Source organism: Taudactylus pleione, unplaced genomic scaffold (assembly GCF_031769625.1).
Source record: "Taudactylus pleione unplaced genomic scaffold, aTauple2 ptg000073l, whole genome shotgun sequence".
Taxonomy (NCBI): Eukaryota; Metazoa; Chordata; class Amphibia; order Anura; family Myobatrachidae; genus Taudactylus; species Taudactylus pleione.
The window spans coordinates 102,698-174,786 of record NW_028284475.1 but is presented as its reverse complement, the minus strand read 5'-3'; the positions used below and the strand labels follow the sequence as shown (position 1 = coordinate 174,786).

Below are 72,089 nucleotides of genomic sequence, written 5' to 3'. Positions count from 1 at the left end.
GTACCTATATTAGTTTTCACACTTAAAAAGTCACAATTAATTGAGCCCAGGCTTCCTATCGCTGACCTCCCTACTGGCAATGCTGGCGGATGCCCAGTCTCAGAGCATGTAAGGAGCATCCCCCACCAGGAGCTCTGATTGTGCTTTATTCACCATCCGAGCCGCTGGGAGCATCCTCCACCCACGTGCCCATAGAGGCACCTAGCTACATGAGCCATTCATCATCCAGACACATACTACATTCATACACATGCCGCATTCATCCACATACAGCATGCAGACATACAGGGGGCTAAAGCAGAGTTTCCGAAACTCTGCCATTAGAGTCCAGGTTTTAAGGCTAGCCATGCTTGAGCGCATGTGACTGAATTAGTACCCCTGTCAATTTGATTTAACCATCTGGACTGTAATAGCAGAGTTTGGGAAACTTTGTGCTAAAGGGAAGGCCTTCAGGAGATTTGAACCAGGGGTTCCGCCAACATTGCCAGCAGTGAGATCAGCGTCTAACCCACTAAGCCACACGGGCTTCAGTCAAGCAAGCTGATATGGATTTTGCACTAAGAAATAATATTAAATGGAAACCTACACGGGGACTAGAACCAGTCCAGGGTCACCACTATCATCAGCATTAATGCACTGAGCTATCCTGTACTTACATTATTGGCCATGATGAGCAAATTGCTGCAATGTGGCCAGTAATGTCCTCACTCATAGCGCCAGCTTGGGGCTGCTTCCAGCCTTCATTGTGTGCTAGGCACTAGTTTGGAGCAACCTTTATTGTATCACCCTTCTGTCTGCTGCTCCCACAGCCAGGCATACAGTCTGACACCGTTACATGCCACCCCCCACCTACCCAAAGCAAGAGCTGGCTGTATGTAACTGAGTGCATTAGTAGCTGTCATGGTGGTGGCCTCAGAGAAAAGATTTCTCTTAGCACTTCCGGTGAAGCATGTGTCTGGTTAATGAAAGGAGAAGTCTCCCCCCCCTGTGCCGTAGGTATGAGATGGCACAATGGTCTAGTGGGCTGACAGCAATGCTGGGGGTCTGGGGTTTTGGTGTATATTGGCCATGACACTGAGATATCTCAAAAAATATTCTAGTCTCATCATGAACCCAATCACTATAAAAACTCACCGAGCTGCCAAAATGCAGACTCTTCTGGAGAAGGAATCTGAGGCTCAAATCCCATATTGAGCTTATTTTGTTGCATGTTGGCCAGGACACTGGTAACTCAATGCCATAAATCACTATCTCAGTTCTCATAGTGATTAAAGTTTTTTTTTCTTAGTCTGTATGGTGCTCTTTCAAATCCCAAAGTGACCTTCTTTTGCTGCATATTGGTCTTTGATGACCTGAAGAAAGATCTCTCCATCACTATGAAGCTGAGTTGGTAGATTGGGTGCTGGAGACTGTCCAGTACAAGTTCACCATGGGATTAGAACCCCTGACTCCAGCACCATAGAGGACCTGCCAACCAACTGAGCCATCTCAGGTCTTATTGAGGAAAGGCTTCTCGTCACTATGTTATTAATCACCCCAGTGCAATGGGCAATATACAACAAAACATAACATTGAGAAAAATCTTAAAACCACTGTGGGATGAATGGCATTAAAAAGAGTTGTTCTCTATGTAAGAGCGGTATAGCTCAGGGCACTAATACTCTGCTGCACTAATGGTGATGTTAGTCGTGACCCTGGTTCTAATCTCTGTGCAAATTCTGTTTAATATTGTAGATTTTGTACTAGGTTCGTTGATAAAACTAAGAAATATCTGTTTATATGACTGAAGCCCGTGTGGCTTAGTGGGTTAGATGCTGATCTCAGTAGTAGCAATGTTGGCGGAACCCCTGGTTCAAATCTCCTGAAGGCCTTCCCTTTAGCACAGAGTTTCCCAAACTCTGCTATTATGGTCCAGATGATTAAATCAAATTGACAGGGGTACTAATTCAGTTACATGCGCTCATGCATGGCTATCCTGAAAACCTGGACTGTAATTGCAGAGTTTCGGAAACTCTGCTTTAGCCCCCTGTGTGGATGAATGCGGCATGTGTATGAATGTAGTATGTGGCTGGATGATGAATGGCTCATGTAGCTAGGTGCCTCTATGGGCACGTCGGTGGAGGATGCTCCCAGCGGCTCTGATGTGTATAAAACACAATCAGAGCTTGCAAGGGGCATCCCCCACCAGGAGCTCTGAGACAGGGCATCCGCCAGCATTGCCAGTAGGGAGGTCAGCGATAGGAAGCCCGGGCTCGGTTTTTGCGCTGTTATTCGTCAAAATAATAATGAATAAAAGTGCAAAAACCGAGCCCGGGCTTCCTATCGCTGACCTCCCTACTGGCAATGCTGGCGGATGCCCTGTCTCAGAGCTCCTGGTGGGGGACGCTCCCTGCAAGCTCTGATTGTATTTTATACACATCAGAGCAGCTGGGAGCATCCTCCACCGACGTGCCCATATAGGCACCTAGCTACATGAGCCATTCATCATCCAGCCACATACTACATTCATACACATGCCGCATTCATCCACATACAGCATGCAGACATACTGGGGGCTAAAGCAGAGTTTCCGAAACTCCGCCATTAGAGTCCAGGTTTAAGGCTATCCATGCATGAGCGCATGTGACTGTAATATTACATCAGTCAATTTAATTAATCATCTGGACCATAATAGCAGAGTTTGGGAAACTCTGTGCTAAAGGGAAGGCCTTCAGGAGATTTGAACAAGGGGTTCCGCCAACATTGCCAGTAGTGAGATCAGCGTCTAACCCACTAAGCCACACGGGCTTCAGTCATACAGACAGATATTTCTTAGTTTTATCAACGAGCCTAGTGCAAAATCTACAATACTAAATAGAAAGCTACAATGGGACTAGAACCAGGGTCTCCTCTAACATCACCATTAGTGCTGCAGGGTATTAGTTTCCTGAGCTATACGGCTCTTACATAGAGAGCAACACTTTTAATGCCATTCATTCCACAGTGGTCTTATAACATTGAGAAAAATCTTGTTTTGTTGTATATTGCGCATTGCACTGGGGTGATTGATAACATTGAGAAAAATCTTCTCCTCACTATAAGATCTGAGATGGCTCAGTTGGTTGGCTGGTCCTCTATGGTGCTGGAGTCAGGGGTTCTAATCCCATGGTGAAGTAATACTGGGCAGTTTGTTACTTTTTATGGTACTCCAAAAAAATTGTTTAAAAAACCGAGCCCGGGCTTCCTATCGCTGACCTCCCTACTGGCAATGCTGGCGGATGCCCTGTCTCAGAGCTCCTGGTGGGGGATGCTCCCTGCAAGCTCTGATTGTATTTTATACACATCAGAGCTGCTGGGAGCATCCTCCACCGACGTGCCCATAGAGGCACCTAGCTACATGAGCCATTCATCATCCAGACACATACTACATTCATACACATGCCGCATTCATCCACATTCAGCATGCAGACATACAGGGGGCTAAAGCAGAGTTTCCGAAACTCTGCCATTAGAGTCCAGGTATTAAGGCTATTCATGCATGAGCGCATGTGACTGTAATATTACATCAGTCAATTTAATTAATCATCTGGACCATAATAGCAGAGTTTGGGAAACTCTGTGCTAAAGGGAAGGCCTTCAGGAGATTTGAACCGGGGGTTCCGCCAACATTGCCAGTAGTGAGATCAGTGTCTAACCCACTAAGCCACACGGGCTTCAGTCATATAGAGAGATATTTCTTAGTTTTATCAACGAGCCTAGTGCAAAATCTACAATACTAAATAGAAATCTACAATGGGACTAGAACCAGGGTCTCCACTAACATCACCATTAGTGCAGGAGGGTATTAGTGCACTGAGCTATACGGCTCATAGACAGAGAACAACACTTTTTAATGACATTACTCAGCCATAAGCACCATTTAATGAAAGGAAGTCAGACTAAAGACTTTGCCCATGATCAGACCAATTAGTCACCTGGCTATGTGGAACAACTCTTAGTGGGATAGCTCAGTGCACTAATACCATCTCGCACTAAAGGTGATGTTAGTGGAGACCCTGGTTCTAATCCCCATGTAGGTTTCCATTTAGTATTGTAGATTTTGTACTAGACTGATTTCTTACTTTCATCACCATCTGCCTGGCTCACCTTAGCCCAAGTGGCTTAAGGTGCCTACACCTAGCGATGTGCTCACGGTTTCCTTTTAAACTCTCCCCACGATTTGTTGTCCAAGCTTCGTACGATCTCTCCTGCATCCAGACTTTTTACAGTGCATCGCGTCCTAGATTATCAGATCTGCCCTACTGCACGGCAGATCTGACGATGCGATGTGCGACCAGCGGGGACGCACATCCCATCGTTATCGTAAGTGGGGACTCACAATTGGGGCAATTTTTTTAACACGATCTGTTGCTCCGATGCGTCGGAATAGGACAGATCGTGTAAAAAATTGGAATGTGTGTAGGCACCTTTAGTGGACTAATAGCTGTTTACTCTACTGACAATGATGGAGGAACACTCGGTTCAAACCCCCTGTTGGGCTTCCCTTAATACCTGGACTGTCATGGCAGAGTTTTGGAAACTCTACTTTAGCCCCGTGTGTGTTGAATGCTGTAAGTGGCTGGATGATGAATGCTGTATGTCACAGGTACAGATAGGTTCTCCGTGTCTATTAGTAAACATATTTCACAGGTTCTGAAACTCGGTCCTCAGGACACCAAACAGTGCATGTTTTCCAGGTCTCCTCCCAGAATCACAAGTGAGATCATTAGCTCCACCTGTGGATCTTTTATAATGTGTCAGTGAATAATGAATACACCTGTGCACCTGCTGGGTGACCTGGAAAACGTGACCTGTGCAGGGTGCTGAGGACCAAGTTTGAGAACCTCTGCTGTATGTGGCTGGATGGCTTCGGATGGTGATGGTATGTAATTAGGTGCCTCATTGAGCACGTGGAGGATGCTCCCAGCACTATGATGGTGCATAAAGCACCATCAGACTATGCAATGACCATTCCACACCAGGAGATCTAAGACAGGACGTCCCCACCATTGCCAGTAGGGTAGGCAGCTAGAGGCGGCCCAGGGCTTGGTTTTAGCATTTTTTGTTTGTTGCCTTTATTAGTTTTTAAAGTACTCACAGACTAGTTCATGCAGCACATTCCCTAACAGCCAGCTCAGTCTGCATATTGGCATTCTCAGCTTCTATAGCAATGTCAGTGACTGCTGTACACTGACCCCCACCAATACACCAGCAGTGCACTGACCCCCACCAATACACCAGCAGGCCTGCTGCCCAGCACTCCTCTGGCGAGATTTGCCTAAGTGTCATCCATCAGCCTGGTGCCAAATCCGACATACAGAAGAAGCAGCTGCTTTGGGATCAGGGGTGTATCTAGGGATCCAAGCGCCCCTGGCAATGTAATGGACTAGAGACCCCCCCCCCCCTATGCAGTGCCCCCAGTAGTAATCCCCCCTATGCCGCATTGCCCCCCGTACTTGTCCCCCCTATACAGTGCCCCCAGTAGTAGTCCCCCCTATACAGTGCCACCAGTAGAAGTCCTCCCTATGCTGCATTGCACCCAGTAGTAGTCCCCCCTATACAGTGCCCCCAGTAGTAGTCCCCCCTATACAGTGCCCCCAGCAGTAGTCCCCCCTATACAGTGCCCCCAGCAGTAGTCCCCCTATACAGTGCCCCCAGCAGTAGTCCCCCCTATACAGTGCCCCCAGTAGAAGTCCCCCCTATACAGTGCCCCCAGTAGTAGTCCCCCCTATACAGTGCCCCCAGTAGTAGTCCCTCCTATACAGTGCCACCAGTAGAAGTCCTCCCTATGCTGCATTGCCCCCAGTAGTAGTCCCCCCTATACAGTGCCCCCAATAGTAGTCCCCCCTATACAGTGCCCCCAGTAGAAGTCCTCCCTATGCTGCATTGCACCCAGTAGTAGTCCCCCCTATACAGTGCCCCCAGTAGTAGTCCCCCCTATACAGTGTCCCCAGCAGTAGTCCCCCCTATACAGTGCCCCCAGCAGTAGTCCCCCCTATACAGTGCCCCCAGCAGTAGTCCCCCCTATACAGTGCCCCCAGCAGTAGTCCCCCTATACAGTGCCCCCAGTAGTAGTCCCCCCTATACAGTGCCCCCAGTAGTAGTCCCCCTATACAGTGCCCCCAGTACTTGTCCCCCCTATACAGTGCCCCCAGTAGTAGTCCCCCCTATACAGTGCCACCAGTAGAAGTCCTCCCTATGCTGCATTGCACCCAGTAGTAGTCCCCCCTATACAGTGCCCCCAGTAGTAGTCCCCCCTATACAGTGCCCCCAGCAGTAGTCCCCCCTATACAGTGCCCCCAGCAGTAGTCCCCCCTATACAGTGCCCCCAGTAGTAGTCCCTCCTATACAGTGCCACCAGTAGAAGTCCTCCCTATGCTGCATTGCCCCCAGTAGTAGTCCCCCCTATACAGTGCCCCCAGTAGTAGTCCCCCCTATACAGTGCCCCCAGCAGTAGTCCCCCCTATACAGTGCCCCCAGCAGTAGTCCCCCCTATACAGTGCCCCCAGTAGTCCCTCCTATACAGTGCCACCAGTAGAAATCCTCCCTATGCTGCATTGCCCCCAGTAGTAGTCCCCCCTATACAGTGCCCCCAGTAGTAGTCCCCCCTATACAGTGCCCCCAGTAGAAGTCCTCGCTATGCTGCATTGCACCCAGTAGTAGTCCCCCTATACAGTGCCCCCAGTAGTAGTCCCCCCTATACAGTGCCCCCAGTAGTAGTCCCCCCTATACAGTTCCCCCAGCAGTAGTCCCCCTATGCAGTGCCCCCAGTAGTAGTCCCCCCTATACAGTGCCCCCAGTAGTAGTCCCCCCTATACAGTGCCCCCAGTAGTAGTCCCCCCTATACAGTGCCCCAGTAGTAGTCCCTCCTATACAGTGCCACCAGTAGAAGTCCTCCCTATGCTGCATTGCCCCCAGTAGTAGTCCCCCCTATACAGTGCCCCCAGTAGTAGTCCCCCCTATACAGTGCCCCCAGTAGTAGTTCCTCCTATACAGTGCCCCCAGTAGTAGTTCCTCCTATACAGTGCCCCCAGTAGTAGTCCCCCCCTATACAGTGCCCCCAGTAGTAGTTCCTCCTATACAGTGCCCCCAGTAGTAGTCCCCCCCCTATACAGTGCCCCCAGTAGTAGTCCCCCCTATACAGTGCCCCCAGTAGTAGTTCCTCCTATACAGTGCCCCCAGTAGAAGTCCTCCCTATGCTGCATTGCCCCCAGTAGTAGTCCCCCCTATACAGTGCCCCCAGTAGTAGTCCCCCCTATACAGTGCCCCCAGTAGAAGTCCTCCCTATGCTGCATTGCCCCCAGTAGTAGTCCCACCTATACAGTGCCCCCAGTAGTAGTCCCCCCTATACAGTGCCCCCAGTAGTAGTCCCCCCTATACATTGCCACCAGTAGAAGTCCTCCCTATGCTGCATTGCCCCCAGTAGTAGTTCCCCCTATACAGTGCCCCCAGTGGTAGACCCCCAGTAGTAGTCCCCCTATTCGGTGCCCCCAGTAGTAGTCCCCCCTATACAGTGCCCCCAGTAGTAGTCCCCCTACACAGTGCCTCCAGTAGTAGTCCCCCCTAAACAGTGCCCATAGTGGTGGCCACCCCCCTAAAGTGCCCCCCCTATACAGTGCCCCCAGTAGCGGCCACCCTCTATACGGTGCCCCACCCTGTCCCCCTGCAGTGCCAGGCTTACACACACACATAAGAAAAAAAAATACAACTTACCTGATGCGACCACCGCTGTCTGCTCCGAGTCCCGGCTCGTCTCTTGCACCATGCACTGGCAGCTGTGTGTTTGCAAACTGTGTAGGGCAGACTGCTCTCACTGCGGTCTGCCCTACACTTGTGGGGCCTGGGGACTAGCGGGGGTAGTCCACCCCTTGAATGTTGATGGCACTGCCAAACGGCGCCCCCCCCTTTGGTCGGCACCCCTGGCGAGTGCCATCCTGGCCAATGGGTAGATACGCCCCTGCTTGGGATGCAACCAGGAATAATACAATTAGTTACTGTATGTACAGAGATGATCCGTACACACCCTCTGTGTCAGCTCACGCAGGGACTCTTCTTACTGTCATCCACTAGCCAGGTACATGCTGTGATACATATATAATGAAGGCAAGTATTACACAGAGGCGGAACACGCGGCTACTAGTCCACTGAGCTAGCACATACTGTTGGCGATCAGGAAGACTTTATCAGTGTCATCACCCAGCCTGTTACAGTATGCCAGGCACTAAACGTCGCCAGGGGATGTAACACAAGACCTCCGCCCTCACTGATCATAGGGCACCTGGGGAATGGCTTGTTACAGTATGCCAGGCACTAAACGTTGCCAGGGGATGTAACACAAGACCTCCGCCCTCACTGATCATATGGCACCTGAGGAATGGCCTGTTACATTATGCCAGGCACTAAACGTTGCCAGGGGATGTAACACAAGACCTCCGCCCTCACTGATCATAGGGCACCTGGGGAATGGCCTGTTACAGTATGCCAGGCACTAAACGTTGCCAGGGGATGTAACACAAGACCTCCTCCCTCACTGACAGTATACGTACTTACCTCCTCTGAGGGAGAAGCATGGAGAGGAGATGCAGATGACCACTTTGGGGCAGGGCCCGAGTCTTATCATCATTAGCCCAATCCCCACCAAGGCAAAACATAATTCCTCTCATCTCAGCCCCTTCTTACGGACCCGCCATTCCCAGTATTAATTCCCAATCCTGCCCTCTTTACTAGGAAATAGCGGGATGCGGGAGAGCCACCCTCTCTTCCAGGGTTTGCTGGGAACTACCCGAGAAATCGTGAGTCTGCCGCACCTTCCAGGAGAGTTGCTATGAAATACACCCAGGCAAGGCCGGGCACAGCAGCTAGTACACAAATATACTGTACACCCAGGCAAGGCCGGGCACAGCAGCTAGTACACAAATATACTGTACACCCAGGCAAGGCCGGGCACAGCAGCTAGTACACAAATATACTGTACACCCAGGCAAGGCCGGGCACAGCAGCTAGTACACAAATATACTGTACACCGAGCCAACGCCGGGCACAGCAGCTAGTACACAAATATACTGTACACCCAGGCAAGGCTGGGCACAGCAGCTAGTACACAAATATACTGTACACCCAGGCAATGCCGGGCACAGCAGCTAGTACACAAATATACTGTACACCCAGGCAAGGCTGGGCACAGCAGCTAGTACACAAATATACTGTACACCCAGGCAAGGCCGGGCACAGCAGCTAGTACACAAATATACTGTACACCCAGGCAAGGCCGGGCACAGCAGCTAGTACACAAATATACTGTACACCCAGGCAAGGCCGGGCACAGCAGCTAGTACACAAATATACTGTACACCCAGGCAAGGCCGGGCACAGCAGCTAGTACACAAATATACTGTACACCCAGGCAACGCCGGGCACAGCAGCTAGTACACAAAAGTACTGTACACCCAGCCAATGCCGGGCACAGCAGCTAGTACACAAATATACTGTACACCCAGCCAACGCCAGGCCCCAGCAGCTAGTACACAAATATACTGTACACCCAGGCAAGGCCGGGCACAGCAGCTAGTACACAAATATACTGTACACCCAGGCAAGGCCGGGCACAGCAGCTAGTACACAAATATACTGTACACCCAGGCAAGGCCGGGCACAGCAGCTAGTACACAAATATACTGTACACCCAGGCAACGCCGGGCACAGCAGCTAGTACACAAAAGTACTGTACACCCAGGCAATGCCAGGCACAGAAGCTAGTACACAAATATACTGTACACCCAGCCAACGCCGGGCACAGCAGCTAGTACACAAATATACTGTACACCCAGGCAAGGCCGGGCACAGCAGCTAGTACACAAATATACTGTACACCCAGGCAAGGCCGGGCACAGCAGCTAGTACACAAATATACTGTTCACCCAGCCAACGCCGGGCACAGCAGCTAGTACACAAATATACTGTACACCCAGGCAAGGCCGGGCACAGCAGCTAGTACACAAATATACTGGACACCCAGGCAACGCCGGGCACAGCAGCTAGTACACAAAAGTACTGGACACCCAGGCAACGCCGGGCACAGCAGCTAGTACACAAAAGTACTGTACACCCAGGCAAGGCCGGGCACAGCAGCTAGTACACAAATATACTGTACACCCAGGCAAGGCCGGGCACAGCAGCTAGTGCGCAAATATACTGTACACCCAGGCAACGCCGGGCACAGCAGCTAGTATACAAAAGTACTGTACACCCAGGCAATGCCAGGCACAGAAGCTAGTACACAAATATACTGTACACCCAGCCAACGCCGGGCACAGCAGCTAGTACACAAATATACTGTACACCCAGGCAAGGCCGGGCACAGCAGCTAGTACACAAATATACTGTACACCCAGGCAAGGCCGGGCACAGCAGCTAGTACACAAATATACTGTTCACCCAGCCAACGCCGGGCACAGCAGCTAGTACACAAATATACTGTACACCCAGGCAAGGCTGGGCACAGCAGCTAGTACACAAATATACTGTACACCCAGGCAATGCCGGGCACAGCAGCTAGTACACAAATATACTGTACACCCAGGCAAGGCTGGGCACAGCAGCTAGTACACAAATATACTGTACACCCAGGCAAGGCCGGGCACAGCAGCTAGTACACAAATATACTGTACACCCAGGCAAGGCCGGGCACAGCAGCTAGTACACAAATATACTGTACACCCAGGCAAGGCCGGGCACAGCAGCTAGTACACAAATATACTGTACACCCAGGCAAGGCCGGGCACAGCAGCTAGTACACAAATATACTGTACACCCAGCCAACGCCAGGCCCCAGCAGCTAGTACACAAATATACTGTACACCCAGGCAAGGCCGGGCACAGCAGCTAGTACACAAATATACTGTACACCCAGGCAAGGCCGGGCACAGCAGCTAGTACACAAATATACTGTACACCCAGGCAAGGCCGGGCACAGCAGCTAGTACACAAATATACTGTACACCCAGGCAAGGCCGGGCACAGCAGCTAGTACACAAATATACTGTACACCCAGGCAACGCCGGGCACAGCAGCTAGTACACAAAAGTACTGTACACCCAGGCAATGCCAGGCACAGAAGCTAGTACACAAATATACTGTACACCCAGCCAACGCCGGGCACAGCAGCTAGTACACAAATATACTGTACACCCAGGCAAGGCCGGGCACAGCAGCTAGTACACAAATATACTGTACACCCAGGCAAGGCCGGGCACAGCAGCTAGTACACAAATATACTGTTCACCCAGCCAACGCCGGGCACAGCAGCTAGTACACAAATATACTGTACACCCAGGCAAGGCCGGGCACAGCAGCTAGTACACAAATATACTGGACACCCAGGCAACGCCGGGCACAGCAGCTAGTACACAAAAGTACTGTACACCCAGGCAAGGCCGGGCACAGCAGCTAGTACACAAATATACTGTACACCCAGGCAAGGCCGGGCACAGCAGCTAATGCGCAAATATACTGTACACCCAGGCAACGCCGGGCACAGCAGCTAGTATACAAAAGTACTGTACACCCAGACAAGGCCGGGCACAGCAGCTAGTACACAAAAGTACTGTACACCCAGGCAAGGCCGGGCACAGCAGCTAGTACACAAATATACTGTACACCCAGGCAAGGCCGGGCACAGCAGCTAGTACACAAATATACTGTACACCCAGGCAAGGCCGGGCACAGCAGCTAGTACACAAATACACTGTACACCCAGCCAACGCCGGGCACAGCAGCTAGTACACAAATATACTGTACACCCAGGCAAGGCCGGGCACAGCAGCTAGTACACAAATATACTGGACACCCAGGCAACGCCGGGCACAGCAGCTAGTGCGCAAATATACTGTACACCCAGGCAACGCCGGGCACAGCAGCTAGTATACAAAAGTACTGTACACCCAGGCAAGGCCGGGCACAGCAGCTAGTACACAAATATACTGTACACCCAGGCAAGGCCGGGCACAGCAGCTAGTACACAAATGTACTGTACACCCAGACAAGGCCGGGCACAGCAGCTAGTACACAAATACACTGTACACCCAGGCAAGGCCGGGCACAGCAGCTAGTACACAAATATACTGTACACCCAGGCAAGGCCGGGCACAGCAGCTAGTACACAAATATACTGTACACCCAGCCAACACCAGGCACAGCAGCTAGTGCGCAAATATACTGTACACCCAGGCAACGCCGGGCACAGCAGCTAGTGCGCAAATATACTGTACACCCAGGCAACGCCGGGCACAGCAGCTAGCACACAAATATACTGTACACCCAGGTAAGGCCGGGCCCAGCAGCTAGTACACAAATATACTGTACACCCAGGCAATGCCGGGCACAGCAGCTAGTACACAAATATACTGTACACCCAGGCAAGGCCGGGTACAGCAGCTAGCACACAAATACACTGTACACCCAGGCAAGGCCGGGCACAGCAGCTAGCACACAAATATACTGTACACCCAGGCAAGGCCGGGTACAGCAGCTAGCACACAAATATACTGTACACCCAGGCAAGGCCGGGCACAGCAGCTAGCACACAAATATACTGTACACCCAGGCAATGCCGGGTACAGCAGCTAGTACACAAATATACTGTACACCCAGGCAAGGCCGGGCACAGCAGCTAGTACACAAATATACTGTACACCCAGGCAACACCGGGCACAGCAGCTAGTACACAAATATACTGTACACCCAGGCAAGGCCGGGCACAGCAGCTAGTACACAAATATACTGTACACCCAGGCAATGCCGGGTACAGCAGCTAGTACACAAATATACTGTACACCCAGGTAATGCCGGGTACAGCAGCTAGTACACAAATCTACTGTACACCCAGGCAAGGCCGGGCACAGCAGCTAGTACACAAATACACTGTACACCCAGGCAAGGCCGGGCACAGCAGCTAGTACACAAATACACTGTACACCCAGGCAAGGCCGGGCACAGCAGCTAGTACACAAATATACTGTACACCCAGCCAACACCAGGCACAGCAGCTAGTGCGCAAATATACTGTACACCCAGGCAACGCCGGGCACAGCAGCTAGTGCGCAAATATACTGTACACCCAGGCAACGCCGGGCACAGCAGCTAGCACACAAATATACTGTACACCCAGGTAAGGCCGGGCCCAGCAGCTAGTACACAAATATACTGTACACCCAGGCAATGCCGGGCACAGCAGCTAGTACACAAATATACTGTACACCCAGGCAAGGCCGGGCACAGCAGCTAGCACACAAATACACTGTACACCCAGGCAAGGCCGGGCACAGCAGCTAGCACACAAATATACTGTACACCCAGGCAAGGCCGGGTACAGCAGCTAGCACACAAATATACTGTACACCCAGGCAAGGCCGGGCACAGCAGCTAGCACACAAATATACTGTACACCCAGGCAATGCCGGGTACAGCAGCTAGTACACAAATATACTGTACACCCAGGCAAGGCCGGGCACAGCAGCTAGTACACAAATATACTGTACACCCAGGCAACACCGGGCACAGCAGCTAGTACACAAATATACTGTACACCCAGGCAAGGCCGGGCACAGCAGCTAGTACACAAATATACTGTACACCCAGGCAATGCCGGGTACAGCAGCTAGTACACAAATATACTGTACACCCAGGTAATGCCGGGTACAGCAGCTAGTACACAAATCTACTGTACACCCAGGCAAGGCCGGGCACAGCAGCTAGTACACAAATATACTGTACACCCAGGCAATGCCGGGTACAGCAGCTAGTACACAAATATACTGTACACCCAGGCAATGCCGGGTACAGCAGCTAGTACACAAATATACTGTACACCCAGCCAACGCCGGGCACAGCAGCTAGCACACAAATAAAAACAAAATGAGATATAAGTAATGGATAAAATACAGATAACAATTATTACAGAATATATGGCTAGCAGTAACCCTTTTATGTGTTGGGTAAAGGTGCAACGAGACCTTTCTCACCCGTTTTGCCCTTTAATAAATCACCCTCTGAGTGTCAGTGTGTAACAGATCTTATAATGGCTATTTCTGAGCAACTAATGCTAACAGCGCTACCACTAAAGATCCTGCTCTGTTCCTGCCAGACGCAGCGGTGTAGCGTGGAGCCATGGCGCTCGGAGAAAGCGCACCCCTCTCCTCTCATTGATAGTTTGCTAAGGGGATGGCCCTACTATTGAACACTATGGGAGTGGTGGGGAATATTCTTTATATTCATATGTACTGTTGGTGCTGGACACATAGACACAATCTTATCGTATGAGCACACAGAGCAACTGCCCAGGGCCCCTTGATTCTAGGGGTCTCCGAGCACGAGCGGGCTGGGCCGGGGGGGAATTTACATGTAGTGTGCGGCCACTCGCTCCGCGCGTAGGGCAGCCGGCTGAGAGCCAGGCAGAGAAAGATGCTCCATAGCCACAATCAGAGAGTCCAGGCAGCATTCTCTACCTGCCCTCAGCCACAGAGCCGGATTACAGGGAGGCAGGTCCATCTCTCAGGAGACCCCCCCATACTTTCAATAAAATCTCCAGCTCGCAGTGCAGTTCCTGCTCTGCACTGGTGGTGCGGTGATTAAAGTACCAATAAATCTAAATATTTGTTTAACCGTCTACATTGTTATTCCTGTGATTGGATGGGTAGGTGCTTCAGTGCATTGCTTTGCGCAGGGCCTAGAGTGCTTACCATGGACAAGTTGTTTGTATTTGAACTGTAATCATAGGGCCTCCAGCTGAAGCTGCTTATATAGAGTTGCTGTATGTGGGCGTCACTCCATTGGGGGCCTGGTTAAACTTAGGGTCCCGATTTGGCCATGCCCTCTGTACCTGGGCCCAACCCCACCTTCGATGGGCCTGAGCCTGTACCATGCTGGGCTTATCTTCCAGCTTAAGACACGGCCTGGACCCATATTTGAGACAGCCATGCAGGGAGGGAAGGCGGGAAGGGGGGCACAGTACAGGAAGCCAGGGGTTGCTGCTTGCCGCCCTGAAGGGACGTTTATTCCCCTCCTACGGCCCCTTCATCGGGGGGATGTTATAAGCAGCTCAGTCTGTGTCTTCTACTGATATGAGATAGGGATATAAGTCCAATGAGTGTTTTTTCCTGTGGGTGGGTCAATCTCCCCCCACCCCTGTGAAGTACAATTTATTTTTCAATGGGGGGGGGTTATTTCCTGTGGGGGGGTATATATTTTCTTTGGTTTGATAGCACTAATTCTTTACATAGTTGGATTGGGGGAGGGGGTGCTCCAAAATGATGACAGGGTGTTAGCCAGAGCTGTCCCCAGATCTACTGTCATCATTTTGGATCACCCCCTCCCCCAATCCAACTATGTAAACAATTAGTGCCATCACCCTAACAGTGAGTAAGGGTTCCCGGCGGACAGGATGTTGCCGGTAAATATTACCGAACATGGCATCCTGATATCTATAGGTAAGTATACTACCACTAACCCACCCACCCTCGCCGGTGCCACCCCCCTAGTGCCTAACCCCCGATTGTTATACAGAATGGCAATGGCCGGGGTGCTGCTGTCGGGATTCCGGCGCTGGTACTTAGACTGTTGGCATACCACACGCCGGGACGCTGATTACATCCAGTCAGTATGTGCTGTGGGGAATAGTAGCATCTCCATAATATTGTCTCTGCCAGGACAGAGAAGAGCCCTGAACACACCGGTCTGCCCACTCTCCCTCCCGCCCCCAGCTATGACCACAGGCCTTGTGCTCAGCCCCACCACTCTGTGTGCACTGCGACTACTGCCACCCTCCATTACCAGCTAAGGCTGGCACCAATCGTTCTACGTTCAGTACATCAGATCCCTATTTTATGATACACGGCATTAGTCTCTGCGCCCCTTCACCTTTCCGTCCTTATACAGGGTCAGACACCTTATGTCAGCATTATCTGCGGGAAAGCTACTGTGCCTACCATCACCTGAGTGAGTGAATATGAGAGAGAGAGAGAGAGTCTGTCAAGTCAAAGCTGAGCAATAATAAAAACTACGTTTATTTTCATCATCAATGCAAGAGACAGGTGTGGGGAGAGAGGTCACTGTGCCGGGACCCCAGGTGTCAGCGGGTCACTGTGCCGGGACCCCAGGTGTCAGCGGGTCACTGTGCCGGGACCCCAGGTGTCAGCGGGTCACTGTGCCGGGACCCCAGGTGTCAGCGGGTCACTGTGCCGGGACCCCAGGTGTCAGCGGGTCACTGTGCCGGGACCCCAGGTGTCAGCGGGTCACTGTGCCGGGACCCCAGGTGTCAGCGGGTCACTGTGCCGGGACCCAGAGTGTCACTGTCCCAGGACCCCAGGTGTCAGGGTGTCACTGTGCCGGGACCCCCAGTGGTGTAAATTGCACTAGGAATATATAGCCTGTGCACCTATTTAATATTAGTAATAATGCATCAGGTCTGACCTGTAACCTAACACCCTGTACATGGTATATTAATACTGAACAGACTAATCCTTTGCATATAGTACATATAGGTGATCTATATATTTGGTAAAGATGCATTTCACAGCGGAATTGCATTAATGTTTGTATAATGACCAACGGCCTTGCGGAAAATGTCAGAGCTGATTCCATACTGTACCGTGCACTATTGTACACTAGAGGGAGACATAACATCTCACATTGCAGTCATAACTCCCCAGCCCATAAATGTGAGACGACTTCCTCATTTGTTCTATTTCTATTCTGATGTATTATAAACCTGTGCAGTAATCTACCAACATGGCCCACTTCACCTGGGACATAATGTCCTGCTCCTGCTTTCCCTCACCCATTACCCCGCTGTGAAATTCACGGGTGGCATTCTGCCGACACTGCCATAGAATGGCTGTAACCTATGCACGGCTGACATAAATGTTGGGGGTCAGGAACAGCACACTTGTGGCCAATGGGGACCCGGATAGTCCTGTGTACACCAGCCTGGCACATGCTGACAGCTTAGCAGTCCTGTGAGAGGAGATGGTCCTAGAAGGAGACCTCAGGCTCATCTCAGAACCTCGCAGTGTGGTCACGTCAGAGACACAGAATGCAGCGCCCAACACCTATCCTGACATCTATGTCACGTAAAGAGTAAGATGGGCATGGGAGAAGGAACGCGGAGGACGGGCACAGGACTAAGGCACAGAGAGGAAGGGATGGGTGAGGGTGAGGACACACAGGAGGTAGGATATGGAAAGACGGGTAATGGAGAAGACAGAGGGTTATATGGTAATACAGCGGGAAAGTACATTTATAATGGGATCAAAAGAGATTTCCATACAGCCCAACACTTCCTTCCATTGTCTCGCACTAGGATTGAAGACAGATGATTGGTGCTGGGGCTACGACATATTTGCATGTTGCAAGTTTATAAACCACCAAGTACCCCCCCCTTCCCCCCGCTTTGAACCGTCCATTTATCCCACACTGGTTTTGATCAGCCGCCCACAGTATTTTATCTACTTAATATTGTTTATTGCATTGTAATTTTAAGTGAACAAACACCTCTAAGTTTATGGACTTGCTTAAAGTGTAATTAAATACCCACAGAACATTGGCTGACCACCCACTCTTACAGACACCATGGAGCACAACACCTGCGGGGGAGCACAACACCTGCGGGGGAGCACAACACCTGCGGGGGAGCACAACACCTGCGGGGGAGCACAACACCTGCGGGGGAGCACAACACCTATGGGGCAATATAAACTCAGAAGATAGATACTGTTGCGTGCCGGATACTGTTGTCATCCTCCCTTAGGGTGCTGAGAATAACGGGATGCATGGACTTTGGTGGATAAAAGCTGTGCAGAGTGTTACAGGACTGATTTACACACAAGTTGGGATTTACCAAGAAGTAGACTGTAATTGTTGACATATCAGATTAGTCTATACAGAACTCGTACCAGCAATATGGAGCAGTAAACTCGCAGTACGTTTATATCCTCCTACCTGTCCCTGAGCGCCCGTGTGATTGATGGCTGTGTGAGGACGGGTACACCCCACATATTAGTGGCTGCTGAGGGGGATTTCTGGTCTTTTATCTACTGAGTGCTGTGATAATATTCTGTGTTATATCAGTGTGCCAGCATCTATACAGGGTACAGAAGAGCGTTGTGGATGAGAGCGCTCCCTGCAGAACATGACCCCTGTGTTGTGCCCAAATGAAGAAGAGAAGTTAATTGTACATGACAAGATATCTAAGCTAGTCCCAATGGGATGAGAGATAGTACATACGGGGGCTCTGGTTAGCTTTATAAGGGCTCGATGTAGACGTACACAGAGAGGGAATAATTCTCCTGCTGGAAGTCCGCGTGTCGGCAACACCGGAACATTAATACTGAGAATAAAGACCACACACAGACTAAGAAGGTTTCATTGGTTCTTTATACAGAAGCTTCATTGCACAGAAATTTGCTTGTCGCTATTAGGAACCATATAAACAAAGCAAAGGCATGAAAAGAAATCTACAAACATCATGCAGAAAGGGGGCAGCAGTGGCGGGGTCTCCCATCCCAGCGGGACACAAATAAGGCACTTAGGGGGTCTATGTACTAAGCCTCGGACAGAGAGAAAGTACCAACCAATCAGCTCCTTTCGTTTTTCACATGACGGGAGCTGGTTGGTAGAACTTTATCTCTCTCCAAGCTTAGTACATAGACCCCTTAGTCTGCTCCCATCATCCATCTAAGGCACCTGAAGATATACTTTCCTGCACTCACAACCGGTCATCTTCTAGCCAACACATTTTTGGTATATTTATGATTAAATCTAACCCTCTACCTCCATACTAGGTATCCGGTACTTAGTATTATGTTATCAGTCAGCCGCGGACATCGGTGGCTTTATCCCGCATTTGTTGAGCGACTGCAAAGTGCTGGGATTATATGCTGAATAAAGGCACAAACATGCCGTCACCTAAAGTTTGCGCTTGCACCCGACCGACCGCGTTTTACAACACTTAATCCCGACTTCAAAGCCTCCGCCTCTAACGGTACAGAAGTACATTACATCAACCGGCTTTACAAAACCTCCCATGGGATTACATCTTCTAAACCTTGTAAAATATATATATATATCTTGACCCAACGCATTTTGCAGTCAGGACTATGTGCTTATAACCTGAATGACAACTATAAAATAAGGATATTACTTATAAAGAGTAAGCAAAAGTTTAACTTAATCTCCTATTATTTATATATAGATTTTTTTTTTATACACATCATGAAATACTAATTATAAAGGAAGACCTAAAACGGTATCTCATATAAAAGCTGCACTACCCCTTCCCTCCACTAGCTGGAGACTCTAGATTACGGCTTGTGATTGGTCCACCAGATCACGTGCTCCCCTCCACAGTCACACAACCCCGGTATGCTGCTGTCCTGTGGTAACCGGACGCATGGAAACCCCATATGGAATACATAGTGGTGCAGATTTATTATAGGCCTTATAATTATCGGTTACATCGTTGTTCCTTTAAAACTGGCATTTTATCAGATGTCGTTTTAATTTTTATATGTCAAAAAATAATTCCAATATATAAAAAAAACAAATCGGAACTTCTTACTTTGAGCGGCCCGGTCGGGAAACGTAGGACCTAACAAACCGAACATACATTATATATAGATATACGTATAGGAGCATGCTCTGCTAAAGTGTGAAAGCTTCTGCATAGAGAATTATGGAAAATAAGCATTAATAATAGAAATTACTGAGCACTGCCGCTAGGAAAGCGAAAATGGCAGCGAGATTCCTTTCCTAGACGGCACCCATAGATTTACTATCTCTACAAAGAAGCCAAATTCGGGGCCCCTGTGAGTTAGGACCTCAGCGATTAATACCGTCATGAAATCTATTGTTAGAATGATGGATCCTTCCGTGCTCCTAGGTGAAATCGTTGCACCCTGAAATACTATGATCATTTTCCAACCCCCCCCCCCCCCCCCCAAATCGCACAGCACCCCGTCACTGTTACGCTCCTCTATAACCGCTACGGTAGCTTGAGTGCAATTATCACCGGTTATTGGAGAGTAACGCAGCCTAGAGACAGGGGAAGTTACAAAGTGCCTCCGGCGAGCTACGCTACAAAAATAAAATGGCGGCTTCCTAAGGCGTGATTAACGGACGTGTCTCACACAACTGGCACTTAGTGGCATAAAGGCTACACCGGGTGTGACGGTGATTAAGCCTGATATAGAGTGACCGCTCGCTAATTAAACGGTTCTCTAGGCAGTCACGTGACCCTGGCACCTATCTATCTGGTGACCCGATTCCTGGCCAATCTCGGTTCCCTGTCGTAGGGCACTTGCCGCGGTCTAGTCATCGGATGTACAATAAGCCCCACATTAGCCACTGAGGCTTAGTGTAAAACAAGACGTATTTGGAGGCATAATACAGGATCTCTATCACAGCCTCACAAGATGGAGGAACTGCCGCTCGGACCCTCGTCGTCCTTCCCAGTCCTGGCACGCGGGGGAGAGGACACGGATTGAAGCGGGCACATGCTGTGTCTTTGGTTTCATTTGTAAAAGATACAAAAAACAACAAAAAAATTTTTTTTCCTTCTATATAAAATACCTGATGTAGTGAATAAAAAACAAAATGGAAAAAAAAAAAAACCACAGAAAAATAGTTATATTTGTATTTCGTTTGGGCACTTGCGGGCATCACCGGGGGACGGCCGGGTTACATTATGCTGCAGTTCTGCGGAGAGACCTGCAAAAGAGTAAAACAGGATTAGTGTCTCCTACAGGGGGAACGGACAATATATATATACACACAGACACACACAGTGTATAAATATATATATATACACACACAGTAAATGTATATTTCTCTCTAATATATATATATACACACATACATACATACACACACACACATACATACATACACACATATATATATATATATATATATATATATATATATATATATATATATATATACACACACACACTGTATAATATATTATATATATACACACATACATACACACAGTGTATAATATATTATATATATATATATATATATATATATATATATACACATACATATACACACACATGCACACAATATATGTTTATCTCTCTCTCTAATATATATATATCTATACGATTTTCGGTGGCGGGACCTCACCTGCGCACGTTGGGTGTTGTTACCCAGGATGTAAGACCTGGGTGTCAGACTCTCGCCCAGGCTGCTGGCTCCGCCCGCACCCCCTGCGCTGCGGAAGGTACGGGTGACTGTAGTGAATGAGCTGGAGGAGGAGGAAGCGGTGCCAGCTGTCGGGGTGCCCCCCAGTCCCTTATCAGCCGGCTGTCCGCAGGCGGTACATGTAATATTGCGGGAGCGCAGGTTATACTCGCTGGGGTCACCAGACGAGTTCTGACCGTCCTGCAGCAGGAAAAGATATATGCAAATTAGCCACAGTGGGAGGAGACTAAGTAAATATGGGCGGCGGTAGAACATGACTTACATGATGGTGATGGTGGTGGTGGTGAAGCTCATCTTCATCATCGTCATCATCGTCCTCATCATTCACCGTGGCCCGGACAAGCTTCCGCATTGCAACTTCCTGCGGGGAATTGACAAAGAGATTAATAAAAAAGAAACACGAACATGGGAGGAGCTAACCCCGATCACATGACTGCGTGACAGGTCACACTAACTATGCCTACTGTGCATGCCACCTATACTCCTACCCAGTGCCCACCACTACCCCTGTGTCTGCCTCCTATACTCCTACCCAGTGCCCACCACTACCCCTGTGTCTGCCACCTATACTCCTACCCAGTATCCTGTCTTATACTCTGACACTACAATTACACATCTCCTCACCACTATCCCTGTGTCTGCCACCTATACTCCTACCCAACGCCCACCACTACCCCTGTGTCTGCCACCTATACTCCTACCCAGTGCCCACCACTACCCCTGTGTCTGCCACCTATACTCCTACCCAATGCCCACCACTACCCCTGTGTCTGCCTCCTATACTCCTACCCAGTGCCCACCACTACCCCTGTGTCTGCCTCCTATACTCCTACCCAGTGCCCACCACTGCCCCTGTGTCTGCCACCTATACTCCTACCCAGTGCCCACCACTACCCCTGTGTCTGCCACCTATATTCCTACCCAGTGCCCACCACTACCCCTGTGTCTGCCACCTATACTCCTACCCAGTGCCCACCACTACCCCTGTGTCTGCCTCCTATACTCCTACCCAGTATCCTGTATTATACTATCACACTACTATTACACATCTCATCACCACTACCCCTGTGTCTGCCTCCTATACTCCTACCCAGTATCCTGTCTTATACTATCACACTACTATTACACATCTCCTCACCACTATCCCTGTGTCTCCCTCCTATACTCCTACCCAGTATCCTGTATTATACTATCACACTACTATTACACATCTCCTCACCACTACCCCTGTGTCTGCCTCCTATACTCCTACCCAGTATCCTGTCTTATACTATCACACTACTATTACACATCTCCTCACCACTACCCCTGTGTCTGCCTCCTATACTCCTACCCAGTATCCTGTATTATACTATCACACTACTATTACACATCTCCTCACCACTACCCCTGTGTCTGCCTCCTATACTCCTACCCAGTATCCTGTATTATACTATCACACTACTATTACACATCTCCTCACCACTATCCCTGTGTCTGCCTCCTATACTCCTACCCAGTGCCCACCACTACCCCTGTGTCTGCCACCTATACTCCTACCCAGTATCCTGTCTTATACTCTGACACTACAATTACACATCTCCTCACCACTATCCCTGTGTCTGCCACCTATACTCCTACCCAACGCCCACCACTACCCCTGTGTCTGCCACCTATACTCCTACCCAGTGCCCACCACTACCCCTGTGTCTGCCACCTATACTCCTACCCAATGCCCACCACTACCCCTGTGTCTGCCTCCTATACTCCTACCCAGTGCCCACCACTACCCCTGTGTCTGCCTCCTATACTCCTACCCAGTGCCCACCACTGCCCCTGTGTCTGCCACCTATACTCCTACCCAGTGCCCACCACTACCCCTGTGTCTGCCACCTATATTCCTACCCAGTGCCCACCACTACCCCTGTGTCTGCCACCTATACTCCTACCCAGTGCCCACCACTACCCCTGTGTCTGCCTCCTATACTCCTACCCAGTATCCTGTATTATACTATCACACTACTATTACACATCTCATCACCACTACCCCTGTGTCTGCCTCCTATACTCCTACCCAGTATCCTGTCTTATACTATCACACTACTATTACACATCTCCTCACCACTATCCCTGTGTCTCCCTCCTATACTCCTACCCAGTATCCTGTCTTATACTATCACACTACTATTACACATCTCATCACCACTACCCCTGTGTCTGCCTCCTATACTCCTACCCAGTATCCTGTATTATACTATCACACTACTATTACACATCTCCTCACCACTACCCCTGTGTCTCCCTCCTATACTCCTACCCAGTATCCTGTCTTATACTATCACACTACTATTACACACCTCCTCACCACTACCCCTGTGTCTGCCTCCTATACTCCTACCCAGTATCCTGTATTATACTATTACACATCTCCTCACCACTATCCCTGTGTCTGCCTCCTATACTCCTACCCAGTATCCTGTATTATACTATCACACTACTATTACACATCTCCTCACCACTACCCCTGTGTCTCCCTCCTATACTCCTACCCAGTATCCTGTCTTACACTATCACACTACTATTACACATCTCCTCACCACTATCCCTGTGTCTCCCTCCTATACTCCTACCCAGTATCCTGTATTATACTATCACACTACTATTACACATCTCCTCACCACTACCCCTGTGTCTGCCTCCTATACTCCTACCCAGTATCCTGTATTATACTATCACACATCTCCTCACCACTACCCCTGTGTCTCCCTCCTATACTCCTACCCAGTATCCTGTCTTATACTACCACACTACTATTACACATCTCCTCACCACTACCCCTGTGTCTGCCTCCTATACTCCTACCCAGTATCCTGTCTTATACTATCACACTACTATTACACATCTCCTCACCACTACCCCTGTGTCTGCCTCCTATACTCCTACCCAGTATCCTGTCTTATACTATCACACTACTATTACACATCTCCTCACCACTACCCCTGTGTCTGCCTCCTATACTCCTACCCAGTATCCTGTCTTATACTATCACACTACTATTACACATCTCCTCACCACTACCCCTGTGTCTGCCTCCTATACTCCTACCCAGTATCCTGTCTTATACTATCACACTACTATTACACATCTCCTCACCACTACCCCTGTGTCTGCCTCATATACTCCTACCCAGTATCCTGTCTTATACTATCACACTACTATTACACATCTCATCACCACTACCCCTGTGTCTGCCTCCTATACTCCTACCCAGTATCCTGTCTTATACTATCACACTACTATTACACACCTCCTCACCACTACCCCTGTGTCTCCCTCCTATACTCCTACCCAGTATCCTGTCTTATACTATCACACTACTATTACACATCTCCTCACCACTACCCCTGTGTCTGCCTCCTATACTCCTACCCAGTATCCTGTATTATACTATCACACTACTATTACACATCTCCTCACCACTATCCCTGTGTCTGCCTCCTATACTCCTACCCAGTATCCTGTCATACTATCACACTACTATTACACACCTCCTCACCACTATCCCTGTGTCTGCCTCCTATACTCCTACCCAGTGCTCACCAGTATTACTGTCCTCGCTATGACTTACACTCTCCCTGCCATCGATAACCTCTAGATAAGAAGCCATGGGTAATACGTAGCCTCTGCTCCTGACCCAGGACACGGTTCTGCACTTATGTACGGACTTCGATAGTGTTTCCCAGCCCAGTAATTTCAGTCTGTTCTGTGTACATGCAGCTATATCACCTGCCGAGTACTAGGCGCGGTGGGCGTGGTGTCCAGTACTCACCTCATTGCTGGAGGTGAGTAAAGCTGTGCGAATGCTGTCTCCTGTCCCCCAGGAATTGTGAGACTTCAGCACAAAGTCAGTAGGGGGGTTGTGGGGAACTCCAGCCCCAGCGGCCCAGATCTGTGGAATGACAAGAGATAAATATACGGCTAATATATTATCATCCTCCTTTATTTATATGGCGCCACAAGGGTTCCGCAGCGCCTTACATAGTACATACACAAATGAGCACCACAAGAAAGCAGCGACTTACAGTACACCACAATGCAGGACAAGGACATAGTACATACACAACAATGCAGGACAAGTACATAGTATATACACAACAATGCAGGACAAGGACATAGTATATACACCACAATGCAGGACAAGGACATAGTATATACACCACAATGCAGGACAAGGACATAGTATATACACCACAATGCAGGACAAGGACATAGTATATACACCACAATGCAGGACAAGGACATAGTATATACACCACAATGCAGGACAAGGACATAGTATATACACATTGCTACAATAGCCATCATGACACCCAGAATAAGCTGCAGGGCGTCAGCTACCAGGTGTTAGGTGCCCTTGTGGGGAGTTTGGAGTAGACGATCGTATGAGTGAGGGCAGGAGAAGCACATGATGTTGGAGGGCCCTGCTCGTGAGAGCTTACGTTCTATAGGGGAGGGGCAGAGAGGGGTGACACAGATGAGGTTTATTCCCTCATCTATCAGGCTGGAGCAGGTGCAGCAAAAACTGATCAAGAAGAATTGATGTAAGCCATCGCTGTCCATCTACCTCGTACTCACAATCTAGAATATCTAACTTGTAATTCATCGGTTTTTCAAAGAAATGTGACTCTAAGTGTCCGATTTCCATCTGCTTAATACTTTATGTTTGTGACTAACAACCATATAACAGATCTAGGGACATTTGACAGTGATTGAAGAAATCAGTTGAGGTTACAAGCGCAATGATTTATACTGTTATTACAGTGCTCAGTTCCCTGCTTGCAGCAGCAGAGGGCGCCAAAGGCCCATCTAGAAGCATCAAATCGCTGATCAAACACACTTTAGTTTTGTAGACGTCAGGGTAACACTTACCGTCAGCGTCTGTCCTGCTTTAAGCGTAGCTCTGGGGGGGAAGCGGAATATAATTGGTTTCTCCTCCCCGATCTGACGCTTAATCTGCCAGTTTCCCAGTGATTGGTCCTTTAAGACAATACAAATACAGATGAACGACGTACAGTATGTTACCCCCACAGGGGTGACTCCAGAACTCTCCCACATTCTGTCACTGTCCCTACAATGGCTCCAACACTCTCCCGTCACAGTCCCAGGCTGGGCCCAATTATCTGAGCGGTCAGCCGCTTGTCCAATCGCCCAATAGCACTCACCTCTCAGGTGGGACAGCTAGGACATGTCGCAGGAGACTTTGGGCCCGATTCAACTTGGATCGCAAATTACATCAACGCAGCTGAGCAATTATTAGCCTCCGCGCATGTGTGCGATCGCACTGTGATGGCACCCGCAAGCCAGCGAACACGAATAAATGATTGACAGCTAGCAAGCGCTTGGGGGAGTGGTTTTAGAAACGCAGGTATGGCTTACGGTTTGGACGCCTTTTATTGGGCGGCCATAATTTAGCCAGTGCGATCACCTCCGCAGCACACGAGCAGCTCTCTGTGCGGGCAGAGACTCGCAGAATTAGAGACAGGTCAGACTAGCCGCAAGTGATGGATGGTGGCCGTTGTTCCCGATGCGTGCGCCCGCAGGAGAAGGCAGCAGCGGGCGTCTCTATGCACGGACGAGGTTGTGGCTGCATATATTAGCAGCGTGATCAGTCAGGATTTGCAGATGCGATTGCGATCAAAGTCACCGAAGTCTCTACTTAGCGCACAATAATAACTATACCCCTTACTGCCACTTACGCCTGACTCCAAGAACCCACTGAGCTAGTTCTGTAGATATCTCTGCACTCACCTCACTTGATTTGTTCTTCAGACGGACGAACTTCCCATCTAAGTCCACCTCCTCCACGGCCACTTTCCCATTGGCCCTGGCATGCTGGGTGTAACTGGTGGTCCTACGCTCGCCTTCCTCCAGCTTCCTTTTCTTAGATGAAGAGGTAACGTTACTCCCAGAATGTGCTGTCCGCGAGGTCCTCTTCTGCCCGGTGGGGCTGGGCGAGAGACGGAGCCTACACAGAAGTAATGAAGACATTCACATCGCCCCTAATAAGGCCATTATAGTGTAACATCAGCTGCATTATAATCATTATAAGTTGTGTCTATAACGGCCTGTTAGACTAAAGCTACGGTCATGCTTGAGGGAGCACCTATTATGGAGCTCATGAACCCACCTCTCCTCCTCTCCCTCCAGTAGTTTGCGATATGCGTGGATCTCCATGTCCAAGGCCAACTTAATGTCCAACAGTTCCTGATATTCATCCAGCTGCTGTTGCATACGAGCCCTCATCTCCGCCATCTCCCGGTCCTTCTCCGCCAACGCCCGCCGGTTGGAGTCCCTCTCCCGGGTCATGGAATCCTCCAGGTCCCGTAACTTGGCTTCTTTAGCCGCCAGCTGGAAATCAAACCACAAGACGTGAGATTCTAGGTGTGACGGTTGGGCTGGCAGGAGCAACCTGACGCGTTTCTCCACAATGCCAATCTGCCTCACCTGTTTCTGCAGCTGACTGAGCTGCGCGCTCAGACTGTCTATGCGGATCCTGCTCTGCTGGATCTCGTCGTGGGCCTCGCCAACCATGGTGCTGTTACGCTCTGCGGACAGCTTGGCGTTCTCCAGCTGGATAGGGACACACAACTCGCTTAATTAGTAGTAGAACTTTGAATTATCAACTAAAATGCATCGAGTTACGGAATCTAGCACCTCCAAACGAGACGCCACAGTCATACCTTAGCATTGTAGGTCTTCTCAAGCTCCTCTTTATACAGGGAGATCTGCCCCTCGTGTTGAGCACGTAGACTATGTAGAGCATCGGCCAATTTGCTTTCGAACTCCTGCTGCCTCCCACTGTCAATCTCCACCAGACGCGTATCGTGACGCCGCTTGGTCTCTCGCAGTTCCTGCAGGAACAGAAGACAATTTGAGCAACGATGGCAGAATGGCTGTATTTCTTACAGTGGGCGGTGAAGCTGGGCGGGATTCGGCCGCCCGTAGCGAAGCGCACACTCACCTCACTGTAGATGTTCTTCTGGAACTCCAGCTCTTCTCGCAAAGTCTGATTGCGGTTTTCGGCATCCACGCGGCGAAGCATCTCATCTTGAAGTTGCTTCTTGGTGTCAGCCAGACTTCCTTCCAGCTACAGAGAGGGGAGAGAAGAGCTTACCGAGATAGCAGAGGCCGACGGGATGTACAGTACATAAATACCAACAGCAAGTACACTACAACCGCGTCATTCCAATAGCTTTGCTGCAGTATAAAGAAGCAGTAATAACGATTAAATGGGACAACCAGACTAACGTGTAAAGCCGGAGACTAATGTTTTATCATGAGACATGTAGATGATCCTGCACATTTATCTTATTCCTGTAATATCACTAGAAATGTAAGACCGTCTCGTTTCCCAAAATCCAATACAGTATGTCAGCTTTCACGGACAGGGTGTCGTGCCCGTCCTGGTCTGTCCCCGTCATGGCTTATTATATCTGTATGTTATGGGATTTGTTCTGTTAATTGCACTCATAATTATTATTCTGTACTCAAGTTCCATTATGTATACTATTGGCGTCTTTGCCGATTCTGAATGATCATGGCAGGTGATGATGAGTTTGTGGCGCCATAAAAACGATGTTTTGTCCCCCAAGTCTGCGGTGTTATAGTAACGTTCTGTACTGTGCTATGTACTTACACTAGGGTTATCTGATGTATACTGTACTCATTGCTGTTATAGTAATGTTCTGTACTGTGCTATGTACTTACACTAGGGTTATCTGATGTATACTGTACTCATTGCTCTGTTATAGTAATGTTCTGTACTGTGCTATGTACTTACACTAGGGTTATCTGATGTATACTGTACTCATTGCTCTGTTATAGTAATGTTCTGTACTGTGCTATGTACTTACACTAGGGTTAGCCGATGTATACTGTACTCACTGCTCTGTTATAGTAATGTTCTGTACTGTGCTATGTACTTACACTAGGGTTATCTGATGTATACTGTACTCACTGCTGTTATAGTAATGTTCTGTACTGTGCTATGTACTTACACTAGGGTTTTCTGATGTATACTGTACACTCATTGCTCTGTTATAGTAATGTTCTGTACTGTGCTATGTACTTACACTAGGGTTATCTGATGTATACTGTACTCATTGCTTTGTTATAGTAATGTACTGTGCTATGTACTTACACTAGGGTTATCTGATGTATACTGTACTCATTGCTCTGTTATAGTAATGTTCTGTACTATGTACTTACACTAGGGTTATCTGATGTATACTGTACTCATTGCTCTGTTATAGTAATGTACTGTGCTATGTACTTACACTAGGGTTATCTGATGTATACTGTACTCATTGCTCTGTTATAGTAATGTACTGTACTGTGCTATGTACTTACACTAGGGTTATCTGATGTATACTGTACTCATTGCTCTGTTATAGTAATGTTCTGTACTGTGCTATGTACTTACACTAGGGTTATCTGATGTATACTGTACTCATTGCTCTGTTATAGTAATATTCTGTACTGTGCTATGTACTTACACTAGGGTTATCTGATGTATACTGTACTCATTGCTCTGTTATACTAATGTTCTGTACTGTGCTATGTACTTACACTAGGGTTATCTGATGTATACTGTACTCATTGCTCTGTTATAGTAATGTTCTGTACTATGTACTTACACTAGGGTTATCTGATGTATACTGTACTCATTGCTGTTATAGTAATGTTCTGTACTGTGCTATGTACTTACACTAGGGTTATCTGATGTATACTGTACTCATTGCTCTGTTATAGTAATGTTCTGTACTGTGCTATGTACTTACACTAGGGTTATCTGATGTATACTGTACTCATTGCTCTGTTATAGTAATGTTCTGTACTATGTACTTACACTAGGGTTATCTGATGTATACTGTACTCATTGCTGTTATAGTAATGTTCTGTACTGTGCTATGTACTTACACTAGGGTTATCTGATGTATACTGTACTCATTGCTGTTATAGTAATGTTCTGTACTGTGCTATGTACTTACACTAGGGTTATCTGATGTATACTGTACTCATTGCTCTGTTATAGTAATGTACTGTGCTACGTACTTACACTAGGGTTATCTGATGTATACTGTACTCATTGCTGTTATAGTAATGTTCTGTACTGTACTATGTACTTACACTAGGGTTATCTGATGTATACTGTACTCATTGCTCTGTTATAGTAATGTACTGTACTGTGCTATGTACTTACACTAGGGTTATCTGATGTATACTGTACTCATTGCTCTGTTATAGTAATGTTCTGTACTGTGCTATGTACTTACACTAGGGTTATCTGATGTATACTGTACTCATTGCTCTGTTATAGTAATATTCTGTACTGTGCTATGTACTTACACTAGGGTTATCTGATGTATACTGTACTCATTGCTCTGTTATACTAATGTTCTGTACTGTGCTATGTACTTACACTAGGGTTATCTGATGTATACTGTACTCATTGCTCTGTTATAGTAATGTTCTGTACTATGTACTTACACTAGGGTTATCTGATGTATACTGTACTCATTGCTGTTATAGTAATGTTCTGTACTGTGCTATGTACTTACACTAGGGTTATCTGATGTATACTGTACTCATTGCTGTTATAGTAATGTTCTGTACTGTGCTATGTACTTACACTAGGGTTATCTGATGTATACTGTACTCATTGCTCTGTTATAGTAATGTACTGTGCTACGTACTTACACTAGGGTTATCTGATGTATACTGTACTCATTGCTGTTATAGTAATGTTCTGTACTGTACTATGTACTTACACTAGGGTTATCTGATGTATACTGTACTCATTGCTCTGTTATAGTAATGTACTGTACTGTGCTATGTACTTACACTAGGGTTATCTGATGTATACTGTACTCATTGCTCTGTTATAGTAATGTTCTGTACTGTGCTATGTACTTACACTAGGGTTATCTGATGTATACTGTACTCATTGCTCTGTTATAGTAATATTCTGTACTGTGCTATGTACTTACACTAGGGTTATCTGATGTATACTGTACTCATTGCTCTGTTATACTAATGTTCTGTACTGTGCTATGTACTTACACTAGGGTTATCTGATGTATACTGTACTCATTGCTCTGTTATAGTAATGTTCTGTACTATGTACTTACACTAGGGTTATCTGATGTATACTGTACTCATTGCTGTTATAGTAATGTTCTGTACTGTGCTATGTACTTACACTAGGGTTATCTGATGTATACTGTACTCATTGCTCTGTTATAGTAATGTTCTGTACTGTGCTATGTACTTACACTAGGGTTATCTGATGTATACTGTACTCATTGCTCTGTTATAGTAATGTTCTGTACTATGTACTTACACTAGGGTTATCTGATGTATACTGTACTCATTGCTGTTATAGTAATGTTCTGTACTGTGCTATGTACTTACACTAGGGTTATCTGATGTATACTGTACTCATTGCTGTTATAGTAATGTTCTGTACTGTGCTATGTACTTACACTAGGGTTATCTGATGTATACTGTACTCATTGCTCTGTTATAGTAATGTACTGTGCTACGTACTTACACTAGGGTTATCTGATGTATACTGTACTCATTGCTGTTATAGTAATGTTCTGTACTGTACTATGTACTTACACTAGGGTTATCTGATGTATACTGTACTCATTGCTCTGTTATAGTAATGTTCTGTACTGTGCTATGTACTTACACTAGGGTTATCTGATGTATACTGTACTCATTGCTCTGTTATAGTAATGTACTGTGCTATGTACTTACACTAGGGTTATCTGATGTATACTGTACTGACTTACAGGAGGACAGAACCCTGCGTTTACAATCTATGTGGTCTATGTAGTGCACCCCAGGATTATTCCCCTTTTGCAGCGGCTGCCTGGCACTGAGCTCAGCTCCCTGACATCTAGTCCTCCCAGGTTTCCCCGATCGGATTCCATTTATTGTTTATGCAGCTAAATTATTACCGCGGCCTAAGTGCATAAATCTACATTTATCTACCATACAATGCAGACAGACAGCTAACATACCATGTAGGTACATAGAGATCCAGCTCTCCAATGTCCCCGCCCCTTCTACTTTGTCCCCGCCCCCTTCTGCGCCAGTCCCAGACGTTATATGCTATAGCGCCCCCTGCCCAGCCCGTCATAGACTAATTCTGGCAGCAGCTGCCTTGTTCTCCTATTGTACCGCTAACGCTGGTCACACTCTGAGCGAGGGATTACGCCGGTCTGAATCCGACGCATTTACGTATATACGCCCTCACTGTATGCTGCCTACACCAGGACACGGGCACAGCGCTGGGTGGGTGGGCTTCTTTATGTAAAAATATAGTTTTACAATTTCTTAAACATAACCACATACATAAAAAGATTTATTATATTTTGTATATGGCTGGGTGTAATACATGGGAACACTAAGTCAGCGCTCGGCTTTCTTTTATGGGAAGAGCAGAATATATTACATTTATACATAAGGAACCCGTAACCAGCGCTGCACCCGACCCTCCCCCTCCTGTAATATCTGAGATGATGCAGTCACCAGTCCCGAGCGAGGGTCTATTAGTCTATATGGTGCCAGGTTATGTAATCACAGGCTTATTACTATACTTAGTGCTGGGCAGTGTTGCCACAGACATTTGTGTTCTAGCTACAAGAAAGTGCCCCCCTTTTCCTGCGCCTGCGGTATGTGCAGGTACAATAGTGATGCACCTCCCCCTGCGTTCCTGCGTCTGTGTGCGCTATTTGCTGAACATGCCAGTGTGAGAACACGCCAAATACGTTGTGCAACTCCACGTTACCCCATACTCTAAGTCAGTGTCTCCTCTGATGGGAACAGCAATCTACCTGTGGTTATTAGTATTGCATCTGGCTGTAATGACAGGTTCCTATAGTTATACAGATCTAAGGTCAGGAGAGAGGAGGCAGATCCAGCATTCATTCTAGTAGTGTAAAAAGGACACCAGTCTGGGAGAGCAGAGATCACACAGTCACACTGGGCGCACACGCCTGACCTTGGCGATCTGGGCTTTCAGCTCGCGCAGTTCAGTCTCAATGTTCCTCTTCTCCCCGAGGGCGGTGGACAGCGCTGCGTCCTTTGAGTTCAGAAGGGCCTCCAAATCCTTCAGGCGGGCCTGAGCGGCCAGCAGGTCGGCCTCCTTCTTCTTGTTCCTGGGAAACAGAGAGAGGGATCCGGGTGAGGAGAGGCCACTAGGTGCCCAGCGAGGGCTATGCCATGCACAGAATGATATGCAGTTGCATACGGCTTATACTGTATATATCTCCTATACACTGCTGCACTGATGTATAACCCGTCCCTGCAGACTTCTCATTATACACACAGGGGCTGATGCAGAGATCGGAGCAATGCAAACTAACACGGAGCCAACGCTGCACCTCAACACGCCATGCGGCAATGCAAGGGTGCAAATACATTTATTGCATGTGGGTTATAGAATGGCTGCTTTTTGTTTTTTTACACTGCCATTTAGAGTGACATCACAGAGAGTGCAGCTTATCCAGTCACTAGGAACCAGTGACATCACTGATAATGCATCCTATCCATTCACTCGGAGCCAGTGACATCCCTGATAATGCAGCCTATCCATTCACTCAGAGCTAGTGACATCACTGATAATGCAGCCTATCCAGTCACTAGGAGCCAGTGACATCACTGATAATGCAGCCTATCCATTCACTCAGAGCTAGTGACATCACTGATAATGCAGCCTATCCAGTCACTAGGAGCCAGTGACATCACTGATAATGCAGCCTATCCAGTCAGTAGGAACCAGTGACATCACTGATAATGCATCCGATCCATTCACTCGGAGCCAGTGACATCACTGATAATGCATCCTATCCATTCACTCGGAGCCAGTGACATCACTGATAATGCAGCCTATCCAGTCACTAGGAACCAGTGATATCACTGATAATGCAGTCTATCCAGTCACACGGAACCAGTGACATCACTGAGAGTGCAGTCTATCCAGTCACTCGGAGCCAGTGACATCACTGATAATGCAGCCTATCCAGTCACTAGGAGCCAGTGACATCACTGAGAGTGCAGCTTATCCAGTCACTAGGAGCCAGACCTTTACTGACCAGAGTATGAAGCCACCATAGTTATGTGTACAGTAAATGACCATTATCAGCTGCGCACACACCATATATTAGCTCCCAATCGTACAGTCAGTGCTGCGGGACTGTAGCTGTAACTATATCAGACAGGTGGAGGACACTGTATAAAAGTGGTGCAAACATGAGGGTTGCCCCTAAAACGCAGCGATTGGACCAAACCTCAGAGCCATGATAGTGGTAGAATGTGCGGCTGCTCCAACGCTGGTAAATTAAGTAAAATACACCAAGCATCCGGCGCACACTTACACTTAGCGGTGCGGGGGAGAGGAAACAGAAGCCGGTGGTAATTGGTGCTGTGCGGAACAGCAGTTACAGAATAACTAACCGGACTAAGGCCCCATTTATTAATGATGTATAACCCCTAGCTTCCACTAAGGGTTATGTCATCTATCAGTGGTAATCTAAGATTACCGCCATCACGGCAATGGGGACCCAGCGCTGCCTTTACGGCTTTAGCGAAGCTTTCCAGTCCCCGCCGGGTTAAAGCGCCATGTACATTCGCAGACAGACCGTCCCGTATGCGCATTACACAGAAGCCCGTCGCTGGCAGTGTAGCGGAGGACATGGCTGGACCTCACCAGGGGGTAAGTAATGATTAATACCAGCGCCATTTTCATTTGTACCTCTGCCATACTAAACGAAACATGCCGCTGGTAATAAAGCGTTGCTAATAAATGGGTCCCTATGTGCCGCTTCCCAGAAGGACCTTTCATGTCGGTCTCACACCAGGAGAGACGCGGATAACATTACACCGAGCCGCGGAGGAGACCGTCACGTGCTGCATACCTCATACCTGGGCAAGACCCCTCATCTCCCAATCTGCAGATGGGCCCGGGGGCTTCCGCACCGTCGCAGGGTCAGGAGATGGTCACACAATCTTACACAGGTCACAACCACACGGAGGACACTCAGCAATCATTGGGGCAGATGTATGAAGCTCTGGGAAGTGATAAACCATCCAATCAGCTCACAACTCTCATTTTTCAAACACTGCCTGTAAGCTGACAGTTGGGAGCTGATTGGCTGGTGGTTTATCACTCTGCACTTTATCACTTTCCCTGCCCCATTGTTACCACTGGTTACACTGACAAATACAGATGGAGCAGCTTTACTGCAACAAAAAGCTCAACACTGCACACCTATGGCATTGTGTCAGCATGGTGCTCTCTCCTGCAATTAATCTCACTCCATCTGCATACAGCGTCGCTCTCCAACATGAGCCGGACTGAGAACGTTTTGATGCCGAGAGTTTCATCCTGAGGGGAAGACATTCTGCCTTTGACAATAGAGTGAGACTCACACACAACAAAGTCCCCCATGTACATCCATCTCTATGACGATTGTCCACCAGGGGGAGCTGTTCCAAGGGAAGTGACCCCACAATTCATTCATTAAGGAGAGTTGGAATCTGCATAGGCCGCTGTATTAGGTGTAATAATGGCATATGGTTATTACTATTGTCACTATTATTAATGTATCACAGCTACGTCCTCCGGGGAACGAGAGCAGAGTTATGTTTTGGCGAGGTCCTGTATATGACAGAGGTTTGTATGTACAGCCAGGCACAGGGGCTCTGCAGAGCTCATTCCTGGTATGTTTAGTACAAATACTGGGAGAGAAGCGGATTCCGGTAATGTGTTCTGTGGCCCAGCTCCAATACACACAGCCAGCTCCATGATGGCTCACTCCAGCTTTCCAGCTTCTTACTGGGAGCCCAGCACAGTGTTTATAGATACCAGAGACATCGGGACGCACAAAATACAATTACTGGCTGACAGCGGTCACTAAATGTTACCGACCAAGCTGGAGAAGACGTCTAGTGTTTACTACACAATATTCACAGCAGCAACGATAGGGGGCTCTACAGCAACCGTCCTGTCCTGCTAATGAGAGGGAAGCCACAGCCTGAGAGCTATATAGTGGGAGGAGCAGGGTCCCCAGCAGCACAGAGTATATCAGGAGATGAGTGATGTGTCAGTGAGGACAGGGCTGCATGTGACAGGGGCAGTGACATGATGTGAGGAGGGGAATGGAGGCTGCAGGAAGTCACAGACTGAGAGTTATATAGTTGGAGGAGCAGGGCCCCCAGCAGCACAGAGTATATCAGGAGACGAGGGATATGTTAGTGAGGACAGGGCTGCATGTGACAGGGGCAGTGACATGATGTGATGAGGGGAATGGAGGCAGCAGGAAGGCACAGACTGAGAGTTATATAGTGGGAGGAGCAGGGCCCCCAGCAGCACAGAGTATATCAGGAGATGAGGGATATGTCAGTAAGGACAGGGCTGCATGTGACATGATGTGAGGAGGAAAATTCTTGAGATCAACTTTTAGGATTGCAACCAAACAAGCCACAGTGATGTGCTCACCAGTCTTTGTTTTACGAGAGAGACACGCCCAACTCTCAATGACAAATGTCCCCTGAGGCAACGGGAGGGATCTGGGAAGTAAGGTACCAGGCTGGGACTTGTTAAGCAGGAAAGGGGACAGGGCTGGGGGTTTTGGGGAACATAGTCTTCAAAACTCAAATGAATCACATCCTATAGGTATGAAATAACAGAGAAGTACTTGCAGTATGTCATATACTTACCTCTTGATTAGTACTATGAATGAAAAGGGGGGGGGGGGTAATGCAAGCAATCTAGTAGTATTATAAAGACCTCTCTCCCATTTTTGGTTTAGCAATATTTTTGGGACTTTGGCACCTGGCAGATCATCCGGATCTCTTAACAATCTAGTAGATCTGGGTGTCCGTGATCTTTGGGCGTCTGTGTTAAATCCAAAGATGTCTAAACACTGTAGTGGCGGCCATTTTGTGTGCTGAACCAATTTCCAACAGAATGCAGTTCCCAGGGAACTACAGACATTTCTGAGGTAGGAGGCACTCTGCGTCTCATGCCTCAGTTATGCCACCGACTCCTAGTGCACAGATGGGCATGAAATTTTCCCATGAAGTTAAAGACTTCACTATGTTTCAGTCACCGCATATTCAAAAGTTCTCTATTTACCCGAAAAGTTATGAACCCCTCACCTCAGTAAACTTAAGGCTATCCCCACCTGGATCCGCTCTGATACTCCGCGCGTGAAACGGTTTTATTATTTGTCTGAAGTGGTTCAATGATTTTACATGAAGCATCTGTTGCGCTCTAACCTCATCTCACCACCGGGGGGCAGCTTTCCATTGCAGTCTATGGGCCATATTCAATTAGCCGCGAAAAGTGCCGTTTGGAGAAAAGTTTTCGCCGATTTGGACTTTTCGCCTGTTTTCAACTGATCTCCATATTCCATTGTAGGAGTTTTCGCCTAAGCGGAAAAAAACAGGAGAAAAGTTCTCTCTATGTATAGGCAGGCGAATTGGAAGTGCAAAATCACTATTTTGGGGTGGAAATGTGGGAATTTGGTCCAGAACCCTTTGGACACCCCCCTAATGGCTAATCTGTAAAAAAAAAAATATATATATATATATATCTATATATGTATATATATATATATATATATATATATATATATAGATATATATATATCTATATATATATATTTTTTTTTTTTGAGAAGACCCCAAGAATGTCATTTCTGGGGCCAAAATTAAAAAAAGTGTTGGAAAATGGGTAAAAAAAGTGGGGGGCCTGGTACTTTGGGGGGCTATATGGATGGGCAGGTGCTTTGGGGATTGCACAAGGCTCCAGCCGATGTATTTATACGATTTTTTTAAATCTTCACTTTAGAGACACCAGAATGCGCCAGTGCCCGTTTTCATGTACCCCAAATGTAACCTCGGTACTTATTCTTATCATCTGCATATATCAGCCAATTCTGATACTTTAAGAACACAAAACACATTTATTAGGGCTATTAGGACACCTCTATGTTGGTTTATAATGTTAGTGCAGCTTTTCTGGGGTACAGACGGATTGCCCCAAAATCTTAGGGACTTTTCGCCAGTTTCGCTATTCTCTGATTTTGCCTTCTGGCAAATTCTTCTGGAATTGAGGGCCTGATTCAGACGCGCTGGCAAGTGGGTCGATGGCCGGGCAGTGCGCACGCGCGAGCCCCGGAGCGAGTGAGAAGTTCACTTGTTCCCGGGCTCGCTACAAACGGGGCGGCTGTCGATGTTGTTCGACAGCTCGCCCCGTTTTGTAGGCTGGTTGGGGGGGGGGGGGTGGCTTGGCAAACGGAAGCGTTCCTGAAGGAACGCCTGCCGTTTGGGGGCGGCACTACTGACATCACGTCAGTAGTGAGCTTCCGGCTCTATTAGAGCCAGAAGCTCACTGGGGCTTGCGGCAGACGAGACCCTACCACAAGGGTCCTGTCACAAGCCTGATGGTTGCAACCATCACCTAGCCGCTCGCAAAAGCAGTGGGTGGTCACCCACAGCTTAGCGAGCGGCCAGAAGGTCGGACAAAAAAACTAAAAGAAAAAAACGCCCTTCAGACCAGCAAGCGGGTCTGAATCAGGGCCTGAGTACGCAGATAAGCGGGAGCACGCACGGACAAAGTATCGCCGAAGGCGGCGAAAACATTGCGGCTCGGCCTCTTCGCAGCTAATTGAATTCTATGGCTGATATTACATTATCTCTAGACTAGTGTAAATAATTGTAGATATAATGAACAAGGTGCGGTCTGTGGACATATAAAGCCAGGCTACGTGAGAATAATCTGGCTGCTGAATAGGCTTCATGACTGCGGCAGACCATGCACAGACACCAGACGTATCCCCGCTGGCACGGTACAAGGATGGCTACGGGCCGGATGGGCCTGGACGTGTAATCTTCCCTAGTGCCACGTCTGTATGTACAACGCCTGACTCATCCTATTCTTCCCAGATGAAGATTTGCCAGGTTTATTCTGCGTCTAAGCCAGATTTCCTCCCTCGCCGGCTCACGGGAACACTTACAATTGGGGGGGGGGGGCGGAAAATACTGTGCATAAATACAGTGTCAATGCCCAGCTCCAACTAAGTCATGCCCCCCAAAAACAAGGACCCTCCCAGCCCTGGAAGAGTTGCCCACAGTGGTGATAATCTCCGAAGCAGCGTCAGGATGACGGGTCACGTGCGCGGGACGTGTATGAAGTACACACAGATCAGATCTAATTATGGCTTGTACAATTATATTAGCCCCCTGCACCATCCATCAGGAAACCCTGTACTGCCTGCTGAACTGCTTGCAAAGGATTGAGGATCTTTGTAAATGCATCAAAATAAAAAAATTGAGATTACAAAGTCCCTTTCTTCATTTCTACTTTTCACCCCATAATATACCAGCTGCGATATAAAGATGGGGAGTAAGTGATGTCACCGCACTGATATAACCGGTGAGGACGTCTGCAGCCGCACAGCGCCCGGATCAGCGGCTCCTGAAAAAGCGCAGTGCCAAGAAATGTAGAAACCTGTGTGAGAATGTAATTACCGTCACCCCTGTATCAGCCCCTACGTACAATGTGGGGGGGGGGGGGGGTTATATAAGATCGACAGTAAAAGGCCTTTATTTCTGTAACCCATCGGCCAGTATGGGCATCGGCATGCGTTCCTACTATTATTAGCATATATCTATATAGCGCCGGCATGCGTTCCTACTATTATTAGCATATATCTATATAGCGCCAGCATGCGTTCCTACTATTATTAGCATATATCTATATAGCGCCAGCATGCGTTCCTACTATTATTAGCATATATCTATATAGCGCCAGCATGCGTTCCTACTATTATTAGCATATATCTATATAGCGCCAGCATGCGTTCCTACTATTAGCATATATCTATATAGCGCCAGCATGCGTTCCTACTATTATTAGCATATATCTATATAGCGCCAGCATGCGTTACTACTATTATTAGCATATATCTATATAGCGCCAGCATGCGTTACTACTATTATTAGCATATATCTATATAGCGCCAGCATGCGTTCCTACTATTATTAGCATATATCTATATAGCGCCAGCATGCGTTCCTACTATTATTAGCATATATCTATATAGCGCCAGCATGCGTTCCTACTATTATGAGCATATATCTATATAGCGCCGGCATGCGTTACTACTATTATTAGCATATATCTATATAGCGCCGGCATGCGTTCCTACTATTATTAGCATATATCTATATAGCGCCAGCATGCGTTACTACTATTATTAGCATATATCTATATAGCGCCGGCATGCGTTCCTACTATTATTAGCATATATCTATATAGCGCCAGCATGCGTTCCTACTATTATTAGTATATATCTATATAGCGCCAGCATGCGTTCCTACTATTATTAGCATATATCTATATAGCGCCAGCATGCGTTCCTACTATTATTAGCATATATCTATATAGCGCCAGCATGCGTTCCTACTATTATTAGCATATATCTATATAGCGCCAGCGTACGCTCCGGTTCTCTGCAACTGGAACGTATACACGAGTGTCATTTCCGTGTCTTCCCACCAGCATGAGGTGACCCCCGCGCATACCACCTATGACGAATGAATACAGCAAATGGTATGGCAGAAAATATTCTGTATTTGGGGAGGGGGGAGGGTTATAAAAGGCGAGGGAGATTCCCAAAGATCGCCATGTGGTTATCGCATCAATCTTGGTAATACATAGGGAGGTAAATGACGCCGAGATAGACCCTTGTGTCTCCGTTGTGTGGGCACGCTGGCATGGCCCGGGCACAACGCTCACCCAGGGATTATTAATGCACAGCCGCCCCTGGAGGGCAGGATATTTTCTCGTCACGGCCAAGTGACAGATAGAAGAATCAATATTTTATTCAGCCAGGAATAGTATCTCACGTTCCTATAATGGCGGCTGAAATACTCCACCGCCATCGGAAAGGCCCACAGCAACAGCAGCTGTGCAACTACAAGTCCCAGGATACCGTGCCAGCTAAAGCACACACAGACTGCCTAACCTCTCGGCTTGCGGAGACAGCTCCCTAGATCTCTAGACACGCTGGTACTTCTAGTTCCACAGCAAAATGGATAAATGCTTAAACCTATATTACATTAGGACTTTTCTTTAGTTAATGTGTCTGGTTGCAAAATAAAAAATATAAAACAAGGGTAAGTTAAATTAAACATATAAAAAAGACTTGATGGACAGAAAGGCGGCTTACTCCCATCAGACACTAGTCATTCTGCACGGGGAAGTCATCCTAAGCCGTCAGAGGGATAATGGCGTCAGCCTTCCACATGGCATCTACACCCCATCCCTCTGCCCAATACGGAAAGACTGGAGAAGGAGGAGGGGGTGGGGGGTTAGTGGAAGGGATCTGAGCTGGTCCCAGGGTCTGGTATTTCCTTAGACAGAAATAAACACTCGGACCCTCAGACTGCAGCGCTAGGTTGTTAGGGATCTGCAGATGGTGTCAGCTGGTGAGAACGTTTATAAGTGACACCCAATGAATCAGAGGATGGTCATCTGCCCTGTGCTGCAGTTCAATCAGCTAGGACGTTGCTCGCTGCCCACTGCCATATTTCTGTGTAAGTCAGCCACACATCGCAGGCCGTGACTAGGATTCAGAAAGTGCTGCACCCAGACGGGCCGGGTCTTTCCTTACCGCTGCAATGCATGAACCCCACGGTGCAGAATACAACCCCCCACCCATGAAAACCAGTTTCATGTTTCACAGCAGAAGGAGCGTGTAAAGTCCCCGGACGTGTTGACACAACAGCAGTATCACGCCCTTTTCCCAATACCTCTTAGGTGCCTTTCTAATCCCTACTCAGCAAACAGACGTCTGGATTAATGTGGAATAAGAGAGGAACTAGCATCCCCGCTGCGAGAGCTGATCCCACTGCCCGACACGAGAACTGGGCGCAGTTTACCCGCTTCTGTCCCAGATGTCACCTTGTCTGCAAAATTACACATCAGCCATTCAGCGGCTCCACTAAGCAGCATAGCACTTCACTAAAAGCTGGTGAGAATCAACGAGGCACAAGTCACCTCACTTACAATGAACTGAGAGGCTGCGTACCTGGGAATATTGGTTAAGCCTAAAAACAAACAAACAGTGACCTGAAATATTAATGGCTATAAATAATGCCACCCACGTGTGAAAAACAGGACCTGCCAGACACAGCGGACCAATGGCAGCTACAGCTGAAAGCCCAGAATATAACTCCTATCCTTGGGGGTGGCCGGCCTTCCTAGGAAACCCTTCCCACTAAGCCTGCCACACCAGCTGCCCACACTGGCATGTGGCACAGCTGATAGGTACAGCCATCACGGGACGCTGAGGGAAAGACGCGGGGCCAAAGCCTACTCCAAACCAGAGAATAATGTCCCCTCACCCACCAAGCACAGGTACGGGTGATGGTACCAACGCTCTGTGTAATGCTGGGTACACAGACAATATACTGTCCGATATATCGCTTTAGCACGTATCGGAATAATATATTGGGCACATGGACTAATGTGTATCCGTGATTGCGTGCTCCCGCAGGTCATCAGCGATGTCGTCACATCGGCTGGCCTGCGCAGGAGATGGATGATCCGCCAGCCGACGCCATGCTCCTGGATGCAGCCACTGAACGCTATATAGCACGGTCGCACGCTATATCGTTCTGTGTTTACGGGTGACCAATTTATCCTTACATCGATCGTCCCATCGGCCAGGATTATCTCATATGTACCCAGCATAGTCTCCAGCTCCAGGATAAAGCTCATCCAGCTCTGCGCAGCTATACAGCGACACAATACGCTCATCCAGCTGTGCGCAGCTATACAGCGACACAATACGCTCATCCAGCTCTGCGCAGCTATACAGCGACACAATACACTCATCCAGCTCTGCGCAGCTATACAGCGACACAATACACTCATCCAGCTCTGCGCAGCTATACAGCGACACAATACGCTCATCCAGCTCTGCGCAGCTATACAGCGACACAATACACTCATCCAGCTCTGCGCAGCTATACAGCGACACAATACGCTCATCCAGCTCTGCGCAGCTATACAGCGACACAATACGCTCATCCAGCTCTGCGCAGCTATACAGCGACAATACGCTCATCCAGCTCTGCGCAGCCATACAGCGACACAATACACTCATCCAGCTCTGCGCAGCTATACAGCGACACAATACGCTCATCCAGCTCTGCGCAGCTATACAGCGACAATACGCTCCTCCAGCTCTGCGCAGTTATACAGCGACGCAATACACTCATCCAGCTCTGCGCAGTTATACAGCGACACAATACGCTCATTCAGCTCTGCGCAGCTATACAGCGACACAATACGCTCCTCCAGCTCTGCGCAGCTATACAGCGACACAATACACTCATCCAGCTCTGCGCAGCTATACAGCGACGCAATACACTCATCCAGCTCTGCGCAGTTATACAGCGACACAATACGCTCCTCCAGCTCTGCGCAGCTATACAGCGACGCAATACGCTCATCCAGCTCTGCGCAGCTATACAGCGACGCAATACGCTCATCCAGCTCTGCGCAGCTATACAGCGACACAATACACTCATCCAGCTCTGCGCAGCTATACAGCGACACAATACGCTCCTCCAGCTCTGCGCAGCTATACAGTGACGCAATACGCTCCTCCAGCTCTGCGCAGCTATACAGCGACGCAATACGCTCATCCAGCTCTGCGCAGCTACACAGCGACGCAATACGCTCATCCAGCACTGCGCAGCTACACAGCGACACAATACGCTCATCCAATCACCGGGGGCCACTGCTGCTCTGCCCTCGCGGTGATCTCAGAGCGCAGATCCGCCGGCTGCGGAGGGGACCCGTGAGCCACAGTCAGCTGACCGCCTCCCCCAGAGTCCTCCAAGTTCCTTCTGGCATTAACGTTATCCCAGTATGTGCAGCGACCGATATCACACGGTCATGTGGGATAAACGTTATCACCCCCTTCGCTTTGTGCTCCCGACTTCCTCATTCACAGACAGCGGCCACAGATCCCGTCTCCCTTTACTCCACGTTATTTCTAGGCAGCAGGAAGCAAATTGTCATTGTGTATACAGCGATCCTGGAGAACAGAGCAGGGATAAGCACAGCCATAGCTACAGGGGTTCCTGCTCAAAACCCAGTATCAGTAACCGCTCAGTACCACTTCCCTGATTGGGTACAGTATTTATATAACGTCGCTGTATATGTAGGTATACAGGAGGCATGAGGCACCTGCCGGCATTCAACTACAAGTCACAGGCTGGCAAGGCACGCTGAGACTTCTAGTTCCACAACAGCTGGATGGTCAGAGTTGCAGACATATGTTATAGGAGTTGGTCACAAATGATGTATGTGAATTGGCCAGCCAGGGGAGCACAGGGATCAGTATTGCTGCCTGGAATCACTGGGGCCATGGATGCAAATGTTATAAGAGATCTCTCTGTGTGGAGTTTGTATGTTCTTCTCTTGTTTCTGTGGGGTTCCTCTCTGAGCCCACAAACATACTGGAAGGTTAATAGGCTTCTATGCTGGCGTGTGCGTGTGTGTGTGTGTATTATAAGATTTAGTTATTATATATAAGGCAGCCTGCTCAGCGATGGACATCGGCCAGCTCTGTATTCAACAAGCGGTACGCGTGCTGCTGTGGAACTAAACATCCCAGCAGACCGCCCACACACACAGCCGTATGCACCAGTATATCCACAGATTTATCACCCCTGCTGCACAGCCAACGCGATATACATGTAACAATGCTATTCACAGACATATAGGGGTACACACCCGCGATAGATCGGCTGTTTCAAGTGGACTATGTCTCACACAAGAAGCTATTCACTGTCAGAAAACACTTATGTAGTTGTGCACGATGTGCTCTTCAGCCATGTATTTGTATCATCAGGCAGAGTTATTTAGGTGAATAATCCAAGGACACAATGCAGCTGCACGATGGATGCAACTAAGTGTAAAGTGCAGCTTTGTGACCTATCCCAGGGTAGAGCAAATCAATCCTCCCAGATGCTGTAACGACCCGGCTGAAGAGCACAGAGGCAAACTAGTATAGGGACTGTGAAAGTTGAAGGGGGCCATGTACAAACCAGTAAAGTCACCTGAACCTGGAAACACCCTTTACAGGAATGCGTTTCATTGTGTCACTACAGAAATGGGAACATGAAAGGGATTATATAACACTAGACTGTAAGCATGGAGTAACAGGACCCCCCAACAAAAACATCAGCTCACACTAACAGAAAGCCCCATACATTAAATTAGATTGTAAGCTCTGTGTCATAGGAATTCACTAGTATTGCGCTAGAATTTTAAACTCGGAGAAACAGGATCCCCCAAACATCACAATAGATTGTAAGCCCTTAGGAACAGGATCCTTCCAAGTATCACATTGCATTAAAAAAGGATTCCCCAACTATGGAACTAAAGTGTAAGCCCTTAGGAACCGGGATTCCCCAAGCACAGCCATAGATAGCAAACTTTCCGAGGAGCAGACCCCTCAATGTCACCAATACACTGAAGCAGGGGCCCCCATAGAGCTGATAGAGGCGGCGTCTTGCTCAGTGAGCCCCCTGGTCTGCGGTGTGCGGGCTCTGTGACTGTACATCACCTCTCCCATCCAGCTGCGCAGTATATAAGGGAGAGATAATAAAGATGGCGGTCTGGTGACTCAGCGTGCGGTCTGCGAGAGGAAGGAAGTCTGCTGTCAGCTGGGATCAGATCAGGATATAACACATCCTCCTGACACTACTAATTCCTTACATATTGTAATGTACAGCAGGGCTGCTCCCGGGAAGGGGGGATATAGTACAAACAGAGACCCCGGAACGTGCCGGCCTCCTGGGGAACCCCCGAGAGATTTACAATCATTTCAATTCAATGGATAATGAAGTAACAATGAATTAAATGTCTAATTGTCAGCGGGTTAAATGTAGCAGTTCTGAGTGTAGCCGGGACAGAAGCAGCGGTCCGAGCCTGCGCATACAGCCGTCTACATACGCACCAGTCACTGCCTATTGTAACGGGAACAATCGCTACTCACTGATTAATAAGATCATAACACTAGGCTACCTAACTGACGTAATGCTGCACTAATATATATATTATACTATACATAGGGACGCAAAATGTGAGGCTACATTAGAGAGCTAAGTGTCACTATCTTAAGGAAAGAGAGCCTGGGTGACAGACTTGCAGTCTCCCGGGTAACAGGACAGGTCTTTATATTTTCAATAGCGCTCAAACAGTGCCATTACATATAATGAGGCCTGATTCTGAGCAGAATCAGGCCTCATTATATTCAGTGACACTCCCATGGGACGGAACAGTCCTGTGTGATCGCATGGTCGCCCACTTCACGGAAAGTGTGGTATGTTGAGGGACCAATCAATCTGTCCACACTAGTGATCTCCGCCCGTGTACATATGCCTAAACCAACATATGCGCAGCCGCCAAATACTTTTGTTTGGTGCATGCGCTGTATGCAGAGTTTTGCATTGCCACTTGCGTCTCTCACAGATTCAGGCCCAATAGGATTAGCTAGTTGAAGTATTTGATCTCTCTCTGCAGCAGCCAAATCACGGGTAATAAGCTGTGGGATGTAGTTCTTTTGCTGTTCAGGAGGAGTGGGAAGGAAATACTCCATCACACTTTACTTATAAACAGAATTGTAGTGGGAAAAAAAAGTCAAGGTAACGTTATACTCATGGAGAATGTATGGAGTGTACAGAGCTATAAACAAGAGATAATATAATGTGAATGGGAGGGGGCGAGTTATGGAAAGTGAAAGAAGGAGGTGTAAGAGTATGAGATGGAGCAGTACACGTTGAACACAACTCTACATTTCCAAAGCCTGGGCGGTGTAAGCCATTAGCTGCTGCACAGTCTTCGGTTACGTTGCTGGGTCATCACACAATGCAGCATCCAGTAACGTCTGTTACAGGCCGCCGTCTCTGCGTGGAACAGCTGAAGGCGTCTCCCGTCCTCGTAAAAAGCCATAACAGGTTCTACACCTCAGGACGTCGGCTGCCATTTCCCTGGCCAACCGCGCAAAATCCAGGGAGGGAGCAGCTGCAATTCCAGTACGACTTGTGCTTGAGCCTATTGTCATCCAAAACCCAATAAAATTTGGCTAACAAACTATAACCCCCCCCCCCCCCCTGTCACACTTGTGTCAGAGGACAAAGGACTATCACATTCCTAACAGTGGAAAATAATGTTGCGTAGCTTCAATTCCTCATTCAGAAACCACAAATAGACCAATCAAGAGATGTTCACTTAAAAAAATAAAACATCTTATGGGGCTGAGTCAGGAGCTGGCGGAGAGGACAGGAATGAAATAAAGACAAAAAAATGAACCGCAGTGGAAACTTCAGCGGCATTTCCCTGGGCTCCGGGGCTGGAGAAATCATTTTTACGGGTTAGGATAAAGGAAAAATAAAATCCATCTCGTCCATACAAGCTGTCCTTTGTTCGGCCGCTCAGTGTAACGGCGAGATCCGGAAAGAAGCGTATGGCTGGTCTACGTTATAGGAAACAGATGGGCCTCGGGGGTCCGCAGAAAAAGCCCACCGAAAAAAATAATGAAAAACACCAAAACTACTCTGGTCCTAAGTTCTGCTATTCCCAGGGTCTATAAACTGCAGTCACAAGACAGTTATCACCCCCAGGGAATAAAACGCCCATTATAGCGTCTGTGCTGGATTCTTGTAGAGGGGACGCTGATCTGATAACAGAACCGCTCATGTTTTTGCTGAGGCAGCTCTGTGAGTACAGCATAAAGCAAGCAGGGGCCGGGCACCATGAGGATACGAGTCTGGGGGTCGGTCGGGCCCATCTGATGATAAAACCACTGAAAGGCAATAATATTATATTCCCCCCCCCCCCCCCCCCCGTCCTTACTTTAAGACATTCTGTAAGACATTCTGTGTACAGAAATGTCCTAATTGTGCATAAAGATTTTGCTAGGCCTTATTGCCTGTCACGGACCAATCAGCTGACTCCGCCGGAGGCCGCACCCCCTTAACCAAATATTAAAAGGCGCTAAAGTCAAATGATTGTCCGTCTAGATGTGAGGGGTGCGGACTCTTCGCCAGATGCTCCAGAGCCCCAGACACGGACCTGCACATGAACACCAAACATAGGGTACTGTGTGCGCAGGGGAGGGGGGATACCCAGGGGGGCAGGAAGGTGACAGTCACCGGATCCGGCAGTGTCATTATATCAGGTCACTGAATGGCAGTTGTATGGTTACACACCCTTAGCACAGGCTGGGATCTGCATTCCTCTTACACTAAGTACACAATGCAGCTCCCCGGCAGCAGCACAGTGTCACTATCCCGGAATGAGCCATTTCTACACTATGAGTGTATTGTGGTGACATGCCAGGAATGCAGGGAGGAGTCTGTACCCTGCAGGACGGCAGCAATTACTGACCAGTGTGTATGGCCCCCTGGTCAATCGCGCCTCCATGCAACATGTACGTCCGCTTACAGAACCTGCAATTACAGCTGCACATAGCACTGGAGGCAGCTGACAGCGCGAGGAGATGGCTGCTTGCTGAATAGCCGGGCGATGCGGCACAATGGGTCTGGCGCACTGCGCAACACAGAAATACAGGGGCCCAGATGCTGAATAACCAGAACCTGCACAGTCTCCATATGGAGCAGGCCGTACTGTTGTATGTCCGGCTCCTGCGGGAGGGGAGGAAGGGGTTAATCAGACATTTGCTTCTAGGGACGCACTAAGGGCCAGATTCCCTAAGGATCAGTTTTGCGATCACAGCTCGGTGAGAATATGCTAATGATTGCTATCGCAATGTCATCGCACAGCCAGCATAGAGACGACCACTACCGCCATCGCACATCCGTCGCAGTCCTGCGTATACATCGGTAACGGAGTAACATCGGCCCTGACCTTACTCAGAGATTGCTAACCTCGCTACTAGCAATAAACACTCAAGCTGCGTATACCGTCGCAATCGCCAATGTCTGCTCGCCCATGTAACGGCGTTCAATCGGGCAGGCACGCCCGCGTTTCTCCAACCACCCCCAAACGCTGAGCAGCTGTCTCTCACTCTGCGGCGGCTTACTGTGCTCTGCGTAATCACAGCGCAGCATTTGCGCACTACGGTGCAAACGTCTCGCAATACGCCACAATCGGCCAACCGTGTGCGCTGTTGCAGTTTTGATCCATAATAAATCAGGACCTGAGATTAGTAGCAGCCGGTGGGGGAAACTGGAACCGTGAAGACGACGCAACACAACCGTGGCCAAGTGGATAAAACAGCGCGCCAACGTCCAGGATGGATACGCAGAGCTTGCGGCCATAATTGTGAGAACGCAGCCGATGATATCACAGGGAGCCAGCGGCACCGGGAAGTAACCCGGCGGTAATTCCTAGTTCCTCGTGCATGGATAATATAAATACTGGCTCAGCTCTCACAATGGCGGCTTATACCGTGACGCGGTAAGCTGGCAAACTGCACACGAGAAATATGACACTGAATAGTATACGGCTGGCTTTGGACAGTAAGTACAGCACAACCAGCGATATGTGGGGGAAGCAGAGAATACCAGGGCCTGGACGTGTGTTTTGTCTCCTAATCGCTGACCTTTCCCTGAAAGCACCCACTCTGGCAGTGCCCGTCGCCAACTCTTTCATGCTGCGAGGGCACTAGCAGCTGAGGGCGAGCTGCCAGGCCCAGTGGCCTTGTCTTCAGACGATCTCCCTGCCATACTGTCGATGTGGACAATGAGACTTTTTATCTGGGCTCTGGGAGCGGCTGCTCGGAAGAGACCGCGCAGATGAGCTGAGGAATTTCAGCAGCTGAGACTGTCGTCAGACCCTGGCGTGGATCCCTGCTGCTGGCGATGACGGCGGAGAGTCACATGGCGCGGCCCTAGGCCTGTAGGCGCTGATAGGATCCAGGAAGCGTTCATATGGTCTCTCCAGGAATGCAGGAGCTGATGGGAAGGTACCAGGGGCCCTAAGCTGCAATCTGACCAGAGCGCCCACTGTGTGGAGTCCGAGGGCCTCAAAAACTTTATGTGGCCTTAATTTAGATGCCTATTATACAGCACTAATAGTCATAATAACCAGTCATGCTGAACGAGCAGGGATGTGTTAGTAATTCTCATTGTGCATCACGGCAATGTACACTTTGTCATGGTTACAAAAGTAAAAACATTACCCAACAGTGACTACGGGCGTAAGCTGCAGAGAGGGAGGAACTGGCCACGCCATACAGAGAGAGTGACTCAAGGTGACGACGGAATTCACTAACATGTGCAGGAATGTAGCCGGCGTGTGTAATTTACTACAGGAATGCAGTGGCTCGCCCGCCAACCAGACAAGAGGGCTCTTGTGAGAGCGAACCAGGGCCCGCAAATTGCAGCCAGATGCTCAGACACAGACAACGGTGCAACGGGGGCCCGAAGCAGCCTCGCAGCTGCACCAACGTCGCAGGAAGTCCGCAGACCCGTCCTCACATTGCAGCATGGTCGAGTTGGACCTTAAACCTTTCTATTGTTAATGACTACTTAAAAGTTAATTCAAGACCTGCTGCGTGTCTGTGTGTGTGCACGACCTAAACTTGCCCCGCGGTTGTACGATGCCATGGTATCAGTCTCCGATACATGTGTCCGTGGGGCATAGCTCTTTATAAGCAACAATCCACGTGGGCATATTACAAAGACCAAGATGCTAAATCATTGGATACGATAACTTAACGGCACTTTCACCCGATCCCAAATCACATTGTAAAGTGCAAAGAAACATTTGTGGCCGAGAGCACGAGATTCTGTTTTTTAAACTATTACATTACAATTATGATCTGTTCCAATCTGCGCAAAACTTTTTGCACAAGTGCGAATGCGCAGTTAGCCCGAGCCCCAAAAGTTATATTGCAGCCATAGACGCACTTCACGCACCTCCCAAGATAAGAATCGACTGAAGATAGGCTGAGCTCACCGATAGTAGGATGGCACAAATCCAAAGGTTTTACAACCTTTAAGGTATCAGCGAGGGACGGGTGCGGCCGAATCTTTGCCATACGCCCCAACGGACGTTTCCAGACTTTAACAATGAAACTTTTTGTTGCTGGGGAGCCCTGTGCTGAGATATCGCATCTAAATAAAATCATTATTAAAAAACAATCAAAATCAATAAATGATTGAATGAATTGTTGTTTATATTGGGATTTAGAAGGATTAGATATTTGTTACGCTGTAATAAGGATGGGGTGCACGGCTAATTATTAGGTGTGAGCGGCTGTCTCGTAACTTATGTATCTATCAGCCTGATGGGCTGTATATAGGTGCAGTCTTATAGGCAGGGACCTTAGTGATGCATCATTAGATGGGAGTTTGGATGGCATTCAGCCCCGGTCTGCACTGATTCACTCGTTCCGTGTGATCCTCCCACTCTTAAGCATTTCATCATGCCCAGCTAAATAAATACAGGTTCCACAGTCACCGCAGGCTGTACCAACCTGACCGCTGCCAGCGCGCTACAGCAATATTGTCTAAAGGCACCAAGAGATTGTCCGATCGCTCCCCCAGATACTAAACAACATTCCCCACCGCGGAGCAGACACACCGGAGCGGTTACCAGCTCATTACCCGGCCGGATCACAGAGTAAATGCTCGCCTGCCGTTACACAGAGCCGCAGGGCCCCATGCCATATATATTTATGTGACTGTGAGGTCGCGGGCAGAGGAATAATGGCGGATGAAGGCTTAGCGAGGAACGCAGTGTATCATTTGGGAAAATTAAAAGCAGCATCTAGGCAAAGTTGGCAGGCTACCATGTCTTAAGGATGAGGAGAGCAGAGCGGGTTGGGGGGGGGGGGGGGGGGGGGAAAGAGTGCCATATAGGGACTTGCAGAAAGCGCGGCGTTATCGCTACACAATAAAATTTAATAATGCCGGATTTAACAGAGGGCAGCTTCTGCAACACCTTGAAAGACCTTTCTGTGCTATCATCATTAAACACCCCGGGTGTGCCCTTATCAGCTAAGTGGCAGCATTTAGAACGCCCAGACACTGCACGGCAGAGAGCAATTACCACACAGGACAAAACATGGCACATCCCAGTCTCCTGCTTGGCACAGGCTGATTCTGCAAGATGGCAGGTGGGCAAAGGCGACAGCTGCAAACGAAACCAGCTGCCGCCGTCCTTGCTGTGCCCTGTAAATATCCCCGTGCCAGCCCGTTGGCTTAATAGGCGCCCGATAATTGCCCATTCTGTAGATTAGGAAGTGAGGACAGGGACGGCCAGCAGCGGTGGGCGCAGGGAGTTATAAATCATTTTTGGAAGAACTCAGCCAGTGCCTTCATACTAAAATAACGCGCAGGCGGGTGAAGGGGTGGGGGTCCCAGAGTCCCAAAACCAAGTGCGGGAGTGCTGGCATGTGAGGGTGGCAAGCAGGAGGGTTCTGGAAAAGTTGCATCCAAGTTTAGCTGAGTGTAGTAGGCGGCGCAGGGAAGAGCACGGGGGGAGGCAAAGTACAAACAGAGCATAAAAGTATTTATGGCTACAGCAATATTAATACCATGACATAGTCCACAGCCGCCTTGTACTACAGCGGTGCCATATACATGTGTACGAGGAGAGAGAGAGAGAGAAGAAAACTCATTATATGCGTCTATCTGAGGAAAAGACAATTAATGTCGCTTCTCTATTATTAGCACAACAGGAGCACGTAACCCCAAATCCGTCCATCCATATGTGTCAGCCAATGTTTAAGCTGAAAGGTCACGTTCCCGTCTGGCTGAAAGCGAAAGTACGATTGTGGTTAATCCCAGACACAGCTTCCAAAACGATTTACTATCAGAACAACCAGCAACCGAGCGCCCTGGGGTACAAAGGGGTTAACAGCAAAGTGACAGACAGAACATGAGGCGATAGCGTCCCCCGTCCCCCGGCGTGCCGCCACAGGCACATCCACGTTCCCCCTACCTTGCTTTCAGCTCGTTGTGCTCCTCCCGGATCTTGCTGAGCTCTAGCTGGAGTCTGGCTCTCTCCTTGGCCACGGAGTCGAGGGTCTTGCGGGCATCGGCCAACTCGGTCTCGTAGGCGCTCTTGATGCTGGACGTCTCCCGGCTGACCACTTCCTCGGACTCGGTGATGCGAAGCCGCAGCCCGGCGTTCTCCGACTCCAGAGAGCGCACCTTGTCGATGTAGACAGCCAGGCGGTCATTCAGCTCCTGGAGATCCTCTTTCTCCTGCAGACGGGTGATGCGGGTCGGGGAGAGCGGCGTGGACGAGTGCCCGCGGGTGCCCCTCTTTGAGCCCGGTGTCTCCATGTTTTTCTTGGCTGGATCTGCAGAGCGGAGGGAGAGAGAGTGAGGGAGGATGTGTGCTGTGCTGTGCTCTCCCGTCTCTGACAGTCACTGTGTGTGTGCGTGTATTACATTCCCTGGGAGGGGCCAGAGGACGATGGGAAAAACTCCTCTGTATTACTCCTACACAAACTCCTTTCTGCATTATTCAAATCATCCAGCCCAGAGCCCTGTAACCGACAGCAACTGCAGATCCTCCTAGACGGCGGTGCTGTCAATCACTGCTTTATCCACGGACAGTGACTGGCAGCTCTGCCTCTCAGGAGGCTCCGCAGCAGCTGAGACACGAATAAAAAGACCTCTGACTACTTCAACGTTCAGCGACGCCCGAATGCTGGAACCTGCAAATGAAAGGGTTAACGCAGCTTCATCCATCGCCTACAGTCTCTGCGCAGCCCGTCCAGTCACTGGCCACACTCGCTGACAGGCTTCATACACACCATAGGAGGGGGAGGACATAGGACCACCCGGAGAATGTCTGCGTAAACGCGGGGAGAACATACAAACTCCACACCAATAGGACAATGCTCAGAATGGAACCCATGACCCCAGCACATTGAGGCAGCAATGCTAACCACCGTGACAACGTGTTGCTCATAGTTTGTTAAACATTGGCATAATAAAACTACGTTACAAATAACTACAGTTGAGCAGCAAGACCGAAGCGCGGGCGCTCTTGTGACGTAACGGTTTAACGGATTGTCCTCCGAAGCGCACTGCGTAGTGCAATGAGACGATGGAGGAATAACAGCGGCAGCAAACCGGATATATATAGGTCTATGTACTAAGCCTTGAAGAGAGAAAAAGTACCAGCCAATCAGCTCCTGTCATTTTTCAAACACAGCCTGTGACATGGCAGTTAGGAGCTGATTGGCTGTCTCGTCTCTCTCGCCAAGGCTTAATGACTAGACCCCCCCCATGGTGTAACAACTGCGCCATTAAAGACCACTGCATTCCCTTGCATTATACTAAGACGACACCTTAAGCAGATCATTGCTGCATAACAAGACCCCGCAGTATATCTACTACTTATTTTACAAAAACAGATGATATAAAGGATTTGATGAAAAGCCCAGAAAGGACAAATATAAGCAGCCACCACTGGCAGCACCTCCTGAAGAGGTTACACTATGGCCGTGTTACACCATAGTAAGTGTCTGTGATATTTCTCCTATGAGATAGGAGGAAGCGGAGATTCCTAGGTACCAGGGGGCAATCCTGAGGCCGCCCTGTGCTTCTGCAATGACTATGAGTGAGATGAATATACAGCAGGTCCGCTCCCATACACTATGAGTGAGCTGAATATACAGCAGGTCCGCTCCCATACACTATGAGTGAGATGAATATACAGCAGGTCCGCTCCCATACACTATGAGTGAGATGAATATACAGCAGGTCCGCTCCCATACACTATGAGTGAGCTGAATATACAGCAGGTCCGCTCCCATACACTATGAGTGAGCTGAATATACAGCAGGTCCGCTCCCATACACTATGAGTGAGCTGAATATACAGCAGGTCCGCTCCCATACACTGTGAGTGAGCTGAATATACAGCAGGTCCGCTCCCATACACTATGAGTGAGCTGAATATACAGCAGGTCCGCTCCCATACACTATGAGTGAGCTGAATATACAGCAGGTCCGCTCCCATACACTATGAGTGAGCTGAATATACAGCAGGTCCGCTCCCATACACTATGAGTGAGCTGAATATACAGCAGGTCCGCTCCCATACACTATGAGTGAGCTGAATATACAGCAGGTCCGCTCCCATACACTATGAGTGAGCTGAATATACAGCAGGTCCGCTCCCATACACTATGAGTGAGCTGAATATACAGCAGGTCCGCTCCCATACACTATGAGTGAGCTGAATATACAGCAGGTCCGCTCCCATACACTATGAGTGAGCTGAATATACAGCAGGTCCGCTCCCATACACTATGAGTGAGCTGAATATACAGCAGGTCCGCTCCCATACACTATGAGTGAGCTGAATATACAGCAGGTCCGCTCCCATACACTATGAGTGAGCTGAATATACAGCAGGTCCGCTCCCATACACTATGAGTGAGCTGAATATACAGCAGGTCCGCTCCCATACACTATGAGTGAGCTGAATATACAGCAGGTCCGCTCCCATACACTATGAGTGAGCTGAATATACAGCAGGTCCGCTCCCATACACTATGAGTGAGCTGAATATACAGCAGGTCCGCTCCCATACACTATGAGTGAGCTGAATATACAGCAGGTCCGCTCCCATACACTATGAGTGAGCTGAATATACAGCAGGTCCGCTCCCATACACTATGAGTGAGCTGAATATACAGCAGGTCCGCTCCCATACACTATGAGTGAGCTGAATATACAGCAGGTCCGCTCCCATACACTATGAGTGAGCTGAATATACAGCAGGTCCGCTCCCATACACTATGAGTGAGCTGAATATACAGCAGGTCCGCTCCCATATACTATGAGTGAGCTGAATATACAGCAGGTCCGCTCCCATATACTATGAGTGAGCTGAATATACAGCAGGTCCGCTCCCATATACTATGAGTGAGATGAATATACAGCAGGTCCGCTCCCATACACTATGAGTGAGCTGAATATACAGCAGGTCCGCTCCCATATATTATGAGTGAGATGAATATACAGCAGGTCCGCTCCCATATATTATGAGTGAGATGAATATACAGCAGGTCCGCTCCCATACACTATGAGTGAGCTGAATATACAGCAGGTCCGCTCCCATATACTATGAGTGAGCTGAATATACAGCAGGTCCGCTCCCATATATTATGAGTGAGATGAATATACAGCAGGTCCGCTCCCATACACTATGAGTGAGCTGAATATACAGCAGGTCCGCTCCCATACACTATGAGTGAGCTGAATATACAGCAGGTCCGCTCCCATACACTATGAGTGAGCTGAATATACAGCAGGTCCGCTCCCATACACTATGAGTGAGCTGAATATACAGCAGGTCCGCTCCCATACACTATGAGTGAGCTGAATATACAGCAGGTCCGCTCCCATATAATATGAGTGAGCTGAATATACAGCAGGTCCGCTCCCATACACTATGAGTGAGCTGAATATACAGCAGGTCCGCTCCCATACACTATGAGTGAGCTGAATATACAGCAGGTCCGCTCCCATACACTATGAGTGAGCTGAATATACAGCAGGTCCGCTCCCATACACTATGAGTGAGCTGAATATACAGCAGGTCCGCTCCCATACACTATGAGTGAGCTGAATATACAGCAGGTCCGCTCCCATACACTATGAGTGAGCTGAATATACAGCAGGTCCGCTCCCATACACTATGAGTGAGCTGAATATACAGCAGGTCCGCTCCCATATACTATGAGTGAGCTGAATATACAGCAGGTCCGCTCCCATATACTATGAGTGAGCTGAATATACAGCAGGTCCGCTCCCATATACTATGAGTGAGCTGAATATACAGCAGGTCCGCTCCCATATACTATGAGTGAGATGAATATACAGCAGGTCCGCTCCCATACACTATGAGTGAGCTGAATATACAGCAGGTCCGCTCCCATACATTATGAGTGAGCTGAATATACAGCAGGTCCGCTCCCATACATTATGAGTGAGCTGAATATACAGCAGGTCCGCTCCCATATACTATGAGTGAGCTGAATATACAGCAGGTCCGCTCCCATACACTATGAGTGAGATGAATATACAGCAGGTCCGCTCCCATACACTATGAGTGAGCTGAATATACAGCAGGTCCGCTCCCATATACTATGAGTGAGATGAATATACAGCAGGTCCGCTCCCATACACTATGAGTGAGCTGAATATACAGCAGGTCCGCTCCCATACATTATGAGTGAGCTGAATATACAGCAGGTCCGCTCCCATACACTATGAGTGAGCTGAATATACAGCAGGTCCGCTCCCATATACTATGAGTGAGATGAATATACAGCAGGTCCGCTCCCATATAATATGAGTGAGCTGAATATACAGCAGGTCCGCTCCCATACACTATGAGTGAGCTGAATATACAGCAGGTCCGCTCCCATACATTATGAGTGAGCTGAATATACAGCAGGTCCGCTCCCATACACTATGAGTGAGATGAATATACAGCAGGTCCGCTCCCATACACTATGAGTGAGCTGAATATACAGCAGGTCCGCTCCCATATACTATGAGTGAGATGAATATACAGCAGGTCCGCTCCCATACAATATGAGTGAGCTGAATATACAGCAGGTCCGCTCCCATACACTATGAGTGAGCTGAATATACAGCAGGTCCGCTCCCATACACTATGAGTGAGCTGAATATACAGCAGGTCCGCTCCCATACATTATGAGTGAGCTGAATATACAGCAGGTCCGCTCCCATACACTATGAGTGAGATGAATATACAGCAGGTCCGCTCCCATACACTATGAGTGAGATGAATATACAGCAGGTCCGCTCCCATATACTATGAGTGAGATGAATATACAGCAGGTCCGCTCCCATATACTATCACCCAGCTCCCACACAGTCAGTCATCACAGGTGCTGTCCCTCAGGTCACAAGGAAGCCCCCGGGGATAATGGTGACATCAATGTGACTAATGCTGACATTACCTGAATCATTTCCCTGATCAGAGGATGCAGAGATAAAACCCATATACTGAGAATATCTTCCTAACCCCTACAGCCCCCCATAGAGAATCAGGACTGTACCCAGGAGCCTCCACCTGCTCCACAGATCCGGTGCAAACACGTCTGGGCAATGCTGACATTATCCTCCACAGCTGACATTATCCCACACTCACACTCACAGAAGGGGTGTAATGTAACTGTTACAGGTGGATAATAGAAGTAAAGGTGGATAAAGTGAGAGAGTAGCCAGAGGCGCCACCATACTAATCCCATTCTGTCCCCCCCACATCACAGCAGGGTGCACACTCACCTACCTACCTCCCACAGACCATGTGACTGCAGGTGAGCGCACCACGCACTCCCGGCTCCTCACTGCCCCCTAGTGGCCGGTGATCTGCAGATGACGTCTCCCAGTGATAATGTTCCGGCGACCGGGATGTTCCGCACATAGACTATAGATCTGCCTCTATACCCAACAGCGCCCCCTGCTGACACCACCAGAGCACAGACAGAGCGCAGCTGCCTGTTGTACAAAGGGGAGATATGTACGTTGTTGTCTCTTTCAGTGTCCCTGCTTAACTAATGTCCACCTACAGATAACACCTGTATTGTGTATGCAGCATGTATTCTCAGTGTCCCTTCTCCTGTGTGCTGGGTTATCAGTATCTGTTCTGTATATTCTATCAAGAAATGCACAGTAACACTTCCCTTCTCCTGTGTGCTGGGTTATCAGTATCTGTTCTGTATCTTCTAGGAACAAATGCACAGTAACACTTCCCTTCTCCTGTGTGCTGGGTTATCAGTATCTGTTCTGTATCTTCTATCAAGAAATGCACAGTACCACTTCCCTTCTCCTGTGTGCTGGGTTATCAGTATCTGTTCTGCATCTTCTAGCAAGAAATGCACAGTAACACTTCCCTTCTCCTGTGTGCTGGATTATCAGTATCTGTTCTGTATCTTCTAGCAATAAATGCAGAGTAACACTTCCCTTCTCCTGTGTGCTGGGTTATCAGTATCTGTTCTGTATCTTCTAGGAACAAATGCACAGTACCACTTCCCTTCTCCTGTGTGCTGGGTTATCAGTATCTGTTCTGTATCTTCTAGGAACAAATGCACAGTAACACTTCCATTCTCCTGTGTGCTGGGTTATCAGTATCTGTTCTGTATCTTCTACCAACAAATGCACAGTAACACTTCCCTTCTCCTGTGTGCTGAGTTATCAGCATCTGTTCTGTATCTTCTAGCAACACATGCACAGTAACACTTCCATTCTCCTGTGTGCTGGGTTATCAGTATCTGTTCTGTATATTCTATCAAGAAATGCACAGTAACACTTCCCTTCTCCTGTGTGCTGGGTTATCAGTATCTGTTCTGTATCTTCTAGCAAGAAATGCACAGTAACACTTCCCTTCTCCTGTGTGCTGGGTTATCAGTATCTGTTCTGTATCTTCTAGCAACACATGCACAGTAACACTTCCATTCTCCTGTGTGCTGGGTTATCAGTATCTGTTCTGTATATTCTATCAAGAAATGCACAGTAACACTTCCCTTCTCCTGTGTGCTGGGTTATCAGTATCTGTTCTGTATCTTCTAGCAAGAAATGCAGAGTAACACTTCCCTTCTCCTGTGTGCTGAGTTATCAGCATCTGTTCTGTATCTTCTAGCAACACATGCACAGTAACACTTCCATTCTCCTGTGTGCTGGGTTATCAGTATCTGTTCTGTATCTTCTACCAACAAATGCACAGTAACACTTCCCTTCTCCTGTGTGCTGAGTTATCAGCATCTGTTCTGTATCTTCTAGCAACACATGCACAGTAACACTTCCATTCTCCTGTGTGCTGGGTTATCAGTATCTGTTCTGTATATTCTATCAAGAAATGCACAGTAACACTTCCCTTCTCCTGTGTGCTGGGTTATCAGTATCTGTTCTGTATCTTCTAGCAAGAAATGCACAGTAACACTTCCCTTCTCCTGTGTGCTGGGTTATCAGTATCTGTTCTGTATCTTCTAGCAATAAATGCAGAGTAACACTTCCCTTCTCCTGTGTGCTGGGTTATCAGTATCTGTTCTGTATCTTCTAGGAACAAATGCACAGTACCACTTCCCTTCTCCTGTGTGCTGGGTTATCAGTATCTGTTCTGCATCTTCTAGCAAGAAATGCACAGTAACACTTCCCTTCTCCTGTGTGCTGGATTATCAGTATCTGTTCTGTATCTTCTAGCAATAAATGCAGAGTAACACTTCCCTTCTCCTGTGTGCTGGGTTATCAGTATCTGTTCTGTATCTTCTAGGAACAAATGCACAGTACCACTTCCCTTCTCCTGTGTGCTGGGTTATCAGTATCTGTTCTGTATCTTCTAGGAACAAATGCACAGTAACACTTCCCTTCTCCTGTGTGCTGGGTTATCAGTATCTGTTCTGTATCTTCTACCAACAAATGCACAGTAACACTTCCCTTCTCCTGTGTGCTGAGTTATCAGTATCTGTTCTGTATCTTCTAGGAACAAATGCACAGTAACACTTCCCTTCTCCTGTGTGCTGAGTTATCAGCATCTGTTCTGTATCTTCTAGCAACACATGCACAGTAACACTTCCATTCTCCTGTGTGCTGGGTTATCAGTATCTGTTCTGTATCTTCTACCAACAAATGCACAGTAACACTTCCCTTCTCCTGTGTGCTGAGTTATCAGCATCTGTTCTGTATCTTCTAGCAACACATGCACAGTAACACTTCCATTCTCCTGTGTGCTGGGTTATCAGTATCTGTTCTGTATATTCTATCAAGAAATGCACAGTAACACTTCCCTTCTCCTGTGTGCTGGGTTATCAGTATCTGTTCTGTATCTTCTAGCAAGAAATGCACAGTAACACTTCCCTTCTCCTGTGTGCTGGGTTATCAGTATCTGTTCTGTATCTTCTAGCAATAAATGCAGAGTAACACTTCCCTTCTCCTGTGTGCTGGGTTATCAGTATCTGTTCTGTATCTTCTAGGAACAAATGCACAGTACCACTTCCCTTCTCCTGTGTGCTGGGTTATCAGTATCTGTTCTGCATCTTCTAGCAAGAAATGCACAGTAACACTTCCCTTCTCCTGTGTGCTGGATTATCAGTATCTGTTCTGTATCTTCTAGCAATAAATGCAGAGTAACACTTCCCTTCTCCTGTGTGCTGGGTTATCAGTATCTGTTCTGTATCTTCTAGGAACAAATGCACAGTACCACTTCCCTTCTCCTGTGTGCTGGGTTATCAGTATCTGTTCTGTATCTTCTAGGAACAAATGCACAGTAACACTTCACTTCTCCTGTGTGCTGGGTTATCAGTATCTGTTCTGTATCTTCTACCAACAAATGCACAGTAACACTTCCCTTCTCCTGTGTGCTGAGTTATCAGCATCTGTTCTGTATCTTCTAGCAACACATGCACAGTAACACTTCCATTCTCCTGTGTGCTGGGTTATCAGTATCTGTTCTGTATCTCTAGCAACAAATGCACAGTAACACTTCCCTTCTACTGTGTGCAATCTCTGTATCTGTTTTATATCTTCTAGCAACAAATGCACAGTAACACTTCCCTTCTCATGTGTGCTGGGTGTAATTCTCAGTATCTGTTCTGTATCTTCGAGCAACAAATGCACAGTAACACCTCCCTTCTCCTGTGTGCTGGATGTAATCTCAGTATCTAATCTGTATCTTCTAGCAAGAAATGCACAGTAACACTTCCCTTCTCCTGTGTGCAATTTTCAGTATATGTTATGTATATACCAACAACAAATTCACAGTAACACTTCCCTTCTCCTGTGTGCTGGGTTATCAGTATCTGTTCTGTATCTTCTATCAAGAAATGCACAGTAACACTTCCCTTCTCCTGTGTGCTGGGTTATCAGTATCTGTTCTGTATCTTCTAGCAAGAAATGCACAGTAACACTTCCCTTCTCCTGTGTGCTGGGTTATCAGTATCTGTTCTGTATCTTCTAGCAAGAAATGCACAGTAACACTTCCCGTCTCCTGTGTGCTGGGTGTAATTCTCAGTATATATTATGTATATACCAACAACACATTCATAGTAACACTTCCCTTCTCCTGTCTGAATGATGTAATTCTCAGTATTTCTTCTGTATCTACCAGCAGCAGATGCACAGTAACACTTCCCTTCTGTGTGCTGGACGTTATTCTCAGTATCTGTTATGAAGGGCATGACTGTACTGTAACGGGGGTGTTCTCATATAAGCATTGTTAATGAAGATGTGATAACAGAATTGTGGCCTGCGCAGAGTTGCCATGTATCATGTGTATCTTTTATACCAATGATAGATCTGGTGCAAGTGATGACCAACAAGGATGATGACTTGTTATAAACCAAGCGTACAGATAGGGGTTGGATACACCGCAGAGATGCAAAATGCTCTGTATACGAGGAAATACACACATTCGGCTCCATATACCCAGTGGGATAGCAATTATGGACACTCTGCATCAGCCCCTGAGTGAGCAAAAGCATTATCAGCATGTGTATTCTCAGTATATGTCCTTATCCTGGATGTGATTCTCGGTACCTGTCCTTATCCTGGATGTGATGCTCAGTCCCTGTCCTTATCCTGGATGTGATTCTCAGTCCCTGTCCTTATCCTGGATGTGACTCTCAGTACCTGTCCTTATCCTGGATGTGATTCTCAGTCCCTGTCCTTATCCTGGATGTGATTCTCAGTTCCTGTCCTTATCCTGGATGTGATTCTCAGTTCCTGTCCTTATCCTGGATGTGACTCTCAGTACCTGTCCTTATTCTGGATGTGACTCTCAGCACCTGTCCTTATTCTGGATGTGATGCTCAGTCCCTGTCCTTATCCTGGATGTGATTCTCAGTCCCTGTCCTTATCCTGGATGTGACTCTCAGTACCTGTCCTTATCCTGGATGTGACTCTCAGTACCTGTCCTTATCCTGGATGTGATTCTCAGTACCTGTCCTTATCCTGGATGTGATTCTCAGTACCTGTCCTTTTCCTGGATATGATTCTCAGTACCTGTCTTTATCCTGGATATGATTCTCAGTACCTGTCCTTATCCTAGATATGATTCTCAGTCCCTGTCCTTATCCTGGATGTGACTCTCAGTACCTGTCTTTATCCTGGATGTGATTCTCAGTCCCTGTCCTTATCCTGGATGTGACTCTCAGTACCTGTCCTTATACTGAATGTGATTATCAGTACCTGTCCTTATACTGGATGTGATTCTCAGTACCTGTCCTTATACTGGATGTGATTCTCTGTACCTGTCCTTATCCTGGATGTGACTCTCAGTACCTGTCTTTATCCTGGATGTGATTCTCAGTACCTGTCCTTATCCTGGATATGATTCTCAGTCCCTGTCCTTACCCTGGATGTGACTCTCAGTACCTGTCTTTACCCTGGATGTGACTCTCAGTACCTGTCTTTATCCTGGATGTGATTCTCAGTACCTGTCCTTATCCTGGATGTGACTCTCAGTACCTGTCCTTATACTGGATGTGATTCTCAGTACCTGTCCTTATCCTGGATGTGACTCTCAGTACCTGTCCTTATCCTGGATGTGACTCTCGGTACCTGTCTTTATCCTGGATGTGATTCTCGGTACCTGTCTTTATCCTGGATGTGATTCTCGGTCCCTGTCCTTATCCTGGATGTGAATCTCGGTCCCTGTCCTTATCCTGGATGTGATTCTCGGTCCCTGTCTTTATCCTGGATGTGATTCTCGGTCCCTGTCCTTATCCTGGATGTGAATCTCGGTCCCTGTCCTTATACTGGATGTGATTCTCTGTACCTCTCATTATCCTGGATGTGATTCTCTGTACCTGTCCTTATCCTGGATGTGATACTCTGTACCTTTCTTTATCCTGGATGTGATTCTCGGTCCCTGTCCTTATCCTGGATGTGATTCTCACCTGTCCTTATCCTGGATGTGATTCTCAGTACCTGTCCTTGTCCTGGATGTGATTCTCAGTCCCTGTCCTTATCCTGGATGTGATTCTCAGTACCTGTCCTTATCCTGGATGTGATGCTCAGTCCCTGTCCTTATCCTGGATGTGATTCTCGGTCCCTGTCCTTATCCTGGGTGTGATTCTCAGTATCTCTCGTTATCCTGGATGTGATTCTCGGTACCTGTCCTTATCCTGGATGATATTCTCGGTACCTGTCCTTATCTTGGATGTGATTCTCGGTCCCTGTCCTTATTCTGGATGTGACTCTCGGTACCTGTCCTTATACTGGATGTGATTCTCAGTCCCTGTCCTTATCCTGGATGTAACTCTCAGTCCCTGTCCTTATCCTGGATGTGATTCTCATTCCCTGTCCTTATCCTGGATGTGATTCTCAGTCCCTGTCCTTATCCTGGATGTGATTCTCAGTCCCTGTCCTTATCCTGGATGTGATTCTCAGTCCCTGTCCTTATCCTGGATGTGACTCTCAGTACCTGTCCTTATCCTGGATGTGACTCTCAGTCCCTGTCCTTATCCTGGAAGTGACTCTCAGTACCTTTCCTTATCCTGGATGTGACTCTCAGTACCTGTCCTTATCCTGGATGTGACTCTCAGTACCTGTCCTTATCCTGGATGTGACTCTCAGTACCTGTCCTTATCCTGGATGTGACTCTCAGTACCTGTCCTTATACTGGAAGTGATTCTCAGTCCCTGTCCTTATCCTGGATGTGACTCTCAGTACCTGTCCTTATCCTGGATGTGACTCTCAGTATCTCTCATTATCCTGGATGTGACTCTCAGTCCCTGTCCTTATCCTGGATGTGACTCTCAGTACCTGTCCTTATCCTGGATGTGACTCTCAGTACCTGTCCTTATACTGGATGTGACTCTCAGTACCTGTCCTTATCCTGGATGTGACTCTCAGTACCTGTCCTTATCCTTGATGTGACTCTCAGTACCTGTCCTTATCCTGGATGTGACTCTCAGTCCCTGTCCTTATCCTGGATGTGACTCTCAGTCCCTGTCCTTATCCTGGATGTGACTCTCTGTACCTGTCCTTATCCTGGATGTGACTCTCAGTACCTGTCCTTATCCTGCATGTGAATCTCAGTACCTGTCCTTATCCTGCATGTGAATCTCAGTACCTGTCCTTATCCTGGATGATTCTCAGTACCTGTCCTTATCCTGGATGATTCTCAGTCCCTGTCCTTATTCTGGATGTGACTCTCAGTACCTGTCCTTATCCTGGATGTGACTCTCAGTACCTGTCCTTATCCTGGATGTGATTCTCAGTATCTCTCGTTATCCTGGATGATATTCTCAGTACCTGTCCTTATCCTGGATGTGACTCTCAGTAGTCATCTTAGTAAGAGGACTGTAATTATTATATATTGGATTTCTTATGTAATATGTGTGGTAAACTGCGCCATACTTGCCTACTTTGGAAAAAGCATCTCAGGGAGATTGTGATAATACCACCTATGAGCGCCATCACTAACGAGTTTGTTACCCTACTACATGGTTTATTAAATGAGAATCCAGATGACGCCCTGGCTAAGTCTGTGCGCAGACAGCAGCGCACGCTGGGTGACCATCATATAATGTCATTACCAAATAAATCTACAAGTACTTTGCAGTGCAATACGATCTACCCACAAACTCTATAATAGGCCATTAGCCTTCAGTGGCTCATAGATCATGGATAATAATGACGTACAACAGGTGTAGGCTACATCTAGCACTCCAGCTGCTGTGGAACTACATATCCCAGCAGGCTCTGCCATACTTTTGCTGTTAGAGCATGCTAAAACTGTGACAGGGCATGATGGAATCTGTAGTTCCACAGCCGCTGAAGTACCACAGGTACATACATACAGCTTCCTGCCCAGTGTGGACATGTCTGGGCAGATTTCGATGTACACCCGCCCCCCTCCTGGCCTGTAATATCATACATCCCAGCTCTGTTTATGGCCCCGGGAAGTCACCTTCCTGTACTGTTCCATGTTACTATGCGTCCATGTAACCACGGAACGTGCCTCTAGTTCGAGGTCCCAGCGGTCAGAATCCCAACAGGGTTAGAATACCGACACTTTGTCGGTCGGTATGCTCTTACCCTGGCCCTACCCTAACCCTCCCCCTAGTGCCTAACCCTCTCCTTAACCCCGGTACTTACCTTCGGGCTGTACTCTCAGCTAGGACAGTATAGATGACCACTATAGGACTGTACCCTCAGCCAGGACAGTATAGATGACCACTATAGGACTGTACTCTCAGCAAAGGACAGTATAGATGACCACTATAGGGCTGTACCCTCAGCTAGGACAGTATAGATGACCACTATAGGGCTGTACCCTCAGCCAGGACAGTATAGATGACCACTATAGGGCTGTACCCTCAGCCAGGACAGTATAGATGACCACTATAGGACTGTACCCTCAGCCAGGACAGTATAGATGACCACTATAGGGCTGTACCCTCAGCCAGGACAGTATAGATGACCACTATAGAGCTGTACCCTCAGCCAGGACAGTATAGATGACCAATATAGGGCTGTACCCTCAGCCAGGGAAGTATAGATGACACCTATAGGGCTGTACTCTCAACCAGGACAGTATAGATGACCATTATAGGGCAGTACTCTCAGCCAGGGCAGTATAGATGACCACTATAGGGCTCTACCCTCAGCCAGGACAGTATAGATGACCACTATAGGGCTGTACTCTCAACCAGGACAGTATAGATGACCATTATAGGGCTGTACTCTCAGCCAGGACAGTATAGATGACCACTATAGGGCTGTACTCTCAGCCAGGACAGTATAGATGACCATTATAAGGCTGGACTCTCAGCCAGGGAAGTATAGATGACCACTATAGGGCTGTACCCTCAGCCAGGACAGTATAGATGACCACTATAGGGCTGTACCCTCAGCCAGGGCAGTATAGATGACCATTATAGGGCTGTACCCTCAGCCAGGACAGTATAGATGACCACTATAGGGCTGTACCCTCAGCAAAGGACAGTATAGATGACCACTATAGGGCTGTACCCTCAGCTAGGACAGTATAGATGACCACTATAGGGCTGTACTCTCAGCCAGGACAGTATAGATGACCACTATAGGACTGTACCCTCAGCCAGGACAGTATAGATGACCACTATAGGACTGTACTCTCAGCAAAGGACAGTATAGATGACCACTATAGGGCTGCACTCTCAGCAAACGACAGTATAGATGACCACTATAGGGCTGTACTCTCAGCTAGGACAGTATAGATGACCACTATAGGGCTGTACTCTCAGCAAAGGACAGTATAGATGACCACTATAGGGCTGTACCCTCAGCCAGGACAGTATAGATGACCACTATAGGGCTGTACTCTCAGCTAGGACAGTATAGATGACCACTATAGGGCTGTACTCTCAGCAAAGGACAGTATAGATGACCACTATAGGGCTGTACTCTCAGCCAGGACAGTATAGATGACCACTATAGGGCTGTACTCTCAGCTAGGACAGTATAGATGACCACTATAGAGCTGTACTCTCAGCCAGGGCAGTATAGAAGGCAATATGCTGAGCCAAGATAGTATAGGTGTCCACTCCAAGCTGACGTTCTAAGGATGATATAGATGACCACTGTAGGGTAATACTTAGCAAGGACCATATAGATGACCAGTATAGGTTAATACTTAGTAAGGACAGTATAGATTACCACCCCAGGGCTATACTCACAGCTATAGGAGTCTGGAGGCAGGATTGTTTTATATTGAGATTAAGTTTAGTTTATTTGTATAAATCCTGAGAATTAAAGTACAGAGGATTCTTGTGAATGACTTTCCATTTCCCTGTGAACAAAGTTCTGTGAGAGGACCACACCCTTCATCACCCAACAAAGCTTTCCCTGTCCATGCCACCGCCCACGTTTGGCACTGCAGCACCCACCGTCCCAGGATCACCACTGTATGATACGCTGGGCACTGCAGAACCCACCGTCCCAGGATCTCCACTGTATGATACGTTGGCACTGCAGCACCCACCGTCCCAGGATCTCCACTGTATGATACGCTGGGCACTGCAGAACCCACCGTCCCAGGATCTCCACTGTATGATACGCTGGGCACTGCAGAACCCACCGTCGCAGGATCTCCACTGTATGATACGCTGGGCACTGCGGCACCCACCGTCCCAGGATATACACTGTATGATACGCTGGGCACTGCGGCACCCACCGTCCCAGGATCTCCACTGTATGATACGCTGGGCACTGTGGCACCCACCATCCCAGGATATACACTGTATGATACGCTGGGCACTGCGGCACCCACCCTACCAGGAAATAGACTGTATGATACGCTGGGCACTGCGGCACCCACCGTCCCAGGATCTTCACTGTATGATACGCTGGGCACTGCGGCACTCACCGTCCCAAGATTTCCACTGTATGATACGCTGGGCACTGCAGCACCCACCGTCCCAGGATCTCCACTATATGATACGCTGGGTACTGCGACACCCACCGTCCCAGGATTTCCACTGTATGATACGCTGGGCACTGCAGCACCCACCATCCCAGGATCTCCACTATATGATACGCTGGTAACTGCGGCACCCACCGTCCCAGGATATCCACTGTATGATACGCTGGGCACTGCGGCACCCACCGTCACAGGATATACACTGCATGATACGCTGGGCACTGCATCACCCATCGTCCCACGATCTCCACTGTATTATACGCTGGCCATTGCGGCACCCACCATCCCAGAATCTCCACTGTATGATACGCTGGGCACTGCGGCACCCACCATCCCAGGATATACACTGTATGATACGCTGGGTACTGCGGCACCCACCGTCCCAGGATATACACTGTATGATACGTTGGGCACTGCGGCACCCACCCTCCCAGAATATACACTGTTTGATACGCTGGGCACTGCGGCACCCACCATCCCAGGATCTTCACTGTATGATACGCTGGGCACTGCGGCACCCACCGTCCCAGGATCTCCACTGTATGATACGCTGGGCACTGCAGCATCCACCGTCCCAGGATATACACTGTATGATACGCTGGGCACTGCGGCACCCACCGTCCCAGGATCTCCACTGTATGATACGCTGGGCACTGCGGCACACACCGTCCCAGGATCTGCACTGTATGATATGCTGGGCACTGCGGCACTCACCGTCCCAGGATCACCACTGTAGGATACCCTGGGCACTGCGGCACCCACCGTCCCAGGATCTCCACTTTAGGATACGCTGGGCACTGCGGCATCCACCGTCCCAGGATCTCCACTGTATGATATGCTGGGCACTGCGGCGCGCGCCGTCCCAGGATCTCCACTGTATGATACGCTGGGCACTGCGGCACCCACAGTTCCAGGATCTCCACTGTATGATACGCTGGGCACTGCGGCACCCACCGTCCCAGGATATACACTGTATGATACGCTGGGCACTGCAGCACCCACCATCCCAGGATATACACTGTATGATACGCTGGTCACTGCGGCACCCACCCTACCAGGAAATAGACTGTATGATACGCTGGGCACTGCGGCACCCACCGTCCCAGGATCTTCACTGTATGATACGCTGGGCACTGCGGCACTCACCGTCCCAGGATTTCCACTGTATGATACGCTGGGCACTGCAGCACCCACCGTCCCAGGATCTCCACTATATGATACGCTGGGTACTGCGGCACCCACCGTCCCAGGATTTCCACTGTATGATACGCTGGGCACTGCAGCACCCACCGTCCCAGGATCTCCACTATATGATACGCTGGTAACTGCGGCACCCACCGTCCCAGGATATCCACTGTATGATACGCTGGGCACTGCGGCACCCACCGTCACAGGATATACACTGCATGATACGCTGGGCACTGCAGCATCCATCGTCCCACGATCTCCACTGTATTATACGCTGGGCATTGCGGCACCCACCATCCCAGAATCTCCACTGTATGATACGCTGGGCACTGCGGCATCCACCGTCCCAGGATATACACTGTATGATACGCTGGGTACTGCGGCACCCACCGTCCCAGGATATACACTGTATGATACGCTGGGCACTGCGGCACACACCGTCCCAGGATCTGCACTGTATGATATGCTGGGCACTGCGGCACTCACCGTCCCAGGATCTCCACTGTAGGATACACTGGGCACTGCGGCACCCACCGTCCCAGGATCTCCACTTTAGGATACGCTGGGCACTGCGGCATCCACCGTCCCAGGATCTCCACTGTATGATATGCTGGGCACTGCGGCGCGCGCCGTCCCAGGATCTCCACTGTATGATACGCTGGGCACTGCGGCACCCACCGTCCCCGGATCTCCACTGTATGATACGCTGGGCACTGCGGCACCCACCGTCCCAGGATCTCCACTGTATGATACGCTGGGCACTGCAACACCCTCCGTCCCAGGATATACACTGTATGATACGCTGGGCACTGTGGCACCCACCGTCCCAGGATATACACTGTATGATACGCTGGGCACTGCGTCACCCACCGTCCCAGGATATACACTGTATGATACGCTGGGCACTGCAGCACCCACCGTCCCAGGATCTCCACTGTATGATATGCTGGGCACTGCGGCACCCACCATCCCAGGATCTGCACTGTATGATACACTGGGCACTGCAGCATCCACCATCCCAGGATCTGCACTGTATGATACGCTGGGCACTGCAGCATCCACCGTCCCAGGATATACACTGTATGATACGCTGGGCACTGCAGCACCCACCATCCCAGAATCTCCACTGTATGATACACTGGGCACTGCGGCACCCACCATACCAGGATATACACTGTATGATACACTGGGCACTGCGGCACCCACTGTCCCAGGATATCCACTGTATGATACGCTGGGCACTACAGCACCCATCGTCCCAGGATATACACTGTATGATACGCTGGGCACTGCGGCACATTCTGCAAATGACAGATAACTGGTAAATGCAGTGATGTAGCCGGGGGCTAATGTACATAGGGCCTGATGCAGACCCGGTCGCTCTGACAGAGCGCTTCCTCTGAATCAGGGGCAGTTTTTTTGTTTTTAGAACGGCCTCCTGGCCACTCGCATAGCTGTGTATGACCACCCACAGCTACAGCGAGCGGCCATGATTGTAGTCGCGATGGTCTAGACCATCGTGCTTGCGACGAGACCCTTGTGGATCTCCACTGTATGATACACTGGCCACTGCGGCACCCACCGTCCCAGGATCTCCACTGTATGATACACTGGCCACTGCGGCACCCACCATCCCAGGATATACACTGTATGATACGCTGGCCACTGCGGCACCCACCATCCCAGGATCTGCACTGTATGATACGCTGGGCACTGCGGCACCCACCATTCTAGGATATACACTGTATGATACGCTGGGCACTGCGGCACCCACCATTCCAGGATATACACTGTATGATACGCTGGGCAGTGCAGCACCCACCGTCCCAGGATCTCCACTATATGATACGCTGGGCACTGCGGCACCCACCATCCCAGGATATACACTGTATGATACACTGGCCACTGCGGCACCCACCATCCCAGGATATACACTGTATGATACGCTGGCCACTGCGGCACCCACCATCCCAGGATCTGCACTGTATGATACGCTGGGCACTGCGGCACCCACCATTCTAGGATATACACTGTATGATACGCTGGGCACTGCGGCACCCACCATTCCAGGATATACACTGTATGATACGCTGGGCAGTGCAGCACCC

The 72,089-nt window shown here is 48.5% G+C and overlaps 1 protein-coding gene across 2 annotated transcripts; it reads right to left on the bottom strand.

The window, feature by feature from the left end:
- Positions 1-18,426: 18,426 nt before the first annotated feature.
- Positions 18,427-58,781, bottom strand: LMNA (lamin A/C). 2 transcript variants are annotated; one of them, XM_088467525.1, is made up of 12 exons: positions 58,685-58,781; positions 33,329-33,485; positions 28,277-28,402; positions 27,996-28,166; positions 27,760-27,885; positions 27,443-27,663; positions 27,064-27,280; positions 26,185-26,292; positions 25,085-25,204; positions 21,539-21,637; positions 21,199-21,456; positions 18,427-20,775 (listed from the first exon to the last, which is right to left on the bottom strand). In XM_088467525.1, exons 1-12 carry the CDS (start codon positions 58,696-58,698, stop codon positions 20,746-20,748), a joined length of 1,647 nt encoding a protein of 548 aa, XP_088323651.1. In that variant the 5' UTR covers positions 58,699-58,781; the 3' UTR covers positions 18,427-20,745. The 2 variants fall into 2 exon arrangements, with proteins under 2 accessions (XP_088323651.1, XP_088323650.1); XM_088467524.1 differs by lacking the exon at positions 58,685-58,781 and adding an exon at positions 53,333-53,769.
- Between the last annotated feature and the right edge of the window lie 13,308 nt (positions 58,782-72,089).

What these genes read in the sequence shown, in the direction of transcription:
- LMNA (XM_088467524.1), bottom strand. Translation starts at nt 53,679, where the DNA reads ATGGAGACACCGGGCTCAAAGAGGGGCACCCGCGGGCACTCGTCCACG. An exon ending in AGAAGAACATCTACAGTGAG is followed by an intron (nt 28,167 to 28,276) that starts GTGAGTGTGCGC and finishes CTGTTCCTGCAG; the next exon opens with GAACTGCGAGAGACCAAGCG. An exon ending in AGAAGACCTACAATGCTAAG is followed by an intron (nt 27,886 to 27,995) that starts GTATGACTGTGG and finishes GTCCCTATCCAG; the next exon opens with CTGGAGAACGCCAAGCTGTC.